General features: G+C 40.4%; 1 protein-coding gene across 1 annotated transcript; it reads left to right on the forward strand.

The window, feature by feature from the left end:
• The first annotated feature begins 13,897 nt into the window (after positions 1-13,897).
• LOC147899505 (cyclin-U4-1-like) lies at positions 13,898-15,646 on the forward strand. The gene is made up of 2 exons (XM_087378042.1): positions 13,898-14,525; positions 14,814-15,646. Exons 1-2 carry the CDS (start codon positions 14,059-14,061, stop codon positions 15,094-15,096), a joined length of 750 nt encoding a protein of 249 aa, XP_087234168.1. The 5' UTR covers positions 13,898-14,058; the 3' UTR covers positions 15,097-15,646.
• Positions 15,647-72,089: the final 56,443 nt, after the last annotated feature.

Below are 72,089 nucleotides of genomic sequence, written 5' to 3' on the forward strand. Positions count from 1 at the left end.
CCTGTGACTCCTCTACCCATGCACACACTCAATTAGAAATGTCATCTTTAGAACTCAATGTGCACTAACTAATGTGCATGTGAATGATTACACACTGTTCAATACACTGAAAGATTATTGGTTCTGAAGATCACATGTGCCTCACGGGTAAATACTACACGGTCTTGATTTAATACTACACGATCTTGATTTGTCCTTATAACACAGCAGCGCTTACCCCCACAGCCAGTCAGAAGGCGTCGGGTAGAGTAATGGACTACGAATGTTTGAAAGCTCTGGTTGATATTTGAATCTTTAGTCTTCTATGCATGTCGATCATTTAATATTAATCGTAAAGCCTCCTCATAAAGCTGCATGACATGAGGATACTCAGCCAGGGCCATTACCCCAATAAACATTAGTAAGTACCTCAGTAGCATTCACCATGTATACAAGCGTCTTTATGCCAAATGTTGTGCTTAGGAGCAACAATTGCACCCTTATCCTCTACCTCAAGTTGCTCTTCATCCATCCCTTATAACGACCCTTTAAAAGGCTGACATGCAAAGCGTTATGGATCTTTCAATGTGGTGGATGATTCAAACAAAAAGAAAGAAAATTAATTTTGTGTGAATTTTGGAATGGACCAAAGTATCACAAGGCAAGCTTCACATTTTAGATTCAGACTTGCTTAGAGAGATGGGATCCTAGGGGAGTGGTTTTGGCCATCTAGGGATAGGGCTAAGACATGATAGCAGAGGTGTTGTTCTTTCCATACACTACACGGACCGACAAACAACTCTTGTTAAAGATCTCAGCTCATAGCTCATCTAGAGAGCCCCACTAGTGGAATGGAAGATCCCCACTGAGGTCACTACTAGATTCTCATCTCGACTTTGGACCAACCTTCACAAATTTTCTATGTTTTCAAGATGTTGGCTCAAGGGGATCCATGCATTAGCCTGTGGCTAGTTTAGATGTGGAGAGATGGGACTTGTCATTGTTGTTCGGTAGACTATCTAGAAACAATAGCACATTGCTAAGGGAGTTGCTCCTTTGCCCAAAGGATTTGGTCTTGTTCTTTCAGGATCTTGGCCAGAGTGCGAAGGATCTATCGGGTTTTCACTTGGATGATGGTGGTTTGGTTGAGAGAGGGGAGACACTTTCTCCATCGAGATGATTTCATTGGCCTATCTCATTGACGGTGATCAAGTCATTTGTTAGGACATCCTTGAGACCTCCCCTTCAACTTGGTGGCACCATTTGTGAGACAATTTCTAGCATGCCTGGCACATTGGGGTAGGCCGATGAAGCCTTGTCATTTGGGAGCAGCCAACCCAACTTGCAGCTACCCTTGTTGGTATTTGGCATGATATCATCTACACTCTGTATGCCCTATGGGAGTGCGATACAAAGGACTCTAGGAAGATGCCTTAGGCATGAGCGTTTTTGCAAGGCTTGATCTACGGGCATTGTTCATATTTTCATAGATCAAGGTATCCACTGGTTGTATACCCCTACCCCTTGGTTGTTGGCGCTTGCTTCTAGGGTAATCTGGCATGAGATGAGACCTTGAGAGGCGGGCTGCTGTAGGACATCCAGCATCCGTCATTTTATTTCAGTGCCTCACGGATTGCTGAATTTGTTCTTTCTCAAAGCTTCTTATAGGTGGTACTTTTTTCTGGGAAAAAAAGGAAAAGGAAAGGAAAGAAAATTGAAATAGATGTCTATTTGTTGTCTAGTTGATTCTTGGTTGTTGCATTTGCATCTTTAGCAGCCATAGCTATGATAAAGTACTCATAAGCTTATCCTAAACCTTCAGTGCAGTTCTGTGCTCATGCCCTTCTCTAATTCACTATCATCTCCCCTTTTCCACATTTGCCTTTTTCCTTTTCTTACATTAGCTCACCACCCTTGCATTGAATTATTATGACCACAGCCTGCCCATCACCAATACCATGCTCTTTTAATAGAGCTCCCGTATGACGAGGACATGGGGGATGATGATATACAGCATAGGCTGGGATGAAGGGGCTGCCATGTGGACAGGAATCTGGCTCACATGGGCAGCACATCTTGGATTAAATTTAGGGCAACCACGTGGGCCACCCTTGGTCAGTACTTAGGCTGACATAAAGCCCAAGTTTTGGGCTGTGTATGGGGCTGGAGGTGGGCCCAGCAAGGTGCATATATAGAGGGCCAAAAGGATGAAGAAGGGCCAGTACTGCAACTCTGGGAGGCTGGGGCCATTCCATTTATGGGCCTGACCCTAGGTTAGTCAACAGGAGCAGCAGACCAGGTCGGCTGGCTACGTGGCAGGTCGGCACTAGTTGGGTGGTTGGAGACTCAAGTCAGGTTAGGAGAAGTAAGCCAGTCGGTTTACAGGCAGTCTTGGTGCACTCAAGACTCTATGAAAGGAGGGGCATTTGCCCTCTCCTAGCAGTACATTCTGCAGCAGTTTTGGACCTTCCAGGGAGCACACTTCGGGGCAGATGCACACAGGTAGAAGACTCACCTTGTAGATAGTGAAGCCTACAGGAAGGCACATGGTGAAGAGGAGTTGTCGGCATCAGTTGGTGCAGCATACAAGGCCATTTTGGGTGCCTTAGCTGAATTGTGGTGCAGTCTTTGGTGCAGATTCTGGCACGTTTTGTAATTGGATTCGTATAATCCAAAGTATTGTTCTGCTTGTACATCTGAGTATTGTATCTTCCAGGTCTGAATTGTTTTCTTTACGTGCAAGCACATGAAATGAGTCGTTGTCTCATGACCCTTAATTATCACTCTAAGATCGCATGGCAAGATCACATGCCTTGCAAAGGCAAGGATGACACAACACTATGTGTATGAAAGGTTCCCTAAAAATCAAGGAGAGTAATCTGCTGTTCCAGGAGATGAGAGAGACGAGAGGATTTCTTGAAAAGTACACATATGCCAGAAGTTGTTGTCAGAGAGCACCTTGGCCTTCTCTCATATTAGGGTGTGATTTGGAAACGTTAATCTATCATCCCATAAATTTCCACTGCTCTCTCTCTCTCTCTCTCTCGATCTTGCAAAAGACCCAAGAAGGTTCTAAGGGAGAAGGCTATTTGGCATATACCAAATCCATTATTCTTACCATATGTGTGGACTTCCTGAGAATTCAAAAAAAGAGAGGGATTCACCAGCATGTGACATAAGTGCAGGAAGTGCAATCGAAAGCATAAATAGTGATGAATGAGGACCAGGTTATCTAGAGTCATGTCTATCTTTGCGAATTAGCTAAGTAGAATCAGCAAGAGGCCCCCTTACTCAATAAATGGACGTGATATTCAACAAAAATGTATCTTGAGAATAAACAGATATGTGTGACCTGCCCTTTTTTAATTCCAAGCTCGAATTTTCCATGTCGAAGATGGAAAGAGGTAAGGCTAATATGAGAATCCAAGATTATGCATCCACTACTCCACTTCCAACTGGTCTTCCCACGGAAATGAATACTGAGCATCACATAATCACTTTACTGAGTACTCTGGCCTACCAGCACATTTAATTGGGACGCTATCTAGGTGAGCATATTATTTTTTTTGTTTAGGTTTGAAAGGTGGGTTTGGGCAGGCGCTGGCCATAGTGGGTAAGGATGCGAACAAGCCGTGTCGACAATGCCAATATGGACTTGGGCATTTGATTATGGATGATGAACTACTGATAAATGTAGAAGCATGTCGTTCATGTCCTTCATGAAGCCATCTATTTAAAGATGGATATTTGGTTTGCATGAAGCTTGGACAAGACATACTTGGAAAGTTGATTACAATGGGATTTAACCATGCTTCTTGAAGACTTGTTCTAAGTGGAGACCAGTTGCGAGGAGAGTCCTGCGTTAAAGAATCATTCATTTCAAGCATCTGAGAAGAGGTTGCAACCATGTTGTTGATTCATTTTAGATCGAGCTGAATTCAACTCACAGTTGAGCTTTTTGAATGTGATGGGTTGCTTGGAACAAGACGTACTTTCCTGAATCCTTTGAGACTTGTTCTAAGTGGAGACCTGTTGCGATGATAGTCCCGTGTTCGAGAATTATTCAGCTTCAAGAGTCTGAGAAGAGGTCGCAACCATGTTGTTGATTCATTTTAGATCGAGCCGATTTCCCACTCACAGTTCAGCTTTCTGATCATATTTAATCTAAGGAACAAAGCCCTTTTCCCCATCGTAGCTACATCTTCAAAGAGGGACATTTATATCCAACTAACAGATGGTCTCTGATATTATGTCATGTATTTGCAACCAAATCTGAATTTTAAGAAATGCGCATTCCAACTGGGATTTTGGGCGGTTCAGTTATGGTATATTTCTTAATGGTTTGTTAAGAAGCTTGTAAACTCTACGCCCTTAAACATGCGTCTACGGGTCGGTAACTGTGGGGTAAGGCCTTTATTCTGTATCTCGAAGGGTGTTCGGGAACCTGCCTTCACTTGTGAGTATGAATATGTTCCGGCGCTACTTTTTGTAGCTAATGAACCATGTGGCACGAAAAGGCTTCAAAAAGCGCACAGAACTTGCGCTAATATAAACAGGAAGATCGTCCAGGGTTGTGAGGAGAAATATAAAGCGACTGCGGTGATGGATAGTGGTCAACGGACGATCCTCTCTCTTCCGAGTAACTGCGCGTGGTGGAAGATTTGTTCGTACCAGTGATCTCCGTTTCATAACCACGATCGCATACGGATACTGCTAGACACAGTACCCACCGAAAAGAAAATCTATCACTTTAATTTGCTTTGGCAGTTTGTGTGTTCCCTGAAGATCCCAAAAAGGGTTTGATATACGCTCATTGGCTGGCCATCTCTGGAGGCAAGAAGCTTTGATTACTCGAGCTGACAGGCGCGTCGGTGCGCGCAGCCAGAAATGGATTAGTGTGGAAAGCAGTAATAACGAAGTAGACCCTTGGAAAGTGGAGTCTGAATCTGAAAGACCGAGGACAATGGCTAATGAGAACGTGGAAAACGGACAGATGGATGAAATGTGGATGCGGACTAATCGATCTACTGATTGGGAATGGGAACGAGGCAGCGGTTCTCGATGCTGTGCCATCTGGCGAGAGGTGGGGAGGGAAAGCTGTAGATGGGAGCTTGGGTTGGACGCGCTACCGCCACGGCGGGCTTATCATCCTGCTGTCGAGGATGCTCATCGATGTTTGGGCAGAAGCGACATCGCTGCGAGGAAAATTCCTCGTTCTCGGGGAAGATGGAGCCGGCCATCGCCCGCCCTCCTCTCTCTTTCTCTTTCTCTTTCGCTCTGTTTCTGTCTCCTTTTCCTTTTCGCTTTCTGTTACCCCATCGCCATGCTTGCATTTTTCTAAGTAGCTCGAGAGTGCATCCCAGCCCACCCACGCATCCCATCCCATCCTCGCAATCGCGTCTCTTCTTCCTCTACTAAAATATGCAAATTCTTCGCATCAATTTCACTTCACACGTCGCCCGCATCGCTGCATTGCATCTACCCGCCCGCCGCAGCAGCAACAGCTTCCTTGCTCCTTCTGCCGTCCTCTGAAAATTACTTCTTGGCCGTCCCCCGTGGATTTTTCTGGCGTTTTCCTGCCGCCCCCGCCCTGAAAATCACTTGCCGCTCGCCGCCCTGCGTGCGTGCGTGGGTGGATTTGTCTGTGACAGCCCTCCTCCACCACCCCGAAGAAATCTCCAACCTCCTTCAAACTCTTTGAAAATCACTTGCCGGCCACGCCCACATTGCCTCCCACTTCACCCTTTGCACTTACTTTATGTTTGGTTTCGTGGGGTATCGAGAAACATAGGTATCTGCCCCATCTTATTTTAATTAGTTGTGTAGAACGGAAGAGGAAGATCTAATTGGCGGAGGGATACCTTATGGATTAATGGAGGATAGGGGCATTGAACGAGGGACGTTTATATGCCAAACCATATCTAACATGAGTGCACCTCTCCACTTGGACCCTTCCTCCTAATATAATGGTAAGCAACTCCAAAACATATAACATGATTGCACCTCTGCACTTGGACATTGCCTCCTAATATAACAATAACCTATGCTTTTGGATGCAAAGAGAACCTAAATGATTTTTTCAATGCATTGGGCCATTAAAAGAAGTAGAATCATCCCCACCCAACCATTAACTTTTAAAAAAAATTGCACCTATGTAATTCACAAAGGAGAATCCCATTCTCCACTAGAGCACTACCTCTCTCGAGGCAATGCTAATAAACAAGAGGGAGGAGAAGAATCTTTGGGATTGTCACTCTCTTAGGGACGCCAACACATCCACCAATAATCTACTTAACCTTGTGCTCTTCTCAAGGCTCTCTAAGTTCCCAACATATTCAAGAAATTGTATGTTGGCATTCACTTTAAGTTTTGTCTCCCAAGTCTCCTAAAGTATGTACCCCCACTCTAAAAAACACACATGAATATGGTAAGCATTCACACCACTTACATAATTTAATCCTTTATTAATAGGAACACTTAGAGAGGAGGCATTCACTTTTCAGAGCAAGCATGGCCCATGCTCTTATTGGAGTGAGGAATCGTGTCATTATGCAAACATGATGACTACCATGTAAACCTCATTGTAGCACCTATGTGTTGCCACTTTAAGGGACATGCCAATATTGTGACTAGTAGCCTATTTGCAACCCACCACGATTTGAATGCCATGTCATTGTCTCACAAGCTTCATTCAAAGGAAATTAAGCTTCGTTGTAACCTCAATAATTTACTCTATATAGGGCAATGTTTATTTCCAAACATTCCACCTCATGAAATATGACTTGTAAGAGTGTCTTTGTTTCAAATTGAAATAAGCATACAATATTACTACACACATACCTTCAACTTATCCATTTAAAGGGCTTTTAAGTTTGATTCTTTATATAGGTCTTTTGTGTTGCCTTGGCTATTTTCAAAAGTTAATGGGGAGTTCTACATTTACATCTTCCAAGCTCATTCTTGAATTCAATTGTAGCTTTATAGCTCCAAATTCATTGCTTCAAACCATAAATCTTAGAGTATCATCTTGCATTGATGCCATTGATATTCATGGTTGGTTATGGATTTGCCATATGTTGGCTATTTCACTTTAAAATATTGTTAGACAACTTCGTTAAAGTTTTACTAAGGTCATTAATAGTTGTAAAACAAGATAAAAGTTGATAGTGCCCAAGTCTTAGTAGTGTAGCAAATAAGGTTTGTGAAGATATTCATCTATATATTGAATTTTGTTAGAAACATATCAATTTTTATTACGTTTATACATGACATTTACAACGCTTGATGAAGTTTGTGAGGTTACTACCCTTTTTTAAACATAAATGCTAGTTGGAGTAAGACACAGAGATAATGTCTTTGAAATTTAGTTGAGTATTTATTGTTTTGATAAATATGCAAAGTTTCAATATCTAATGTAAGGATTTTTACTCAACTATTGCATATCGACTTGCTTTAAAAATCTTCTCTCTCTCTCTCTCTCTTTCTCATCTTTGAAGGAATGGGAAGCTACATGCAATCATGTAAGCAAAGTAATCATGAGCTTTATGAAATTGTGTGTGTGTGTGTCTCTCTCTCTCTCTCTCTCTCTCTCACACACACACACACACACACACACACACACACACATACACACACACACACACACACACACACACACACACACAATTTCATAAAGCTCATAATTACTTTGCTTACATGATTGCATGTAGCTTCCCATTCCTTCAAAGATAAGAGAGAGAACACACACACACACACACACACACACACACACACACACAATTTCATAAAGCTCATAATTACTTTGCTTACATGATTGCATGTAGCTTCCCATTCCTTCAAATTGAGAGAGAGAGAGAGAGAGAGAGAGAGAGAGAGAGAGAGAGAGAGAGAGAGGCCCCATGAAAATCCTTTATGATCATTGGATTCCATCCTTTGCATTGTCTTGAAGGTAAAAATTTGAGTGTCACTTTAACTTGGTGAGAAGTGATGTTTGAGAAGTGGACGGTGTAGCTAAATGGTATCGGTGTGTGGATGAAACACGTGTTGCACCACAGAGCATGGTGCTAGCATGAGCATGGGAATGTTATGTTCGCGGAGAGGTACAATAGGAGTGCTACAATTGGAAAAGTGAATTTGTGCCTTCTTTGGACATATGAGTTGAGAATGAGGGGAGGAATAATTGGACTGGTGTGGGGGTTTGTATGTATTACTTTGGGGTGTGATAGAGATGGTAAGGACCATGACACAAGGGGAGGAAGATAAATGGAATGTATAAGGTTGATGTCAAAATTGATTGATCCAAGACAAGACAATGCGTGCATCTTTCTTTCCATCGAAATTTTGAAATCAGAAAGCTTTTCTACTTATCTTACTCCTTTTTTTTCGAATTCTGTGCTCTCAGTGTAGGTTTGAATGATTGTACTGATAATGGGATCATTGTCGAAATCAATAGCAACGAGTGGGAATCTATTTTCCATGCGGTTCTTCTTGATGGAAAATAAAATTATATTGTTTCTTTTCTTTCTTTTTTCTTTTTTTTTTTGGGAGGGGGGGGGAGTTGGGCCGTCAAAAATTAGCAAATTATTTCATGAACACTAATGTTTGCAACCTTACCAAAAAAAATTTCGGTTTGAGAATTTTGAACATGTTGGTTGTAATCAAACAATGTCATAGATGAGTATTGTTAAAAATTTAACACGAGTATCTCTTGTTAGCCTTCCAGCAAGAGTCTTGTGGGTTAATGTAGCATGGAAGGAAGCCCCAAAAATGTTCTTGTGTAAATCAAAATCCCATGAAATAGTCTTCCCTCTCTACAAACATGGATGACAATCTCATGTGTTGCATTGATAAAACACATTGAACTATAATTAATGTTCTTGTTAACAAGATTGTTGCACAAACATGTTGTCGGTTGGTTGCTAGTGTGAACGGCAACCCACTCGTGTCACCAAGTGCACAACCATCTTTTAGTTAGCATTATTGAACCATTTTCTTGCTTGGTAGTGCCTTCATACCTTAGTAACTCTTTGCTTCTATCACTGATTAACCCTCGAGGCACTCGAATACAACACGCCCTCCACTAGTACCACCTCTTTGTCCAAAAGACCAACACACTCTCGTACTATTCAACAACTATAGCCATGTCTTCAGCCCTTGCCTTGCAGAGTCACATCCCAACTCCACCACAGAGGCCTCACTTACCTCTTCTAAAGCATCAATTTACTATAAGCCTTCACGCATCCAATAGACTTGTAAGACCCTAAGATGATATAGCTCATCTCCTTTCATGGGGTGGGGGTGGGATATAGAGAAGAAGTGATGGTGGGCTTGATTTAGGGTGACTTGGGACTTGTCTCGGGTCCGGCTCCTTTCAAAACACTCAGCAAAATTGCAAAGTCCCCCGTAGCATAGGGGGGAGGGGTTGGCACTTCCTAGGGCCATCGGCCTACTTGCCCTGGTGGGAGAGGGGGGCAGACTCGTGGCAGCATAATAGCTGACCTCCTTGGCTCTCGTGGATGGCTGCAGGGTATAGAGTTGAGGGTTTTGGTCGTCGATGTGGCAATCTTTGGAGGGAGTATTAATGAGCGGTCAATCCGAATGGTTTCAAGTAGATTCTCCAAGAGGTTCTTGTAGATTCAGTAATTTGTGTTGGGCTTGTATCCCAATTCAGGTTTTTCGACGGTTGGACTCTCTAGTTATATTGGTGAAGATTTAATCCCCATATTTCCATCTGGACACAAGGTATTGTGTTTTGTTTCTATGGTATCGAGGGTCTCTTCCTTGGATTCTATCCATGGCGTATTTTGCAATTTGGCTAAAGAACAAGTGCCTCGTCTCCAGACTTTTGGCCTGCCTGCCCCTTTAAGTCATGCTTCTAAGCAATATAGATGGGATCGTCCGATTAGTCCATGAAGAACGAGGAAAGCACTCAAGCATGAGCGATTGGGTGGTGGGCCTTCATTGTTGCTCTGATTTCTCGGCTTCAGGGTCGGCGGATTCGAGATTCTCACCTCATACGGCTCCTCTTGCATGATGCATGGAGAGAAACTAGTATTTGGAATAGTCTAGCAATTCCTACTCTAAACCTATGCATGAATGGGGGTGTATGTAAAACTACTAGACTAGCCATCCCTTCTCCCAAAAATCTCTTGTTAACATGGTTGTGCACTCCAACACGTGGACACCAAGAGACTAATGACAATTTCTTTGTTCCCAACACTTCGTGTTTCATGGGTATTAGCTACTTCAACAATCTTCGATGATTCAAGGGGTATCCAAAATACGAATTGGATGGATGTTTGTTGTCCCAATCATTATCGGTATTTGTCATAGACATTCTCTACCTGTGTCGGGATGGCATACAGGTATGGGACTCACTAGAAGCCGTGAAGGTAGGCTAGGACCATAGCATGTCGACAAAAGCACGATTGAAGGTGAAACATCTCAGATGGATGAATATCATCATGCAAGCTTGGTGGTTTGGTGAGAGAGCAGGTCGAAGACTGTCGACGAATCGGAGTCTTTTTCGGGTGACCATGCCCTTGGCCAGATATTCGCAGATATGCTCTTTCCATGCCATAGGCATATCATGGTCAGGCCCTTTTGCAGTGGCACCTTGGAGCGTGCAAGGAGCGGATTACCTATATATTACTCGTTTGCAACAACAAAAGTGAAAGTGGATGAGATTCGTGTGAATGGACTCATGCAAATGGAGGGGCGCGTGCCGCCTAGGAGGACGATAATATCGCATCACCTATTGCCAGGTCTTAAGATTATCATGCCTCATGGTGGATAGCTCAACACGAGGAAGAGTATAACGCGCCAAGGCCAATTATTACTGAATGATACCCAACGCGGGTTGATTGACTTGATAGCCTCCTCCCTTTGCTTTCATCCCTGTAGACCATGGGGGAAAGCCTTCGTTTAGCTAGAGTCAGCAGGGAAGGGAAAATTTCCTAATGATTCCGAGATGCTTTACTACGATGGTTGCATCAATTCTTTCCCCACTGTAAACATTTCCAGCTTGGAAGGTCTGTAAAACTGGTGTGGAGAGAGCTAAACCCTTCACTTCGTGGGGGTTGAACCGACAACGGGTTTCCTTCCATCCTTGGGGAAAGGTATAACCTCACCAAACATAGACTTTAATTAATTGCTGGGATTGTAGTTCAATTGGTTAGAGCACTGCCCTGTCAAGGCGAAAGTTGCGGGTTCGAGACCCGTCAGCCGCGCTATTTTTCTTGAGTCATTTCAACTAACTCAGTCAAGATATACAAATTATAATGAAGTAACTCCATGGTTTCTAGGTCAAGTTGGATTCGAACCAGTGTAGGCGTTGCCAATGGATTTACAATCCGTCCCCATGAGCCACTTGGGCATCGACAAAGCACACGAGGTAGGTAGGGGTTGGCCCTCAAGGTAACCAATCCAGTGCCTCCTAGTGTGTGCATAGGCTCATATCGTAAGCTTTAAGTAACTTTGCTGAGGCGGAGTAACATATGCAGCTGGGGGGTTGTCGCACCCAGAGCAGTAGAACAAACTCCAGAAGAGGGGGTTGTGAAGGGCTGGCTCCCTCTAGGCATGTTTGGTGGGAATGTGGTCTAAAGTTTACTTTTTTTTTCATCAAGAAGCTCTCGAACCACACATGTGATCATGGTGGATTAATTTTCTCCGTATTCTATCGGTAAAGAAAGAAAGAATAGGCCCATGTTGGCCGCATGCTTGCAACACTTTGAGGTGGGGGTTTAATGAGCCCGTCGCAAGATATTATAGCTATTCCCAGACTGGATGGCTTCTTAGAAGAGGATCATTTAAGTAGCTTGAGCTCAAAAGATAGAACGTTTCTTATTGATCTTCGTACTTGCCATCTCATTCTCCAACTACTTCTTCAATTAGAAACTGAAGAGATTTGATAACCCCAATTGGAAAAAACTAAGACCTTAGTTGTTTGTGACTGTTCGTGTCTCAAATCGTGACTAAGTAATCAAATAAAAAAGGGAGGGGGGTGGGATGTGATAAAATTTCTTTTTGAGCTATAATACTTTGCTAATAAGGTGTGGGCCACGGGCAATATGCCCTAGTTAGATGGCCAAATTTTGCAATATTTTCTTTTTTTCCCTTACAATAATAAAAGTTAGCAAGTTATATTTTAAAACAAGGTGAATGATATTCACTAGGCCTACTTGAAAAAGAAACATCTATATGGATTTTATTGTATAATTCTTGTCTCACTAGTATAAGAAAAATGTGTAGCTACTTAGAGAACTTCCATATGAAAGACTATAATGAAACTAGTGTAAGTGTTAAGCAATTAAAAGGAGTGTGAATAGCAACCAAAGAACGGCACACTAGGGCTGTCACTCTTGAACGAACTGAAAGAATTGTAGGTAGTGTTTTCTTTCAACTTTTCCTGGAATGAGAGACATGGAAGGGAATAACTAAGCAACCGTGAGGCCATGTAAGACAACAAGAAGAAAGTTCCTGCAAATCCCCATAGCTCCGATCAACCAAAATCAATCTTCTTATCGAAAGATGACTGAAGGTCTCCTGCCTTTTTCGAAAGCAATCCTCCATATTTTCAAGCTTCTAGCAAATTCGATTCGTCTCCCTTCTCCAGCCGTGCATACCAGTAATACTCTTTTGATGACACGTTATATTTCCTAGTCGATACAACGTCAGAAAGGACATTCATACATTAAAGTGGTATTTATCTCTTCCGCCACATCAATGAATTCAAGAGAGAACCTTGTGCTAGATTGGCAAATTTTCGCAAGGCACAAACAATTGATGCATTGCATCGACAAAGCGGTTCCCATTCCTATTCCTTCCATTGTCCCTAGCTGTAGAAGGGTTAGGCAATTTGCGACCAGGAAAGTGAACTGCATGCTCCTCACTTCTCTTGCCTCTTGATATAAGTGGCTTATTGAATTTGTGATCAAGATTGCGAACGAAAATCGCACGCTCCTCACTTTCGTTGTCCTCGGCTATAGAAGGATTAGGCAATTTGCAATCAGGAGATTGCACGCTTTGCAGTTCCCTTGCTCCATTTTTTGGCTTCGAAGGGTCTAGTGAAAGCTGGAGGATGAGGGTAATCTGGAAGAGGAGATGGAGGAGCTGATATCATAGAGTAAGTGATGGGAGCTACTGCTGGGGAAAATTTTAAGGTATGACAATTGTTCTGCAAGACAAGGGAATGTAGTGCAAACGATTTGAGCTAGGGAGTAGTAGCTCTACTGATTTCTAAGCTAGAAGCTCAATCACACTTTGCACAAGGCACAAACAAAAGACTTCAAGCTATGGCATTCATCAAGGACGATAGCCGAATCGCACTTTGCAGAGAATTCGTCACTGACAAACTAAAGAAATCCAATAATAGAATCTACGATTAGCTGTAACGGAGCTCGGCGAGAATAATGACACTGCCATCAACGACAAGAATAGTTCAAGAAATCCGATGATCACATACATGCGCAACACACGTGGACCACAGTCCAAAACATGCACAAGACACATGGACGATTCAAAATATGGCAAGGTCCAATGCTACCCGAAAATTCCACAAAAAATATTTTACAGCGAAATCGTCACTAATGCCTTCCCGCTAGGGCAGGCCAAAAAGAAAACGTTCCCGTTAACAATGGGACTACGAGTGAACTCTAAATGAGCTAAAGGGCATAATTGTTCGAAAAGATGAGTGGAAAGTGATATAGTAAGGGCTAATTTAGGCGGGCCGCTAAAAAAGCGGAGCGCCACTAAAATTTTGGACCGCGGGAAGGAGGGACCAACGCGGATGCCACGCAAGGGAACGCTCCTGTTGGGGTGGTCCAGGTGGGTTGCCAAGGGGGCAGGCGCCCCTGTTATCGTCTTCCCGGGACTTATATAGGATACTCTGAGAGGGTGAGTAAACTTCACGGGCCCTTTTCTGTTGTCCTCTCTTCTCTGTGTGAAATCGCCGTAGCCGAGCTCGACGCCATAGCCAAGCTTCACTTCACTCCTCCATAGCCGCGCCCCAAGCTTCACTCCATAGCCGAGCTCCAAAGCTTCACTCCATAGCTTCATCGCCATCCGAGCTCCCCTTCTTCCATGGGCCTCCCTTCCTCCATGCGCCATGTCTCCCCCCGCTCCATCCGATCTGACCTCTACTCCCCTGATGCCCTCTCCTCCTCCTCCTCCTCCCCTTCCCCCCCCCGCCCTTCCCCCTCCGTCCTCTCCGTCCTCTCCTCCCTCCTCGACCGCGTCGTCGCCCGTAATGAACGCCTTGCCGTCGCCTCCTCCTCCTCCTCCTCCTCCTCCCTCCCCCTCTCCAACGCCGTTTGCTTCCCCCAGAAATTGGCCATCTTCTACGGCGTCCGCGCTCCCGCCATCGGCGTCGAGCAGTACCTCGAGAGGATTTTTAAGTATGCCAATTGCAGCCCTTCTTGCTTCGTTGTAGCCTACGCGTACATTGATCGGATGATCCAGCAACAGCCGGAGCTACGGTTGACTTCCTTGAACGTTCACCGGGTTCTCATCACCAGTGTGCTGCTGGCGGCGAAATTCCTCGATGACATGTAAGAGTTAAAGATACCCGCGCTAACAATCTCATGAACACCAAAGAATGTTTGGTAATGAGGGACTCAATTTAACGCCTTGACGTCGTACAAGAAGCTAGCCACATTTTGATTCTTAGCTTGCTCGGAGGCCCAAAAGGGGGCGGGTTGGGATCTCATACTCTTGTGTGTCTTAAATATGCCATGAAAAGGTGTTGCTGGGTTTGATCATCCTCATTAACGCATAGTTCCCCACTTCGGTCGTCTCTAGGCACAGCAACTCACATCTCTTCTTCTTGTGCCCTGCAGGTATTACGACAACGCCTTCTACGCAAAAATTGGCGGCATTACCACACAAGAGATGAACAAATTGGAGCGGGATTTCCTGTTCCTGTTAGACTTCCGTCTCCATGTGACTGTGAGTGTGTTTGAAAGCTACTGCTCACATTTGGAAAGGGAGGTAGCACTAGGAGGAGGCTATCAAATTGAAAAGACCCTAAGGTCCATCTGCGCCTTAGATGGAGATTCCAACATGCAACGGAAGTCAGAGAAGCAGAGAGTGCTAGCTGTACGCTGCTATGGCGGACTGTGAGAAAGGGGGATGTTGTACACTACTTCAAACTTGGTGTCAGGGCTGAGAGGGGCTTCTCTTAAAGGTGCGGTCATGTACATTAGCTCAGGCATTTTACCGTGCACATAAATGCCTTGGGTTCTCTGCTCTGATAAATCAAGGGCAATTCTTCATGTGATCTCAGAGAAGCAACAACTGTGATATCCTGGATTATCATGGTGTTGCAGAGGTGGGTTTCTTGAAACATACTGTAGGTGGACACTGAAGAGGGCTTCTTAGTTTCACTGCAGAGGAGAGGTCTCCATAATTTCTCAGCAAGGAGAGGAGTTTGCATTTGCTCACATTAATGTGGTGAGCAGTCACTGCTGGATGCCCATGCCTGTTAAGTTTCTCTGTCAGGTTTAGGTTCCTTCAGGGTTCTTTCAAGGGAGGGGATTCTGTATATTAAACACACTGGTCTGCGACCAAACTCAGTTTACATGGCATTGCCTATGTAGTTGTAACATCGGAGTGGGTATATTTAATTCTAGTCCATGGATCCACGATCTCCTGTTTTTTTTCTCAACTGCACGATGATTTCCAGGTATAAGTAAATGCTCGACTTTAACATGACCCATCACTTGTGTGTGTGGATTCTGAAACAAGCGAACGAGCCAGTTGGACTATTAATAACTTTCTTTATCGGAACTGTCGAATCTTTTTCCTTACTGCAAACATTAGTTACATCGTTCCCTCCCCCCCTCTCTTTCTGGTGGAAACATTAGTTACATCGTTTCCCCCCCCCCCCCCCTTCTTTCTGGTGGGATAGCTGTAAAATTGCATTATGTACCTTATATAAGCAGGCTGTATGCCTTATTCTTACCTGCGACTTAGAAGTGGATAATTTTACGTAACTGGCTTGGCTTAAGGCCTTATGACATGGTGGGAGTTTTGTGGGAAATGGGAACTTTAATGCCAAGGTGTCATGTGGTCCCCCACCTTTTTTTCCCATCTTTCCTCCACAAAACCTCGGCTTGAGCTCAAGAGCTCCGGGGATTTGTGGGAAAAGGGAATTCGTGAAGCTTTTAAAGGTAGAAAATGACATGTACTCCACATTTCCACCAAACAATATGATATTCGACATGGTGAATTGACTTTTTCCACTAAAACCTTTTTCCCACCCATGTCATAAGGGCTTTAGGCTTTACTATGAGATTAATTGTAAATCCCCCCCCCCGGAATCTCTCTGTCTCTCTCCAAGTCAATCTCATAATGGAATCAAAGCCTTCAACTTTTAGGCTCACTAGCCCTTACATCTACTCTTTAAGGACATCTTAAGAGTAGTCTCATAACTCCTTCAACTAAACACATGCTCCAAAAGGCTTCTCAAAAACCACCTTGTTTTGGGATCACCAAATAGCACATCATTCATCTAGCCCCTATCTCCTAGTATGGCCAACTTCCATCTTAAAGAAAGCAAATTTGCATATTGTTAAACCATTGGATAGTCCTCCACACAGGCATTACTGCAAGACATAGCCACAAGATATGGATTGCCCTCTCTAGATTTGCAAAACACACAAGATGGTGAGACTTTTAGGTTCCATAGTCTTACAGGCAACTTACCTATCAGCATCTTCTAAAGCATCAAGTTTTACTTAAAGTAGCATGGCATTCCAAACCTCTGCGAGCCTTTTCCTCCAAGCATCCATTCTATCTCTAGGAGCATTCTTTGCCCAACTTCTACACGCCACACCTGCAACCTATGGCATTCCAAACCTCTGCGAGCCTTCTTCACCAAGCATCCATTTTGTCTCTAGGAGCATTCTTTGCCCAACTTCTACACGCCACACCTGCAACCTATGGTCCACGTTCCCAAATCTTTCAAAGTACATTTATGGAGTTCTTTGCTTGTATCATTCACAAATCCCTTTAAATTGCCCCTATCAATACAAATTTGGTTGCTCAGCACACGTTGCATAAAGGTTAAACTGTCTTGCAATTGCTTCTGCACTAAACCAAGTTCCTCCCCTTGGATCCCAAACACTCCTAAATGCAATTAAACCTTTAGTTCATAGACTTTTTGCCTATCCACCTACTAGAATTAGTGGCTTAAATTGCCCTCTGTATGCCCACTCCGACAACCACAATGACCTACTCCTTCTTGGAGTAAACCACTCCCCACCCATGAAGCACTAGAGAAAGTCAACTTCTACACAATAACTAATGTAGTAAACAACTCTTATTGCGGAATTTCATGTTACCAGTGTTCGTTGAAGTGTTCATGAGATTTAGAGTAACACAATTGGCTTTATTTGTGCATCATGCTGAAATATTGACGGGATGCATGAGGCTACTACGTCTTGAAGGTATTGGTAATCATGATACACATTCTTATCATCTATATCATCAATTTTGATACCGATATTGACATGATCCAAAGTGTAGTTGAGAATTGGATCAAGTTACATTTAAAATCTATAACTTAGGGCATAGTGGTCAAAATGGGTGTGTGTGTATGGGGTGTGCATGAGTTCAACCTTGGCTGTGGACATTGTCTAGGGCTATGCCCCTCGATAGGACTAGGTGGGTGAGGTTAAAAAAAAAACTTTAGCTTTCACTTCAAAAGTTTGGTGAGCATGATTCCAAAGCCAACATTTTTTTAAAAACACATAAGGTGAAAATTCACATGATAGACCTTCAATATTGCCAATCAAGCATACTGCATAGCATATGGCTAAAAATTCACAAGCCCATACATGATTTAACCTAACCTAACCCAACTTGGCTAGTCTAACTTACACTACTTTAACCCATCCTAACCAAGCTAACCCAAAGTTACCTACTCGACCACCTAATCTAACCCAACCAAGTGAAAGCTACCTTAACCCTAGCTAATGTAACTTAACCCTCCTCGTCCCCCTCTACAGTGACCTGTCTTGCACTTCTTCCCTCCCCCTCACACCGCCCTCTCCCTTGCCCCTCACCCTTCTCCTTTCACAATAACCCCCTTTCTCCCTAGATCGAGAGTTGGTTGGCTTGTACATTGGCCATGAGTTTTCCTCGTAAATGGAAGATGGCACATTGTCCAACTCAAACACCCTTGCTCGATTTAGTACTCTCAATGCTTTAATTTGTGCAAGAGATGTCCAAGGAATGATCCTCCACCATGTGTAATCACTTGTGCGTCTTCGTTGCTTGATTCACATTGATTAGTCCCATCACTTGCATTGTAGCCCCGAACACCAGCATCTGAGCCTCTTCTTGTAGCAAGTTCTTCCACGATGCTCCATCTTCATTGTTGATCGTCAAGTCTCTGTGACTAGCCGCTACACCAGAAGACCTCTTCCCAAGCCTTTCTTGCAATTTGCAACTAGCCACTCGTAAACCAGCTCAAACTTCAAGAGAAGAGGGAAGCACGTATAGAGGGAAGAAAGGGCGCCAACCAACCTTGAGGGGTGGCACAAGCATCATTTGAAGGGTGCAAGCACGCTTGCGTGTAAGGGAGAGATGGCAAGGGAGGGAGATAGCGAGGCTAAGGATGCTAAAGAGATGGAGGGTGACAAGAAGGGAAGGTATGAGGCAAGGAGCGGGGTTGAGGGGAGAGGAAAGGGGAGGTATAGAGGTTGACAGGCTAAGGCAATGTAGAGGGGAGGCACGAGCTCTCTCCAGTGAGGGGAGTGACATATTATTTCGAGGGATGGACAATTAGCTTAACTTTTTTATTTCGGGAGCATTAACACAGAGGTTAATCGCACATGGCTACATCAAGATTAGGTTTACCTATGCTAATCGTCGAGTGCTGTGAAGGACTAATTAATGGAATTTAGATTTAAATTTGAGTGTCGACACAATTATCAACTAGCCTTTTCATTTTCTTTGTGCATTAATTGGAACAAGGAGGGACGTATGAATGTGGCTATCCACATTAATTGGGACAAGGAGGGATGTATGAATGTGGCTATCCACATGACACTTGGAAGTTGAAGGGACCTTTGTGCTAAAACATGTGCTTTGAACACTAGTCATTGTAAGTGTTGTTCAATCCTTATATTTAAATGATTTTATTGCTTAATTGGCATAAACACACTTCAAAATTTTTGGACTTTCTCTCCTGGTTTGGACTTTTTTTAAGAGCATATCCTCTCCACTCAACTTCACTTAGTGAGCTCAAAAATTGGATTTTTTAGAGCACTAAATGGGTCACTTATATACAAATATGGCCTTATTAAGCTCAAAAGTCAAGTGGTGACCTCTAATAATAATCAAAAAGACTCAATGAAGCTATAATTCCCAAACTTGTGCATGGTGCCCCCATCCAATAACTATAATAATAATAATAATAGTAGTCTCCTAACTCTAGTTCATTTAACACTATGCTAATAAAGTGAAAATATGACACCATATAAAAAGAGTTCGTTGAATTCAAAATATAAGTGGTGTATAGATACACCATTTTTTTGAAAAACAAAGCATACAATACATTATCTTATTGGTGGTGTATAGATAAACCATTTGTATTCACAATGTGTTAGGTAAACATCCGCGAACACCTTTGACCTTTCTTATTGCTTTCATGATTGATGTAACAACCTGGTTACTATCATGGTCATGCAAACTATCAATCCATATATCACAAAAGATTCGGTCTCCATGTACGAATACTCCACATGTGTGTTTTTAGTCCACGTTTGCCCTCCAATGCTGGTGGGATACGTCTATATCGTGGCAAAGTTGTTGTATTCTAGTCCATGCCATCAATGGTGATGCACATGGACTTATTGACATGTGAAATAGCTTCCTCTCTCCAAGAAGCATACAACTTTTGAGCATCCTACACATGACATAAATGGATTGATCGCCATTTAATATATCTTCCTCGATGCTGCTTATATTTACTATGTTCCATGGCATTTTTTAATTCATCACATGTCTTACATTTTGACATCCTTTGCTTTGATGGTGTCTTGACATGGCAAAAATGTCTATGCCAAATTTTGAACAAGGTTGACCGTGAAATCATGCTCTCGTCTCTGTCTTGTAAAGTTTTATTGACAGTTTCTAGGATGACCTTCTTTGGCTGTTGTAATGCATGGTCTTCGAGAACTTGCTTTAATGTTGCAGTTGCATTTATAGTGCTTCCATGGCATTTAAGCTTGTAGGTATTTCCATGAATTGTATGAACCACTTTTTCTTTCACCTCTACCCAGATGGTCCAGTATGTGCCATGTGATAGTCTAGTTAACCATTGATATCCTTGATTGCAAATGGGTCTCCCATTAACCATAGGTTTCAATCTAGGTTTACATTATCATGTGCTCAAATCTTGATCAGTGCCTTGATGAAGAAAGCATGAAAACTATTGTATGTCTATTAGGCGATGTCTTACTCCAAATACCAAGGTGTATGGCTGCACAATCATCTTTCCTAAGTTTTCTAATGCAAAGTCTCTTGCAACAAACTCGCATAAGCATCCTTTCCATATTCTCCTCGGATAACATTACATGTCTCTTTGGTTCCAGAATTGATGCCATGATTCTTTGCCTCTTCATACTCACATACTTTCTTTTTGTATATAGTGTCTTGCGTTTTCTGGTAGACATGTTCATTGATGATAATTTATTGCCAATGCCTCTTGAATTTTCTGGTTGAACTCTTTCTCCTTTGTAACTCAAGATTCTCCCATCTACATTCTCTAGCATGCTAGCAACAATATTATGAACAACATGACAAGTATCAGATTCTCTGCCCCCTTTGCCCTGCATTTGAGTGGTAACATCATGATCATTGTGACTAATATCATCAATTCCTATTAGTGGGCTTAGGATTTAAGATTTAGTGTTTAGAGTTTTGAGTTTATGATTATGTTTTTAGGGTTTAGGGTTTAGGGCTAATGGTTTAGGATTGAGGTTTAGGATCTAGGGTTTAGGGTTTAGGGTTAAGGATTTAGGATTTAGCATTTAGGGTTTAGGGTTTATGATTATTGTTTGAGGGTTTAGGATTGAGGGTTTAGGGTTTACGGTTCAGGATTTAGGGTTTAGGGTTTAAGGTTTAGTATATAAGGTCATGAGCTTAGAGTCTAGAATCTAGGGTTTAGGATCTAGAATTAGGTTTTAAAAGTTAAGCTATAAGGGTTAGGGTTTTAGGGTTTAGGGTTTAGGGATTAGAACTATTATATAAGTTTAGAAGCTTAGATTGTATAACCTAAGATTTAGGGAACTTTAGGATTTAAGATTTAGGGTGTAAGATTTAAGGTATATAGATTATATAAAATATGCATTCCAAAGTATTTAGTTTAGATATATATAAACTATATGTTATATGCTTTCCAAAGTGTTTTGTTTATATCCAATACTAGGTATGATCCTTTGCAAAGGATTTACTTTAAGTAATTATAAGTCTACCTAGTCAAAGTATCCTATTGATTAGGGACAAGCACATAGGCTAAAAGCACACTGATTCATATTTTCTTACATTCATGCTGCATGGTGTATCAGAAGAAATGAAGAAGTATGTGATAAGAAATATTCTGCATTGTCTTCTGCGAGGACTCAGTGTTTTAGAGCATGGTGGATGTTTGCCAAGCATATGAAACATGAAAGTTATCCTTTGAGGCACCAGAGCACACTGCAACTCAGAGGAAAGAAATAATGAAACCGATGTCTATTGTTTGGTGGAGAGCATTAAGGTTTGTTCTAGATGCAATAATAGAAGAAGTATGCAAGAAGATCCTAAGCGGTGATTGCTTCTTTGGAAAGAAGAGCAAGCATAGCAACTTGGATGAAGTGGTCACCCGAATGATTCAAAGTGAGGCTGCTCTCTCGGCACTATTGCTTTTATTGAAATTTGATGATGAGTTAGCTGGCAAGTCAATTGATGTGGATAAGAAGAAAGCACTTAGCCTAGGTCAACTCCTTGATAAGACATGGGCTAGAAAGTGGTTGGCTTCAATGGATGCAGATGTCACACCAACAAAGGATCTAAGAGCTAAAATGCCAAAGGTTGTTGAGACAGAATATATGGACATCAAGAAAAAGACCTTGCAGTCCATTGCCCAAGGTAGAGCAATTGGTGGTTTAGATGATGGTTCTCCATTCAGCTTCTCCTATGATATCTTGCTATCAGAGAATGATACAAATTTTGCACACATCAATGGCATTGATACAGAGCATTTCATAACAATGAGCGGTCATGCTTGGGAGAAGCCATGTGTATTTTTCATAGATGAATTGCAAGACCTTGCAATGTCACGGATAGTTGAACTTGTGCGGTTTATCATAGAAGGTCCTATGGCAGATAAGAAAAGATTAACGTTGGTCTTGTTCATGACAGAATCACAAAGGGATGCCTTGTATGCGAGTTTGACATCTACATTTGGGTATTTACTTTCACAAGTATACCATGGTATAGTCCTACACAATCATATGACTATCTTGAAAGGCACTGCCATTCAAGTCTTGCAGCCTTTCTTGATGCACTTCTTATCTAGGGGTGGTGGCAATCTAATCAAAATTCCTTTAAGGACTCTCGAGCTTCATTACTTTGAGGACAATAAGGTTAAGCTTGATGCAGCAATGGTGGATTACAGAAAGCCGATGGATCCTGATGTGATACTAGAGATGATAAAGAATTTACTGAATGATGGGTGGAAAGTAGCATTGTATCGAATGGGTTTTGCTGCTAAGAAATTGCTACGCCAAGGTAGAAAGGTAAATGTCATTGATATTCCCCATCAGATTGAGTTCTTTGACACATATTACAGTTGCACTATCTTCTTTGAAGAGGAAAATGTCAAAGAAGAGGGTAGTGAGGAAAATGAAATGAAAAGCGAGAGGGCGAGTCGAGCGGCGAGCAGCAAAAGGCAAGCTAAAGTTAGGAACTCGAAAAAGCAATACAAAGCCCTTGCTTAAGCTTGAATGAGCCTCTTGATTTTCAAGCCTCTTGATTTTGGGCATGTTAAGCCATTTTTAACCATTATACCCCCAAAATCAAGAGGCTCATTCAAGATTAAGCAAGGGCTTTGCAAGCATTGCAAGTCCAGTAAATGAAATCAATCAGATTAGGAATTGGCAAACTCCATTTGGGAATGGTAAAAAATATGCAATAGCAGCACATCAACAATGATAGTGCTCATGAGCCACATCGCCTTTGAGCTCTAAAGCTCCATCGAAGCCACTTTCCTCAAACAACCTTCACGCATCAGAGGACTAGCTCTATAGTCAGCCACGGGCACCGGCTCTCCAACACAAGTGCATACGCACAACTCACAGCACCAGCTCCTAGCCCAGTGACACCTCAAGAAGAGGGAAAAAGAGATTGAAAGAGGGAAAAAAGAAGAGAAGGTGCTACCTTAATTCGAGTGGAGGAACGCCTTGTACATTTCAAATTCAATTTCTTCATGATTCGGGGCACCATGATATTACATGCAGCTCCCCCATTAACACACACAATTTTGACACGGCAATTATCTATGATGACATCGACTGTATGTGGGTGCTGATCAATTTCTTCAGAGATAGAAGATACCTCTCTTACCTTTCCCTTTTTCTTGTTCCTCCTTATTGAGAGCCCTTGCTGCATCTCACTCTCACCTTAGGGCTTAATTCTATTAGTTGAGGGAGCGTGATGCTCAAAGAATGATGAGCAAGGTCCTGAATGACCAAATAGTCTTCGATGGGAAAATCCGAGGGTGACTACTTACTCCTGCGAGATCTTTTAGTCTTCTCTATTGGTGGGTCTGCCATCTTAGCATCTGACGGCTCTGAGAAGGACACCTTCTTGTTGGGGTGGCCCGGTCCACGGTTTGGAGAGGGGTCCGAGGTGGTACGACTTCTTTTCCCAAGGTCAAGGATCTCTACATCAGAATCCTCAGTGCCAGATTCACTTAGAAGATTCACCCTTCGAATATTGGATCCGCAGTCCAAGGGATTGCTGTTTGACTCCTTGGTCTGTCAAGCAAGGATGTACGGTAGCCCTTGTTGGGGGCCAGATCTATCAGATATATAGTGGGCTCATGTGAAATGGCTACAGGTTCTCATGCTATCATGGATGATCTACAGTAAGCCCTCCATCCCTCACCAGATCATTCAGGCTAGGTTTGGGTCATCCCCACTATAGCTGGATGCAGTATTTCAGGTTATCAAGTACCTATGCCATGTCAGTGGGTACGGGGATTACACTTCTAGGCGCAGCAGATTACCATGGCTAGCATTGTCCTCTTCTATGGCACTATCAACAGTAGGTCACCAGAGATGCTGGTATGCACGCAAAGAGAGATGGTTTGAGCGACTAGGGCTCCAAATGGATAGACTCCCTCCCCTCCAATATAACATTGACGCGCCGTTCTCTCCTCTCCTGTCACATGAGGTCAACTAGGTCATCTGCCAGAATCTTTTACAGCTACACACATTCTGGATCGAGCGAGCTTCCAGTGAAGCTCAGCTTCTACAAGAATCATTGTTGATGATGATATTGATGTGTAATCGATCACTCTGACATCACTATGTAGTACTTAGCACTAGCTTTTTGCATTCTACATTAGTGTGGATGCTCGTTTAAATAACAATTTGTAAAATTAAAATTAAATAAATAAATAAATTTTAATTTTTTTAAAGAAAAAATAAATTAAAATTTAAATAGATAGATATATAAATAAATAAATTTAAATAAATAAAATAAAATTTAAAAAATTCAATTAAAATTTTAGAAAATTTAAATTAAAATTTTTTATCTATGTTTATAAAATATTTTGAAATAAATTATTTATGTAAAAAAATATTAGATAAAAAAATAGTATCTAGAAATATAAAAATATATTTAAACTTTTGAAATTTGAATGAAATATATTTTTTAAAATATATTTGAACTTTTAAATTTTCAATTAATTTTTAAATTTTAATATTTAAATATTTAATTAGTAATTTTTTTAATATTTTGAGTTTGAAAATCATTGTAATTCTCATAGCTCTTCACAATATAATTTTGCACTTACAGTCTACAAAAAAGCTCACAAATTGAACGAGAAAGCTCACACTCAAAGCTCACAAATAAATATCCCCCACCTAAAAATATGTAAGTATACCAAGTGAGTTCAAATGAAGGGGCCTTCTAATTCCGAAATCTAATGTAAATTTATAGAAATGTATTTACATAAGGGGATTATTTATTGATTTTTCTAAAAAAACCATAAGTTTGTATAGGAAAATGGGTCTTTTTATCCATAAAAATTTATAGATGAGGAGGTTTTTAAATATTAGTTGAAGGCACGATGTATAATTTAGGGTTTATAATAGTGAACCCCCCAAGCTTGGCATGTTGCCAAGATGGTATTAGAAGCCTCTAGGAGAAGGGAGTCTGAGAATTCTAAATCTGTAGAAAATCACAAAAGATTACAGAAGCTGTCTACTGTCTGTAGATTTTGTGAATGGAATGTGAGCATTTGTAATCAAATCCATAATCAGTCAAGGAAACACTTTTACTTGTTGTAACAGGTGAGGCATACTTTCTCCCTTTCAAACCTTAGGTATCGGATCATGGACATAGATTTACATTGTTTTTTCATTCCTAGTTAGTGTCCACATGCCGTGGTGCATTTGGAATTAGTGGGGGCAATTGCAATTTGAGACATTATATGCCTACTTTTGCATTGGATTAGCTATATACTTTTCATGTATGTGGTGTTTCAGACGTTGCGATTTGAAAGATTATAAGACATTGAGAGTGCTCTCAATGGAAGCAAGAACGGAAGAAGGAGAGAGAGAGAGAGAGAGAGAGAGAGAGAGAGAGAGAGAGAGAGAGAGAGAGAGACAGAGAGCCACAAGTTTTGGTGGGTGCAGAACCACCCTAATCTTCTTTTTCATTCATTTATATATGTGTTTGAGTATTGTATATAACCAGGGTAAAGGCACAGTGACCTTTAACCCCCACAACCTCCCACTTAAAGGACAATGTGCCTTTAAGGGAGAACAACCAGTGAGCATACTATCCAATGCCCATCAATACATGACAATCCTCAAACTGCTGACTAGGTAGACTCTTCGTCAGCATATCTGCAGGGTTATCATCTGTATGAACCTTGACAAGCTCTATGCGCTTGTCCTCAAGTACCTCCCTGATGAAATGGTACCTGACCTCAATGTGTTTGGTCTTTGCATGAAAGACCGGATTCCGTGCTAGCTGAATAGCACTCATGGAATCACTATGCAATGTCGGTACAACTATATGAATCCCCAAATCTCCCACTAGCCGATCAAGCCATATAGCCTCCTTGCAACCCTCTGTGGCTGCAACATACTCAGCCTCTGTTGTAGACAAAGCAATGCACTCTTGTGCACGAGACATCCACGACACTGCACCACCTGCAAAGGTGAACACATAACTAGAAGTGGATCTCCTACTATCCACATGCCCTGCATAGTCTGAATCTGTGTACCCAAGTACACGCATGTCTCCTTTACCAAAGCAGATGCACATCTCCTTGGTACCCTTCATGTACCTCATGATGCACTTAACTGCCTCCCAATGCCTCTTTCCTGGATTAGCCATATACCGGCTAACAACTCCCACTGCAAATGCAATGTCTGGTCTAGTAACTATCATAGCGTACATAAGACTCCCAACTGCTGATGCATAAGGAAGCTTGGCCATCATGGCCCTCTCCTCATTTGATTTGGGACTATCTGTGTGACTCAGTTTCACATATGGAGGCAATGGAGTACTCACTGCCTTCCCCCCCTCCATATTGAAATGCTGCAATACTTTTGTAACATACTCTTTTTGTGAAAGCCAAAGGAGTTTCCTACTCCGATCACGCGTGATGCGCATACCAAGAATATGACCTGCAAGTCCCACATCCTTCATATCAAAGGCCTGATGCAACTTGGCCTTTAATGCATCTAGCTCATAAGTATTCTTGCTAGCCAATAGCATATCATCCACATATAGTGCCAAGATTATCAAGCTATTATCCTTAGCCCTTTTAGTGTAGAGGCAATGATCAATTTCACTCCTTATAAAACCCTGGGACCGAATGAAAGCATCAAACTTCTGATACCATTCTCTAGGTACTTGCTTAAGACCATAGAGACTCTTCTTTAGCTTGCAAACTAAATGCTCTTTGCCCTTTTCTTCAAAGCCTTCAGGCTGAACCATGTAAATTTCCTCATGCAAATCCCTATGCAAGAAAGCTGTCTTGACATCCATCTGCATAAGCTCCATATCCTCTACTGCCACTAGTCCAAGCATGCATATAAGTGTGGTCATCTTCACAACCGAAGAGAATATCTCATCAAAGTCCACACCCTTCTCTTGCTTGAACCCTTTAGCGACCAAATGGGCCTTGTACCTAGGCACATCATCACTTGTGACCTTCATCTTGTAGACCCATTTACATGGCAATGCTTTCTTTCCATGTGGCAAAGAAACCAAGTACCAAGTGTTATTCTTCATAAGTGAACTCATCTCTGATTGCATAGCGTACTCCCACTTGCATTGATCCTCACGCATCATAGCTTCTTTGTAGCAAGAAGGCTCCCCGCAATCGGTAAGCATCACATAGTCTACCCCTGGAACAAACCTATCAGGTGGTCTAGACACTCTAGATGATCTTCTCAAGGGCATTTCAGCTTGTTGTCCCATTTGCATATCAGCCACATTTGGCTCATCATTTCCACCAATAGATGATCCATCATCTACCCTTGATTGTATACCTATGGGAGTACTTGGTGGTACCATTTCTTGCACATTTGGTGCATGAACAGCTTGGTGTCTATCAACATATGTAGGTGGATTCACATCCTGGAAAGTGATTCTCCTCATTTCCACATCCCTCATGGGTGCCTTATGCATCTTCTTCTCATTGAAGACTACATCATGGCTGCGTATGATCTTCTTTGCTTCTGGATCCCAGAGACGATAGCCCATCTCTCCACATTCACAATAACCCAGAAAGATGCATTTCCTAGACTTAGGATCTAGCTTCTTTCGAAGCTCTTTTAGCACATGTGCATATGCCTCACACCCAAATATACGCAAATGAGAGTAAGAGGGCTTCTTGCCACTCCATGCCTCTTCAGGAATACCACCATCCAAACTCTTACTAGGCGATCTATTGATCACATGCACTGCAGTCTTCATTGCCTCAGCCCAAAAACCACCAGAAAGACTTGCATTGGAAAGCATGGATTGCAACCTTTCTTGAATGGTACGGTTCATCTTTTCTGCAACTGGATTTTGCTCTAGAGTACGAGAGGATGTGAGCTCCCTCTTAATCCCACGTGTATCACAGAAATGCTGAAAGTCATGAGAGAGATACTCTCCACCATTGTCAGTCCGTAGGCATTTAAGTGTTCTACCTGACTGATTCTCAACCAAGGCCAGCCATTTCTGAAATACTTGGAACACGTCACTCTTCCGAGCTATAGCTATAGCATAAGCCCACACTTTCCTAGTTGCATCATCAATGAATGTCACATAGTATTCAGCCCTACCTAATGACCATGTAGGCATGGGACCACATACGTTTGAATGTACCAAATCAAGCTTTTCAAACTCTTTCTTTCCCCTTCTTTTATGGGCTGATTTAGTCTGCTTCCCATAAAGACAGTGCTCACAAAATTCAAAATCAGAGAAACTCAAATGCGGTACATATCCCAAACGGCATAAGAGTTTCATTCCATTCTAGCTCATGTGCCCGAACCTGCAATGCCACAAAGAAGTGCTTGGCTGCTCGGTTATTGCAACAACATGATCAAATACCCCTGATACATGTAAGGGATACAAAGTCCCACACTTGGCACCCCTGGCGAAAAGCATAGAGCCCTTTTGAATTTTCCAACTCTGAAAGCCAAAAGTGGTGTGAAAGCCAGCATCATCTCGCTGACCCACTGAAATAAGACTCTTGGTCAACTTAGGCACATGTCTCACATGTTTGAAAATAAATGCAGACCCATTTGCAAAAGAAAACTTTATTCACCTGCTCCCACTATGTCACATGCATAGTCATTTCCAAGATGCACACAACCTGTCTTTCCACTGTCATAAGTGGAGAACCATTCCCTATGGGGAGTAACATGGAATGAAGCACCAGAATCCAAAATCCAATCTTGGGAATATGCATCATCTGAAGTGGTAAGCAACTCTGCAGATAAACTAGACATGAAGAGAACATCATTGTCACTATCATGTGTGACTACATTGATCTCCTCGATCTTCACTTTTCCTTTGTCCTCCCTTGGACTCTCTTCCTTTTGATTTGCACCCCAATTCGCATTCTTTTTCTTATCCTTTTGCTCTCTTTTTACCTTGTAGCAATCCTTTTTCATATGGCCCTTCTTGCCACAGTGGTAACACTCAATGTTCCATGCCCTGGATTTGCTACGAGACTTCCCTCTTTCTTGGGACTTCCCCCTGAACTGTGATCTGCCCCTTTGCACATTTAAGGTTGCATCCTGCTTGTTGCCATCCATAGACTTCCGTCTAATCTCCTCGGCCAACAAGCTACCCACAACATCATCAAATTTCAGTACTCCACCAGGTGCAGAGTTACTGACAGCTGTACGGAAGGTATCCCATGAGGATGGCAATGAACATAGCAGAAATATTGCCTTAGTCTCCCCATCAAAATTCATCTTCTGAGCCTAAAGCTGGCTGAAAATAATATTGAATTCATTCAAGTGAGAAGCAATGGAGATCCCTTCCTTCATCTGCAGCTCAAACAATCTCTTCATGAGGTAAACTTTATTAGAGGCAGTTTCCTTCTCATAAGTGGCACACAGTTTCTTCCACAAATCTTCCGTAGTCTGCTCATTTACTACTGTGAAATAAACTGACTCTGCAAGATGAAGTCTAATAGTAGACTTTGCTATTGCATCCAACTTATTCCAATCATCCTCAGACATATTTGCAGGCTTAGCTTCAATCCCTGCCAAGGGTTTAATCTGCTTCTTTTGAATAAGCACATCCCTTATTTGTTCTTTTCACAAAGAAAAGTTTGTCCCATCAAACTTTTTAATGCTGAAAAACTCCTTTTCAAGCATGGAAGATGATGCCATGATGCAAATGAAACAAAATCCCAAATGCTAGTGCCTGCAAGAGAGAATCACACCAAGTACCAGGTGCACCCAAATGTGTATGCCACAATAGAGTGAAATATTACCAAAACTCAAAGCTCAAAGCATCAAAAGATGCATCTGACTCATGTGCATATACTATGCATCCATATGAGCAAATCTGGCCCAAAAGAAAATGCCAATAAGTGCCAAATGACTCAAGCATAAACACCATCCACTAGCATATGCATCAATAATATCTCATCCAAGAGAGCATAGCACTATCAATGCATCACCTGCAATGTGTCAAAGCTGTCCCTCAGCATAAAATAGCATCCATGTGCAAAGCGTCCATAAAAAATAGCATCCCACAAGGCAATTTGGGCCTATCAGCACATCCAATAAGGATCGTAATGCATCCAAATGGCCTATAAATCATCCACTGCAACCCAATGCATACCACGAATGAGCGTCGACTGCTCAAACTGCAACGAGAGTGATCTGCATAAGGTATGCTCAAGAAATCATAGTCCCACGGTAATGACCGCTACTGAAAATAGAACCTGAGATGCCTCAAAACATGGGTGCCATTGCATAATCGGAATCATAAGAAAATTTGCAAATATCTCTCTTCTGCCAGAACTCCAAAATCCCAACTGATGAGTGAGAAATGGGAGTCAACACTTATCCACTACCATGTGGCATAAATCCAAGGTTTCAAAACCTTAGAATGAAAAATGCATAACAGAGAGACGAAATAGAATACACAGAGATCTATAACTCTGAAAATCCTCCACCTAATTATGCAAGAACTGATAGGTAGGGGTTTTTGGGCGTCCAGAATGCAATGGGATAGATGGTTTTGGAAACCGTGGTCTCAATCACTGGGTCTAACACACGGACTGAAAAACGTTTTTGGAAACAGAGCTATTTGTAAACTCCACCGGAGTGCGAATGATGAGCAACATAGAAGTTTTAGGACCTCCTGAGTCCACCGGAACTGACAGATCTGCAAATGGTTGCTCCAAACTTGTGTTTCAACACCCGAGCAAAAAACGCAGAAACTGACACAATGAGTCAGAAATCCAATGAAATGATCCCAGATTCAAGAATGAAGGTGTTTCCAAGCTCCTGAAGTGAAGTGGACACCAAAAGCAAGCAATAGTTGCCTCTACAAGTCAATATGAAGTCTCTGTCATCGAATGGAATAGGGAAAAGCTCAAAAAACGACTTTTTCTTCGAAAACTCTTAACAGGCTCTCAAAACCACTTCGCAAAACCAAAGTGACTTTTCCAAAGGTTCCTCCAAGGTCTCTACACACTCGGATGCAAGTAAGTCACCCACAAAGCTTCCCACAGAGCTTCTCCTTTCTCCCACAGAGCTGCTGAGCTTCAAGCATTCACGCATGCTCAGTTAGATCACCCGAGCTCTGATACCAGTTGAGAGTGCTCTCAACGGAAGTAAGAACGGAAGAAGGAGAGAGAGAGAGAGAGAGAGAGAGACAGAGAGCCACAAGTTTTGGTGGGTGCAGAACCACCCTAATCTTCTTTTTCATTCATTTATATATGTGTTTGAGTATTATACATAACCGGGGTAAAGGCACCCCATAGACATTGACCAAATTGGCAAGAAAATATGCATGAGTTATTTTCCAGCTAATGTTGAGTATGCTCAATTAGGTCTTCACTTTTCAAGACTAATACTTCACAAATTGGAAACTTCTTGAACTCGCGCCTCTACTGTTGGAAATAAAATTTTGCACCAAAATGGAAAGTTGCCTATAATATGTATAGTTTTTAAAATTGGCATACACTAATTGAAGTCGATTTGCATAGTTGAGTTAGCACTTGAGAAAGTTTTTTTATTGAGACACTCCATTTGTTGGCATCTAGGAGAGGAATAAGACTTATCATCTGAGAGAAGGTGCTAGCCCTAGTTTACCCTCACAGGTAATATCCAAGGTTTGGCAGTCAACATGTGTTTCACAAGTCTTTGGATGGTTTGATGTGGATACATCTATTTGAGATTCAACAATACAAGGGAAAATAAATGCATTGAAGCATCTTATGCTACATCACCAATTATTGCTAACATCAAGGCAACTGGATTTTACTATTCTATCTCTTGTCAATGCTCCTTTGGTGTTAAATATATGAGCCAAAAACAATAAAATTACTCTTTAGGGTTTTGATTATAGGAACGATTACCCACATTTGAAATTTCTAGTAGCTCTATTCGTGGGTCATTCTTAGTCCCAAGGTTGAGGTCCATTAGGGCATCCTCAGTCACCCTTGAGAGTTTTACAATTTCCTCTCAAAATATTGTTCTTCCTGAATGATGTTTAGGATATCCAATGGGGCATCTTTGGCTATTTCTAGTAATGGATTCAGATCATCATTGATTGGCATGTAGATCATTCTTTAGCGGTGGCCTTTCCTGAGGGAAGTGGTACTTGTCAAGTATGGAAACTACGTCCACCTTGAAGAGACTAACAATGTCAGGGTTGTTTTGTAGGACCTCCTTTGGTCATGTTGACTCCTTTAGCCACCTATGGTGGACTTGTGTGCAGATTGGCCTCTTGTCCTTGACGAACAGCTTCACCTTTTTGTTACCTTGTAAGATTGTGACCTGGTCTCACAAAGCCAATCTCCTTTCATACATGCTTACAATAGCCACAGCCTACCAAGAAATATCGCGGGGCACTGTTGATGTCTTCCATGTGAAGAACGATGATGGCAACCTTGAATGTTAGGTTTGCCACCTATGCAGAAGGCCCATTGGTTGTACAGACCATTGAACCACCATCCTAACTACAAATGGCACTAGCTCCCATTCGAAGAATCCAAGATGTTGGAAGATATCCTCCAATATTATGTTGACCCCTAAACCACCATCGAGCAATGTGCCCGAAATTGCTCAAGTGGCCCTTTAGCGTCACTGTGATCACACAAAAAGTTTTGTCATAAATTGGTTCTTTTGGTTGTGTTTGTGGTAGTTTGGATGAGCGGCACACACCATTGGACTAGTGATGGATGCATGCCATTGGACTAGTGACGTACAATCCTATGATGCACATGGGATGGACTAATATTGCCAATAGTTTAGATGAGGGTGCATACCATTAGACTAGTGACACATAGTCCTATGATGCACAGTGTTGGACTAGTACTACTGGTAAAACTAGAACACTAAGCTGGTGACATAGTTACTGGCAGAAGGTTGGAACTAGGTCCAATAGTTTCTTCCTTGACATAATGATCTGTAAATCCTTCAATGCATTACCAACGTCAAAATCAGCCTTGCTTACCCACAATGGGGCTTTCCACCACATCTCAAGGCACATGCAGCCTGATTTGGGGGAGTTCCTTTTGCTCTTTAGGAATTGTTTCCAATGGGGCCTTTATTCTAGGCATCTAACCAACTGGAGGTTGGAAATCTTGCACCCAATTCGTCTTTGTGTCATGAACATTTTCTTCATCCTTCCAATTAATTGGATCTTTGTTCTTCTTTTGTGGTAAGCCAGGTGGCAACGTGAGACCTAGTGGAATCTTCATTGCTATGTCAGCACATTGGCAATGGCACCAGTGTCAATAATTGAAATCTCTGGCATGATTAGAGCAACAATCTATACATTATGGATTTGAGGAGTCATAGGAACATGCATGGAAAGCTTAGCAGGAAACACGTCCTCAATTTGGTGTTTCTTCAACAGCTCACACTTGCGCTTGCGGTGGCCAAGCACATCATAGTAGTAGCAAATTATTTGGCCTATAGGCTCAAGGGGTGTGCTACTAAGAAACCATATGTATCACGTGTGTTCAAGGGGTACTTTTAAACCTGTTCAATTAAAAATCTTCCCCCAATAAAAACACCCCTCTTTACTTCTAAACTAAGTGATTTATTCGTAAAGTTGCATTAAAACCCCCCTCTTGTTATTGTAATCTTGTTATTTATTTGGCACAACAGGCATTGTTCTTGTAATCCCTCATTTTTTGTGTGGACCAACATTTGTTCGGCACTATGGGCACTGTGAATGATGTTTTCAAAGTTCAATGCTACGATATCTATGGATGCAACAAGTTGTTTTAGTTTAAAATTCAACCCATGCATGAAGTATGAATTCAATGCTTCTTGGGTGGGGTGTTGTGCTTGTGGTAGGTGACTATTGAGTGTGCAGAACTTGGCAACATAGTCATCCAATGTGAGGTCGCATTGGTTCATACATCTAAGATTTTGGAGGATGGGGACCACCATCTTTTCTATATGGTAGCAAGCTAGAAAGGTTGCATGGGGTAGCAAAATCTTAGAATGGGGTAATGGCATATGGTGCAACCCAAATCATTGCCTTGTTGTGCAGCGAGTAGGAAGAACATTGGCATTTGATGGGCTTTAATTTGGTGCACCACGGGAACATTTTCATGCTATGCATTTTCAAAAAACATTACATTACATTACCATGTCGTTTGGAGGAGGACATGGTAACTCTAGAGGCAGGGGGAGCCAAAGAGGTCGTGGTGGATGGTAGAGAGGTCAAAATGCAAACAACAATGTTGAATGCTACTATTGTGGTAAAATGGGTCATGTGGCTAAAGACTGCTATAAAAAGCAGAATGACATTATGAATGGAAAATTGCAGCAAGGCAATCATGCATCCTCTAGTAGATAGGGTGATGACAGAAATGAGCATTTGTTTATGGTGCAGCACATGACCAATTCTGTGACAAGTATAGAAGAAAGCAATGATGTGTGGTATGTTGACTCAGGTGCATCAAACCACATGACAGGTCATGCAGAATGGATGTAGGATGCAAGGAAAATAGAAAGACCAGGATTTGTGGAGACTGGTGATGATACTGCACATCCTATTGTGCAGATTGGTAAAATTCCTTTGTCTATGCAAGATGGGAAAAAGAAATACGTATCCGATGTATTTCATGTCGCGAACATCACCAAGAACCTAGTTTCTATTGGTCAAATGGTTGAGCAGGGCTTGCAGGTCAGATTTAGTCCTCATGGATGCTTTGTTGAGGATATTTTATGGAACGCAAATTAAAGTATTTTTTGGTGATCACTGCTGAGAATGTATCAAGCGTGAAATATTCTCCAGAGGCAGTAAGAAATGGTGGCATGTACTTCACCATGGACAGGCAGATTGAGATAAGGAGAATCTCCTCAAAGCAATGCAGATAGTGGTATGCAGGTATAATGAAAAGGAAAAGAGAAGGTAGATCAGCCAATGTTTGATGTGAATGCAGGTCACTCTTATGTGGATGGTGAATCCAGTGGCTCAAAATAGAGCATTGATGATGAGTTGGGTATTCCTTCTATTGTTACACCTAGAGTAAGGAAGACCAGGGATGTTTTGAGAGCACCTAGAAGTGAGCCTATTTTGCGTAGGTCTACCGGAGCTCGGTATCCTGTGGATAGGCTGAAATATGATGGGTTTATAGCCATTCTTTATGCGTATATGGTCAAAGTGATACAGGAACTAGAACCCACTTCTTTTGAGGAAGCCATGGGAAAAGAAAAATGGGAGAAAGCCATAGATGAAGAAATGGATGCCTTGGAAGCAAATGCTACATGGGAATCGGTGCCTTTGCCTAAAGACAAGAATACAATTGGCTATAAGTGGGTTTATAAGGTGAAGCACAATGTAGATGGTTCTGTGAACAGATACAAGGCAAGATTAGTTGTCAAGGGGTATGCACAGACATATGGCATTGATTATGAAGAAACATTCAGTCCGGTTGCAAGGATGGAAACCGTAAGAGAAGTCATTGCTATGGTTGCATCAAAGGGATGATCTTTACATCAAATGGATGTAAAGAATGCCTTCTTGCATGGTGATTTGCAAGAAGAGGTCTTTATGGAGTAGCCACCAGGTTATGTTCATGCTATTCAACCTGAGTTTGTTTGCAGATTGAAGAAAGCCTTGTATGGCTTGACGCAAGCACCTAGAGCATGGTCTGACAAGATAGGATACTATCTTGTCACTATTAGCTTTCAGATTTCCAAGGCAAATTTCTCACTTTATGTGAGAAAAATAGAGAAAGGTATTATGCTGCTTGTCATTTATGTTGATGATTTGATCATCACAGGTGATAGTGATGAAGATATCCTTCATGTGAAAATGCTATTGAAGCAGAAGTTTGAGATGAAGGATTTAGGAGAGCTGCGTTATTTCTTGGGCATTGAGGTGATTAGATCACCAAGTGGGATATGGCTCTTGCAGAGGCAGTATGGATTGGACATGCTGTCCAAATATGGGATGACAGGCTGAGCCTATTTCAGTTTCTTTGGAGTAGAATGTGAAGCTGAGCACAGATGCAAGTGAGCTTTTGGAAGACCCTACTATGTACAGACGCATAGTAGGAAGTTTGATTTATATGACTATTACCAGGCCAGATTTGAGCCATGCTGTTGGATTGGTAAGTCAATTTATGCAGGCTCCAAGGAAACCACATTTGGATGCGGCTAGACACATATTCAGGTATGTAAAGTCCACATTGCAGTATGGACTATTTTATGAGGCAGGGGTTCAGATACAGTTGCATGGATACACTGATGCTGATTGGGCTGGTAGTATTTCAGATAGACGATTTACCAGTGGATATGTGTTCTCTTTTGGGAGTGCTGCAGTCACTTGGAGCAGTAAGAAACAGCCTACAGTTGCCTTGTCAAGCACAGAGGCTGAGTACAGGGGTGCAACAATGGTTGCATGTGAGGTAACTTGGTTGCATAAGCTACTTTATGATATGCATCAGTCTACAGATGGGCCGGTTGTCATTTATTGTGACAACATGAGCAGTATACACTTGGCAAATAACCCAGTCTATCATGCTAGAAAAAAGCACATTGAGGTGCATTATCACTATGTGCGGGAGAAGGTTTTACTAGGTCGTATTGATCTAGTTTATGTCAGCACAGTGGATCAGGTAGCTGACATATTCACGAAGGCATTGGGCGCAGAGAAGCTGCGCAAGTTCAGAGACCTACTTGGTGTGCAGGAATTGGGATTGAGCTTGAGGGGGAGTGTTGAGATATCAAGCTCCACTCGTGATATGCCAGGGTGACCGTTGTGCATTTATGTCACTGACTTGTTAGCTGCAGATGCGGTTGGTACACTGCCCATGAATAATAGCTGGACGATAGCTATCCTTATGTACTCTAGTTCGTGGCTCAGTTAGTATGCCACCTAGTTAGCTGAGTTTGGTTTGAGACCCACATATAGGGTTCTTCTATTTCTTTGTACAAGAGTTCTTTTGGCTTACACAACTAAGAAGAGGAAAACTGTTTTCAGCCTCCACCTTTGTGTGTATTTCCCCATTGTGTATGTGAGAAAGCCGCAAGTGAGACTCCTTCCTTCTCTCCCACTATCTTCATAGTATCTGCACAAGTGAATTATCTTTGAATGCCATGACTTATGCAAAAGTTCATGAATGCTAAAGACTTGTATTCACCTCCTCTATCATATCTCATGACTTTGATCTTTCTGCCTATCCTGTTTTCTACCATGGCTTTGAATTCTTGAAATTTGGAAAAGACTTCAGATTTCTCTTTCAGAAAGTAGACCCAACAATGTCTACTGTAGTCGTTGATGAAAGTCAAGTAGTAAAGTGAACCATTGATGCTGCAGGTTTAGGCATAACCCCATACATTTGTATGTATCAAATCAAGAATACCTCATGCTTGTGAGGTACTTCTACCGAAGTTGGTTCTCTTTTGTTTGCCGAAGCAACATGCTTTGCAAAATTTTCCAAGAAACTATAGCTTTGGAATCCCGATTGCCATATTCTGATTCCTGAGATCCAGCAAGCTCTTGAAATTGACATGACCATATCTCTTGTGCCATTTTGCAGATAGTGGCATCTGTTGCTGTTTTGACTTGGCATGCAAATCTGGTACTGTAGCTAGCATTCTGTACAAGTGTCCTTCCTTGAGTCCTTTTCCTAATAGTTGATCTTGGATTTGTCTTCGATAGTGCTTTCATCTCCATCAAAGATGACTCGGTAGTTGTGTTCCATCATTTAACCTACTGACAAGAGGTTCCTACTGATCTTCAGAACATAGAATACAACCCTTTTGTACCAGTGAAATTGTTCATAGGGATAATGCTGGTCCCTTGAGCTAGATTCGATGTAGACCTTTTAATGGTTTCATCTTTGTGAACCATTTCTGGTGATTTGTCATGTGAGATGATGCACCGCTATCGATGTACCAAGGATCTTGATCTACTTGGTCGACTTGATAGGCGAAAGTCCTTTTTTGAAATGCAATCAATGTCTAGATATAGTGTATCAATCTTCTGCATTTCCTCATTTGCAAGAAACATATTCCCATGTTCATTTGCAAAATGATTGTGAATGTCCACCATGATGATTTCCACTCCTGCGGAATTTCCCTCGATTACTGCTGGATTGATCGCTTTGGTCGCACTGCTTCTTACAGTAATCTCTTTCATAGTGTCCAAACTTGTGACAGTAGTTGCACTAGATGTTTGACATGGTGGATGCATTCGGACCTCATCCTTGGAATCTTCCTCGATTGGAGTGATTTCCTCTTTGCTAATTCTGATGTTGCTGAGGATGATGATGATACTGATTTTGACTTTGATGCTGATTTTGTTGCTGATGATGATGACTTCGCTGGAATAATCTACCTCTTCCTCTTCCTCTCTATCTAAAGTTGTGAATGCCTAATCATTAGAATGACCTTTGCATGCATGAATGGCTTGCAACCTGAGCTCTCCACCAAGTAAGACTGACTAAAGGCCTTCCAATGTCAGAATTTGCCATTGAATGGCAATACTCTAAACTAGATTCTCATATCCCTCTCCTAGTCCATTCAGGATGACTTGAACCATTTCTACGGGGTTCATAGTCTCTCCTACTGCTACGAGTTGATTGTTGTATTATTTGATGCTGAGCACGTAAGCATGACCGGTTTCGCTGCTGCTACTGCTATTGCAGAAACTCTGGTTGATTTGTTTTCTCAGTGTGAGAATCTTGGAAGTGTTCTTGGACTCGTAGAGAGCTCCAAACATATCCCATGCTTCTTTCAATGTCTTGACTATGTTGAGCTATCCTAGCATGACATCTTGCACATTCTGCTTGATCAAATGATATGCGTACGTATCTTTCTTATCCCATTCTGCCTGTGCTCGGGCAATGGTAGGATCTGCAACAGGTGCGGAAACTACTGATGTTGTTGGAGGTCCCGCTGGAGATCCCGCTACTGGTGTTGTGACAATAGGTGGAGTAGAGCTACTTCTATCTAGACCGTCCAATGGTCTAGGTGTAGATCCATCGACATACTCCCATTTGTCCTGAAGTATAAGAATGGTCTCCATTTGGTATTTCCATGTGCCCTAAGTGGAGTTGTCTAGCTTAGCAGATGCCTCTAGATTGAGGTTGCTAGTCATAGACATGGTGCAAAATGTATTCAAAGTGCCATGGAAAAACACTGTCTAAATCATTTGCAAAAGCATTGACTGTGGCAAGTGAAATCTGAACTATCTGTGAAGGTAGAACTGCAATATATAATCTGATTTGAATTACAAGGCTTGTAGGGCAAATGATGCCGAGAATAGCCAAGAGGCTTTACAACGCTGAAATAAAGTGCACAATGTTGTGAAATAGCCAAATAGGCTTTACAATGATGGCATGTGTGTGTGAAATCAAATCATGTGCTATCTGCCCACTGATCAATGTGCCAATATCGTGCCAATATCACTGATGACTGCTCACTGAACTGATGAACATCGTGTTTCAGGTAATGTAATGATGTGAAATTGTATGTGAGTGTAGGGACTGACTCCGAGTAGGAACTAGTCGGGCATGGCTTAGATTGGCAACTTGGAGGAATTCAAAGCGTCTCCTTTATGGGCGATCTAGTCTACTCTGATCTAGATCTATACCAACCATAGATCGATGAAAGAACAATAAATAATTTATTTTCTTTGGTTCTTTTTATGTGTTGGGTCAGATGCGTTGATGTAGAGGCTGATGTGAGTGTAGGAAGTGGATTTGTCCGAGAGGCTCAAAAGTGAGTGATAATTGCACCAAAATATGCGCGTGATGTAGCGAGCACATAGAGCATGAAAAATTAAGCAATGTTTTTTTTGGAGCGCCCTCAAATTCTTCGTGGATCAAGAGATACGGCTTGATCTACGTGGAGGGGCAAAAGGAGTGCAAATGTACTTAATGATGATGTGGCACACAGGGGGTCACATGTAGTGACTGTGCCTAGCAAGTAGTGTGCTAGTGGAGCAATGATGATGTGGCAACTGGGTGCACATGCAGTGACTGTGTGTGCCTTGCAAGAGGTAGTTGTGCTTGACAGGGGCATGCGCTGATTGGACAGCTGAGGTGGAGAGTCCACGTGGTAGTTTGACTGGTTAAAGGATGATGTGGCACTTTGATTGGTCAATGTTGACTGGGATGATGATGTGGTAGACTGTTGAGGTCAGTTGATGATGTGGATGGCATGTGTCAGTTGTGATAACGTGTGTGAGTCGTGATGACATGGCAGATGACCTGTATGATGATGTGGTAGCTCTTGGGTCTAATGATGTGGCAATCGAGGTATAGTTAAATGTACCCAGGGTTAGGTAATCCTAGGTGATGTGGTAGATGAGGTTGCCACATGGGAACCTTCTAACCACAGTGTGGTCAACGAAGGGATAAGGATAACCCCCTTATTTGCCATGTGTCACTTGTTTCGAATATGCCGACGAAATCTTTTAAAGATTCCGTCTTGGAGAGGATTTCCGTCAAAGAAGGCGCGGTTGGTCCTATGAGCGGCTAGCCAGCCAGCTATTGAAGAGCTTGAAGCTCTTTGGACCTTTGGGCCTATTAAGCCGTCGTGGAGGCTACCGTCGCCCCAGCTATTGACTACGTCGTGTAGATGGAGGCGGCCGCTAAGAGAGAGCTGATGGAGAGAAGTAGTCGCCGTTGGAGAGGCTATGGCGCAGTTAAAGAAGCGCAGTTGGGTCATTCCTTGAGCCACGGACGATGCTGGCTAGAGACTGAGGCGCTTGAAGACTTGCACAATGAATGGGCGTTGGAGTCGTGGAGTTGCTGGTGGAGGCAATGGAGCAGAGTTCGTCTTCAGGCAGTAGTGCAGGGGCCTGTGAGCCCGTGAGCTGTCATAGGGATCTGATGTGGAGCAGGGAGCCTTCAATGGAGCATCGCTTGGAGAGTTGAAGCTGCAGATGTCGTCCGAGGAGATGGGTGGCAAGGCGCTGGCTGCTTGTGAGCTTTACGTGCAGTCGGGAGGTGCTGTTGTGAGGCATATGAGCCGGGTCTCCAAGAGATGTTGGTGGCCGGAGAGGTCGTCGTCCGTGGAGGTGGAGACGCCTTGTTGCAGGTCATTGGAGTAGATGGAGGCAATTTCATCAAGCCCGCGTACGAAGCATGCTGAATAGAGACCTCTACTAAGACTGAATAGAGGAGGCGGCTATAGATAGGCTCATTTGAGGCTTGCTGAAGTACACGGATGAGCCGTGAACCAAAAGTTCGTTGGTCGTAGGTAGAGCTTGATAAAGATGTTGTGGTGCTGCGCTATTGAAGGGTAGCTACAGTTGAAGCCTTAGGTGCTCGATGGTCATCGTTGTTGATCATTTGGAGATGGTCAATTCTGCATGTGCTGATGGGCTGAACCTTGGCGATGGAGCCTATCTTTCTCACAAAGTGAACACTCTCTCAAAGGAAAGAAGATGAATTTGAATCTCTCTCTCTCCCTCTCTCTCTCTCCAAGGAATCTCTAAAAGAACCCTTGCAAAAGTAATGACACAAGGAATCTCTCTCTCACACAATTGGAAAGAAATGAACTCTCATACACTCAAGAATCTCTCTCGAAATGGATAGACGGAAATTTTCTCTCTCAAGTGAGAGAAACTTTCTTTCAAAGAATGGATGAAGATCTCTCACGAGAAGTGGACTCTCACGGAGAACACTCAAGAGAACTCTCAATCTCTCAATCACTCTCACGCATGTGGATCGCAATGTCTCAGCGGCAGAAGGCAAGGGAGCTCTAATACCATGACAAAATATGAAGAGGGGAGAGGAGAAGAGTGGAGATGAGGGGAGTGGGCATAGCTAGAGAACACACCACAAATGACTAACTGTACACTAGATTTAGTTGAAAATGTAGAATATATACAAACCCATTTAGGGTTAGGGTTAAGGCATCTAACTCTTTCCTTTATAGCACTCTACATGTGTTAGTGCTATGCACATGTAATCACATGATGTTGAGTAACACTTATTTCATTAATTTTGGACTCATATGTCTACTTTTGGACTATTCCTTAAAATCCTTCCCAACTGAAAAGTTTACTTTATGAAACTGTCATTCGAGAATCAAAAGTTTACTTTCTGGCACTATCATTTTCACATAAGACATTTCAAAATATCTCTCTACAATGTTGTACAAATAATGCAAAAACTACTATTAAATCCTAAATTTGTATTTCTTGTTTATAAGAATTATATTCTTAAAATAAAAAATCCGAGTTATTAGTTTAAATCCATGAAAAACCATGCTATTGAGGATTCACAACATTTTAAAAATGTATACATAAGAGACCTGTAAGACTCTTTTTACTTTCAATGCAGAAAACTATAACACTCTTGAATATTCAAGAAATTAAAAGGTTTATATAGACATAAGACATGATGGAAGCCTCTTTTGTACTCCAAAAAATAGCAATAGCTATGCTTGCAATTTTACATTATCATGTCATAAGTTTTATAACAAATATTGCTCTGGATGAGTCTTTGTACAAAGGATCTCCTGTGGCCTTTTCAATAATTTAATTTTTCCTTTACAATGAGTTTAGTACAAATGGGCGATCCAAACATTTGCTTGTTTGAATGTCCTTTTCTATCATGATTACAGAAATGAGCGATCCAAACATTTGCTTGTTCAGAATGTCCTTTTTGTCGTCATTTGTCGCTTGGGTGCCATCTTCATTCACTCTCATCTGACAACCACCACCACCTTCACTCTTTCTCGATATTTGAATGGTGTTATCATGGGCATTCTTCATTTGCGCTATCTCCTTCTACTTCCTCCCGGGCGAGCATCTTTATGAACTCTGTAATGTGTGTAATAATTGGTTGCGGTAATTTTATTTTGTCTTCTACATCATACCCCATGTGCTTCTTTGTTTTCTTTGACCTTGATTTCTAGGATACTATGACTGTCTCTGTGGAAAGTCTTGAAATTGCTTCATGGTTTGGGACCCATTCCTTTTTCAGACAACTACTATACAATGTACTGTTATCTTGGTTCTCCTTCCTACCCCTTGGCTCATACCATACTGCTGTAAATGTTGTAGCTCTCCCCCGGTCATCTATGCTCACGTCAACTACTTTCGCAACCCAAAACTTCATGTTCTCATGTTCATCATCCGATGGTCGAACTGCAACAAAACAATGGACATCTATGTCTATTTGTGGCATAAACTCTCTCTTCTTGGGTCCACAATATGGACGCGGGAGCAACGATTCAAACTCATTTTCAAAGAGACCACATACTGGACACAAGTCATTACCAACATTTGGCCAAAATAAAGGCCGTTCTGCCTTAATATCATCTTCTCGCATTTTTGCAAGGTCCTTTATCAATTGGTAGGTCTTGCTAATTACAACAGTAGCGTGTTCCTTCCAAGAGGGCTTCCAATCAGGAAATCTCCGGAGCATTTCCTCTTTGTATGCAATAAAAGCTTTTAAGCCTTCTATTTCACCTTTGGATTTCTTGCTGAATTCTTTTATAAGAGCCCATGTTGGATGCATTTCTTTGCTCGGGATTGAAGTTAAGAGAGAGTAAGGTTCTTCAGGTTCCCATTTTGTATCAAGAGAATAGTGTTGCCATTGCATCACTGGTTTTTCATCCTTTAAGAAAAATCGAAAATAGTGTGGAGCGCTATAACCTATCGGGCATCACCACCTTTTTGTATGAAAGGTAGAATAAAGCTCTTCCAATCATACATCCTCTCAACCATTGAGGATATTGTTCCTTCCTTACGGCCACCAACTTGCCTCCCACATTTTCTTATCAAGTCATCCATTGTCTCCATGTCCTTGTGTTTTAGTTCTCTTGAAACTATGCTAAATACCTGATCGATATCCTCATGTGTGTGCCCAACCAACAAAAACCCAACTTCAATCTCATTGAAGATTCTATGAGCGATTAGCAGTGAGCAAAATGGAAAGAAGAGTACATTCTTATTCTCTCGTCTGCAATTGTCTGCTTGTACTCTCAAAGTTGCTGGTAGGCGACCTTTTTCTGCATGTACATTGTGAATTGCCTTCATAACGGATGTTACAACTTGATTGCTATCGTGTAGATGCAAGGAATCAATCCATATGTCTGCAAAAAACTTAAATCCGTGTACTAACACTCCACATAGATGTGTCTTTAAAAAGTATTTGCCTTGTAGCTTAGGTGGAGTGTTAACGAATCGACGTAATGTTGTTGTATTTTGATCCATACCATCTACAATAATGCACATGTACTCATTTGGGTGAGAAATAGCTTGCTCCTTCCAAAATGCATATTTTATTCTAGAATGTCGAACAAGTCCATGATGAAATTCTCTCTTTCTTTTGTAAGCTTCTTTTTGTTCTGGAGATGTTGCACCCTCAAGTGCTCGCTTTAGATCATCACAGTCATTGCACTTTGACATTTTTTGCCTCTTTGGGATTTTAACATGTCCAAAGCTTTTTTTCCAAAGAGTATACAAAGTATGAAAAGATGCCGGTGCATGCCCTCTTTGCCTCTGTGTTTCTCCAATAGAGTTAAATACTTCTTTTTTGGTCAAAACTATCGGAAGATGCATTTTTGATAGGTGGGGTTGCGGTATTAAAGCATTTTCATAAATGTAATCTTTCAAAATTGCTGTTGCCGCAACCGTTGAGGCTCTTGTTTTGGGCCTTCCTATGTTTCCATGAATGCTAAATTTAACTCCATACTTTGCTTTATTAGCCAAATTCCAATATGTGCCATGTGATAATCCTATAATAATGCGATATGCATTATTGCATATACTTTTTCCATTTATAAGAGGCCTTATTTGATGTCCTGAACTTCGCCTTCTCTTATCATTTACAAGAAAGCAAGACAATCTCGTGAGTAGGTATTCATTTCTTCTGCTTCCTTTCCTTTGCCAGACATGTTCTCTACAACCCTTGATGTCATGTAAGTTAATGGATCGCATACATGTACGCTTACAGCATGTAGATCGCATTGCTTTTAGCATAACATCTTCATTCATTACTCTTATTCTCTTTGGTTGCTTTTCTGGATCAGCCTGCACTCGTTGTCTTTTCATGCATCTGTATGTCCGTTTTGGGACCTTCTGTACATTCTTATTTGGATTTGTGTAGTTCTCCTTGTAAGATTTATTTGTCACGTTGTTTTCATGAGATGTTGCATCCTTGATCTTATCACTCTGATAGTCAAATACTGAATATTCCTTTGTTGATGTCATCCTTGCTTTTGATACATTCGTGAAACCATTTGTAACATTTACAAGTTCACAATCAAAGTCAAACACTGAATAGTCCTTTGTTGATCTCATCCCTACTTTTGATACAATCGTAGAACCACTTGTCACAATGGCATTAGAGTGTCCCGAATGATCTTCAAACTCATCTATTCCTGAGAGAACATCACTCATTGATGCACTTTCTATGGATTTCATAACTCCATAGTCAGTGGTGATAGAGTGTCCAGGATGATCTTCAAACTCATCTATTCCTGAGAGAACATCGCTCATCGATGCACTTTCTATGGATTTCATAACTCCATAGTCTTGAAACTCCTCTACTCCAGAGAGAACATCACTCATTATACTATCGTGCATGATTTCCATAATTCCATAGTTACCTGCTTTGACTCCAAGAACTTTATTAACACTTTTGACATCTTTGCCCAAGTTCTCAATGTGCATGAACTCATCCACCCCGGATAAGGCATCACTTGTGAAATATTTTTCGTTCTCGGTACCAATGAACTAATCGACTTCTGATAAGACGTCAGTGCTATAGTTGAGTGCATTGGAATCATCCATCTTTGAAGGAATAGAGCTTGGTACATTGGCATATTCTTTCAATTCTTTGATGTTGTAGTATACATTATGTTTATCATTAAAAACCACATGCCGAGTCTTTCCAATCTTTAAAAATTGCATGCTCCATCTCAAATCCTTACCTACCTCATAGTAGGGACCATCCAATGACATTGAGTTATCATCCATACCATCATCAGTAACTTTTTGAATTCTCATCTGCGCAAATGTTCAGTGGTCCACTTGTTCAAATCCCAAGACTTGACCTTCTCCTACATACTTATTTGCAAATGATAACATTTGTAAAATATCTCCCACTCTAAAATCAGAAGATATGCACTTTGTGTTCCTGATGACATGTGTTGGATAAGTCTCATCTATGTCCCATGCAATAAATGCTTTGTTGGAAGTATTATAGGGCATAACATCTCCAAGGATTTCCATATCCCCACACTTATGCTTTAGCTCAACATGTGCACTAAGAATCCTTGATACGATAACTGCCACCTTATCTTCGCCAAGTCTTCTAAAGTGACAAATAGAATTTGGATCACTTTCATGGATTGTAGCAAATGCAACTACTTCTCTTTTGCAACATAAAATCACCTCCATCCCCGGAATAAATTTTGTAGCCATCTCCTTTGTGAGTTCCCTTTGCAAACAAGCTGTAACAACCATTATAAAGAACATTAGTCTCTTCTCAATAATCTACTTTATTAATGATTTAAAAATCTAGAACTTGTTTGAAAATCTAATTAGACACTAACCAATAACAACCGTAAACCAATAACAACCCTAAACCCTAAACCCTAAACCATAAACCAAAATAACCCTAAACCCTAAACCCTCAACCCTCAACCCTAACCAATAACAACCCTAAACCCTAAACCTTAACTCCCAAACCTTAAACCCTAGACCCTAAACCCTAAACCCTAACCCCAAACCCTAAACCCTAAACCCTAACCCCCAAACCCTAAACCCTAACTCCCAAACCCTAAACCCTAAACCCTAAACCCTAAACCCTAACCCCCAAACCCTAAACCCTAAACCCTAACCCCCAAACCCTAAACCCTAACTCCCAAACCCTAAACCCTAAACCCTAAACCCTAACTCCCAAACCCTGAACCCTATACAAAGAAAGGGCAAAGAAGAGAAGAGGAAGAACATGAAGAGGATGCGGAGGGTCTTGAAATGGAGTCAGATCTAGAAGCAGAAATGTTATCAATGAAAAACCTAAATCTTCGCTTGAATGAGGCTGTGACAGATGACGATCCAGGATATATATGGGGCCAGAAGACTCAAGTTATACATGCTTCAAAAGTGGTCAAAGCAAGTGTCTTCACCAACAGTAGGACCTTAGATATAGCCTATGCTGAAAAGATTTTTCAGGCTTTGATTGATGGAAAAAAACCAGTTGTTTCTAATTTGGTACTCCGTCCAAGAACATTTTGGCCAGTCATGGGAGATTATAGTCAATCCATCAATTTCTCTCAGCCTATAGATTTTGAGATGCAATTCACTAAGTTCCTCGGAAAACAAGTTCCCTCACTTCAAGAAGGACAGAGTTCAGTGAATGATCCAGAACGACATATAAGGGATGCCAAGAGAAATTTCTTAGCTCATTGTACATTTGAGGCAATAGATGGTCAGCACTATGCCTATGCTTGTAATGAGCACTCTAGAGATGCATACAAGAAAGGAGAAATTACTTATCAAACCTTCGCGAGTGTGCCTCAATTTCAATACTATTCTGCATGCATTTGTATCTTCAAGAACGAGAAAAAATATTTGATTGAGTCGGAAAGACTTAATCATGACATTTATGCACTACGAAAAATCACCTCCACTTTAGAGATGTTGCTCAAAGCTAGGACCATATGGAAAACTTTTAATTCTCCTTTGACCACTCTCAAAAGGACTGCAACTAAAGTAGAAGCGGATGATCTTGTGACTTCTACACATGCTTGAGTGCCATTGTACCAAGGGGAAAGCAGGAAAGAGCAGAGGTCATTACAAGCTTTAAGACAGTAAGGGATAGGTATCAAGACTACACAAGCATACTTTTCTGTAGTGATGAAGTTTTTCATCAGATCAAAGACGTGTGTCTTGCATGTGAGAAAGGAGATGTCACATATGAGGCTCCATCATTGATTAAAGAGAAGGCAAAGAAGATTGAGAAAAAAGAGATGACAGCTCGGATGTGGAGGCCTTTAAGAAACTTACCAGACAAATACGCAAGTCTTGTTGCAGAGAAATTAATGTCCAAAGAATGGTTTTTTGGCAAAAAGGATAAAGATCATTGCATGGAAGATTGCATCATCCAATAGGTCAAGTGTGATGCAGTAAAGAGTGCAATTGAATATTTATTGGCAGAAAAAAATATTCCAATTAGCCAATGTAAAATTGATCATAACATTGTGAGGCAGATGGCATCAGCTTTACCGTCAGCTAAATAGAAGGCTTGGGCGCATAAATGGGTGAAGGTAGAAGATGATGGATCTGAAGTTACTCCTTCTATGAGAAGTGACATTCCGGAAAATGTGTATGCATATGCACAAAAAGTCATCAATAAGCACACTCTCAGAAAAGAAAAAACTTTGAACAAGGGCTTTTTTTTCATACATGAAATCATTTCAGAGTCTGGAAAGAGTGTTGAGTGCAAGGGAGTTTCATTGAATGATTTTTTGTCCGACGACACTGCTTGGGAGAGACCTCAGCTTTTCTTTGTCTATGAAATATCACCGGATGACATTCGTCAACTCCTTGACAGAATATTACATACCACCATTGGTAGAGTGGGACAATGTAACGTAGTCATATTTGCTGATAAAGAAGACAAGGAACAAATGTCTGCTACCCTAGAAAAACAATATGGCAATGAGCTTAAGATTTACAATGGTATATACTCAAGAAAAAGGGACAAGAGAGAATGCAGTCTCAAGATACAGAGTCTAGAAACCTTTTTCTTGTGCATGAAGAGCCCTTACAATGATCACTCCTTACAAAACAATATAAGAGGGAATGCAAAGAGATTGCAACTACTGCTGGAAGAGCATGAAGCTCCAAGTCCCCTCCATCGCAATGCAAATCACTATGAAAGGCCAGCAAAAAGTGCTGATCTTTTAATTAGTATGATGGAATTTTTGCTACCACATTGTGTCGAATGGGACATTTGTTTGAAGCTCTTATCAGAAAAGGACACAATGTAAATATTATTGAGAGCCCTGCTTGCTTGGAATACCTTGATACCATGGCTTCTCTCACAATAAAGTTTGATAAGAAAGGTCCGATCTCACATGAAGAGGATGCTGACATAGAGATGATCATGTATGATGAGAGCAAGAAAGATGATGAAAATTATCAAAGCTCTGGATATGATAGTGAGGACACCAGCGATAGCAAGGAAGCAGAAGAAGATGGATATGACACTGACCTTGCCTCTGAAGGTTACATAAAAAGACCACGAAGATATGTAGAGGTATTAAAACTTATGTTTAATTTTCTTTATTCATTTAAAGGTCTTTTTAAATTTATAATTAATTTAAAATTTTGAATCTCATAATTATTTTATCCTTTTATAGGAGAAGGGAGAGGAGGAGGATGAGGAGGACATAGCTGGAGTAGAGAATATAGAAAGCTCATCTCAAGAAAGCAAAGCTGCTCTGGCTATCCATCGGATGACTCTAGAAAATAATCATACCTTGCAGCAAATGGAGAAGTCATTTCAAGTTCGAGAACAACCTCTTACTTTTCTATTCGATGAAGAGGACATTTCAATCCTTATGAACTTCAACAAAGAGGTTAATGACAAGGTCATAATAGCCATCCTCAGGTTTGACACAAACTTTTTACTGACTTTATGCTTTTGTATTTCCATTGGTTCAAATGAAGTAATATTCTTTTCTTTTTATTGCAGTATGGTTTTACAACAGCTTCCCCTATATATACAAAGATGTGCATATATGGTCGATCCTCTTGTTTCTAGTGTACTTAGCAATAAGCAAAAGACCATAGATGATGTTTTTAAGTGGTTGCAACCTATTGATTTGACTGCGGCGCGAGTTATCTTTACTGCATATCACGAGGAGTGAGTATCAATCCCTACCTAGATTATCTCTTACATTGTGGAGGATTATATCAAATAATAAGTATTCTTAATTGATAATGCAGCTTGCATTGGAGCTTGGTAATTGTGGACATCTTAGCCAAGCAATGCTTCTTTGTCAATTCATTAGCATTTATCCATGGCAGTGTGTCAGAGTAAGTATAACCTACTTGTTTCATAATTATGTCAATGAGATGCATCCTATGCAATGCGCACATTCATTTATGTTTTCTATTTTGATGTGTAGATCGGCTCAAAAGTTGGTAGGTGCTATAGATGCACTTATGCAAATGGAGGGTGACTTAGAAGATCAAATAGAGTATGTAACATGCCCTACAGTGAAGCAGAATGATGACCACAGTTGTGGGTGGAGAGTCGGATATAACTGCTTTTTGCTCCTTGCTCAAATTTTTAATTTGAGAGGCGGTGAAACCTCATTGTCGACATATACAGACTTGCATCTATATGCATTTATGTCATCTATCATTAAGGCATTTATTGATAACATGGTGGAGCATCCAAAGGAAACATTGGTTGCTATGCCCATAAGTTGTCCTAATGTAACCGCTGTATTGGATGAAATGGGGAGCTCTTTTGAGGTTAGGGTTATCATTAGCAAGCAGCCTCGTGTTTTGACTTTTGGTAGCGAGGAAGTTACAATCCTCTCCGACCCTTTGAAAGAGGCTAATGACAAAGTCATGATGGCCATCCTCAGGTTTGATATGAACATCTCTTGGCTTGATACTTCAATCATTTGATTCAATCTGCTTCTAACATTTGTTTATTTATTGCTGTAGTACGTTTATATCTCACTTTCCTAGATCAGTACAGAATCGCATCTGTATGCTCGATTCTCTTCTTTCAGCTGTACTTAGTGATACCAAGAAGACAGTAGATGATGTTTGTTCAATGCTACAACCTTTAGACTTGGATGGCATGCTAGTTGTTTTTATGCCATATTATGAGAAGTAAGTATCATCTCAATCTTTCTTTTACTCTCTTACTTGTAATATTGTGTCAATTAATACTTAATATTGTGATAAATCTTATCGCTCTTTATTGGTGATGTAGTTCACATTGGAGCCTGATAGTATGGGATCTTGATGACAACCATTGTTGGTTTGTCAACTCATTTACAGGCTTTCACGGGGTGTTCAGGTAAGTGTTCTTTTATCATATCATTATGAACATGCATCTTACTATTTACTACACAAATTCACTTTGTCATATGTCATGATGAACAAGTCTGCAAACAAGTTAGTTTCTGTGATTATGAAAATCAGGGAGCATCAAGACCAACCAAATTTCCAGACACGCCTCGCAGTGGAGCAGAACGACATGTTTAGTAGTGGGTGGAGAATTGCCTACAACTTCATGTTGTATCTCAATGAAATTTTTGAACATGTCTCAATAGAAGCATATACCAAGCTCGAGCTACAAGATTTTGTGGCTAAGACTGTTCACTACCTAACTGCTACCATTGGGAAACAACATGATGGACTCAATGAAGAACCTGAGGGAGCCAAAGAAAAACAAGAGACAATTCAGTCTCCTTCTGTATCACAGCCTCAAGTAGAAGCATTACAATCTACACTTGAATTAGAGACTCAATGCATTCTTCCTACACAAGAAGTGGAGACTCAATGTGCATCTACAACATCACATCTTGTAAAGGAGGAAGAGATTAAGTCTATCCCGATTGCACCAGAAGTAGAATCTCAATGTACACCATCCACACAAGTAGAGACTCAATGTACTCTTAGAGAATCACAGCCTCAAGAGGACTCATCAGACTCTATTCAGTTGTAAAACATGTAGAAAGAAACATGAGTCCTTGAAGATTTTTATCTTGTTTGTATTGATTAATGATAGTGTTTATGTTAAATGTTACAATACATTAGGATATTTTATGATATTTATTCATTACAATACATTAGGTTTTACTTTTTTGAAAGTCTAATTTATTATGTACAATAAATATCTCATGATGAGAATCTAATAATTATATCATTCTTATGTTCCATCACTTTATTTTATAGATTTCAATGTACTCAAAATCTATCATTTATTACGTACAATAAATATCTTATGATGAGAATCTAATAATTATATCATTCTTATGTTCCATCACTTTATTTTATAGATTTCAATGTACTCAAAATCTATCATCTCACATGTCTCACATTACGGTCTTGCATCAGCAAGTCTAACTTATATTATATTAAAAGAATATCTCATGATGAGATTCTAATAATTACTAACTTATATTATATTAAAAGAATACCTCATGATGAGATTCTAATAATTATATCATTCTTGTGTTCCATTATTTTATTTTATAGATTTCAATGTACTATCACTGTCTTACATGTCTCAAATGTCTCCCATTATGGTCTTGCATCCCATCATTTTATTTTATAGATTTCAATGTACTCACTATCTTACATGTCTCACATTACGGTCTTGCATCTAGTCACCTCAGCCTCTACCAATTATTTATTCTAAATCTTTCATCCCACATTATGAGTTTGTAGTTCTATAAATCCCTTAGTAGTCGTTCATCTTGTATATCTCACCCGCAGCAAACACTTCTTCCACTTTGCTCTTCTTACCTTGCTCCTCTCCTCAAGCTTGCTCCTTCCATCTTGCCTGCAGCCTTGCCTCCTCTTCTCAAGCATACTCCTTTCATCTCGTTACCTTCCTCACCTCGCTCGTCTTCTATATCTTTCCTCACTCTCGTTACCTTCCTCACCTCTTTCGTCTTCTATATCTCACCCGCAGCAAACACTTCTTCCACTTTACTCTTCTTACCTTACTCCTCTCCTCAAGCTTGCTCTTTCCATCTTGCCTGCAGCCTTACCTCCTCTTCTCAAGCATACTCCTTTCATCTTGCCTTACCTCCTCTAGTTACCTTCCTCACTCTCGTTACCTTCCTCCTCTCGTTTTTATGGATCTTTTTAAGGTAATCGATTCTGTCGAGCAAGCCATTAGCAGCATCAAAGAATGGATTGCCGAGAACCAAGGAAAGAGAGAGGAGAGAAAGCAAAATCCAGCTCCATTAACCCAGTACGAGAAGGATGACTTTGCTTGTCAGAAGGGCTTAGAGAAGGAAGAGGAAAGAAAAATAAGTATGGCTACTACTGAAATAGATAAATTGTAGTCATATAGGAGATCGTTGATAGACTTTCAAAGTGAGATATCTTCGCATGTGGCTCGTTATGGAAGACTTTCCCCCAAGGAAGCGCAAGCCATTCGGAATCAACAAAGTGTTATGAAGGAGAAAATTCATCAATCCTTACTTATCTTCTATAATTTTAACTACATCGATGAGGATGAGATGAGCTCAGTGGGTTGAATTTAGGCTAAAGACTTGAAAATAGAAAATTCATCAAATTGAATGGTTGTAGTCTTGAAAATAAATTTGCCTTCCAATGAGAGTCTTATTGTAACTTTTGGTGTAATTTGCTACTTCCACTTGTAACTTTTGAAAGTGTTTCCTAAACACTATTATAAATATGAAGAGAGTTTACAATTATTGAACCACTCTTTTTTGTGTAACTTATCTCAGGCTTAACTTTTGAAGGTGTTTATTAACACCATTAAATATTAAGAGAGTTTACAACAACTGAATCTTATTTTTTCATGTAACTTATCTAGGCTGCATTCAATTTTATAATTTTAGTTTCATGTCCTTGAAAAATATATAAAAAAATGCTTGTTTTTATGTTTTTATATGTGCTTTGAAGATTGGGTTTTTCTTAAATTTTATCTGAAAACTAGTCCAAAAGTATATGTAAAAATGAATTTGTACATTGACAAGTCCAAAATTAATGAAATAAGTGTTGAGTGTGGTCTCTCAACAAAGCACACCACTTGATGTGGTTACAACAAAGTGCCAGAGAAGAGAGATGGAAACTTTGGAATGTTGAGTCAGCTTAGAGAGCCTTGCTACTTGCTTCCTCATAGTCTAAGGTCTTGATAGATTCCTAAGAGTGACACAGATCGTGGTTTCTATAAGGCACTTCACGCACTCACATGTAGTACTACAAGAGAATGAAAACAACATGTCGCCAAAGTGTAAATGGGAGGTATGCTACGTTAATTGGTTGTATTGATACATCGTTTCACATACACAGCTGTGAGCCAAAAACAAAGCAAACGGGTTGGGCAGTTTGACAGTACATGTTTGAGCCGAGTTGCTTAATCAAACTCGATGACAAAATACTAAAAAGAAACATAGTTCAACATAGGGACAAGGTTGGAAGCCATAAACAAAAATGAGGAATACAAAGTTCAAAATTCCTTGCAAAGTACTATGATGCCAAAAATTAATATATTTTATTTGGCATTGGTATTGTTTTTCTCTATGTTTGGTAAGAGTTTGAGTATCAAGTGATAGCCTAGAGGCTCTCAATTATTTCCATTTTCTAAGATATTGTATGGGATTGAGAGGATGAGTGGAATGGATCATTGTAAATACCATGTGTATGAATGATAAATACCTTGGTATGGGGCAAGAGTTATTTGTGTATGGGATATTATGGGGTTTTTAGAAAATAGGAAGAGTGAGTCATATAAAGAGGTGGGTCTCATATCTCTCTAGTTCATCTCTTTCTATGAGTAGTCTTGGAGCTCCCGCTCCCTCTTGTATGTATGAAACCTCTTATTCTCCCTTGTGTTTGTAGTATTTTGAGTTGCATTTGAGTGGAGTCTCACTCTATTTGTAATGAAGGTCACTTCAGGTTCTCTCTCTTGAGTTCCCGGGGGATTCACTCTTCATTAAAGGGGGACATCACCTGCGTGCATGAACTTAAATAAAACCCCCTATTTAAGATCCACGTAGGATGATAAAACACCCCTATTTAAGCTTATAAGATACCACCAGAATTATCTTATGTCCCCCCCTTTCCTTAAACCTATGTTCTTTCTCAAGCATTTAGATTACACAATAAGCAAATTTAGATTATTTAGATTACTTTCCCTATGACTATGTAAAACCATAACTTGTTTAGACTAGTTACCCAAGGTAGCCTTTACTACGTTGCCCCCTCGTAAATATGGCATGGCCCCCCTAGCTTAAATTTAATATTGGGGAAAAATAAAAAGGGCCCCCACCTCTAATGTATAAGCTTATGCCTCATTTCAAAAAAACCCCCTATTGTACACTCACGTGATATCATAAGTTTTTCCCTATGAATCCCCCGGGCTTGAGTGTCTCTCCCCTTTTCCATTGCTCTCTCTTCCAAAGTGCTCAAAAGTGTTGTCTATTCAGCCACTCATTGTGCGCACATGGTCCACCCGTTTCCCGAGCCATGAAGGGCATTCTTTCATCTCTTCTATTTGACCTCTATGGGATTTAGATCATTAATAAAGTTTAAGCATGGAGGGAGTATTCTCCCAAGTCGGCACTAGTAGGAGTGTGTGGTTTTCATGACTGTTTGACCCCCTATAAGTGTTTTGCTCATAAATTTTTGTTCGATGGTCTGATTTTGACAAAAGTTATATCAGCGTGAAGCTCTCTTTAAGGCACATTGCATTGCGTAAATATATCTTGTGTCTGATATAAACCCCAAAAGTTATGAGTCTATGTGTGAGACAGTCTTTGCTTATGATAATTTTTACCCCCATCTAGTAAACTGCCCATATCTTTCTGGACGCTTCTCTGTTTCTTATGAAACTTATATCAAAGCAAAGCCCATTTCAAGATGCATATCTAAATGTGTTTAAATCTTTGATATCATGTCTCTGCTATAAGTTATAGGCCTCTGTGTCTGATGACAGTTTGTAGAGTTTTTTGAGCTAATTGTAAAGGTATCTATGAAGGAGGGACAATGTTTCCCCGGAACCTACCCATCTGACCCAATCAGCCCCTTTAAACTCCTTGATATATATTAGTTCATGTCATGTTGAGCCACAAGATCTTATTTCAACAACGTATCCCTCTTCTCTTTTGGCGCAGACCGGCTTGGTGAGATTATGGCCTCCGTTGATCCTTTCCTTCTCCCTATGCTTGAGTACAACATCACTTGGGATGTTACCATCTTCATTCTCATCTAAGGGAGGAAAGTATGGTGTGGTCTCTTGGCATCAAAGCTTCTTTTTAATGTTCCTTTTCCAATGATAAAGATATCTGTCACTAAGATTGGAAGTAGTAGGAAGTGAAGAGGTGCATGAAGTTTTATTACCCCCAACTTCATGTCACATCTTTTGGTGGAGATGCCAGGTATGTTTGGTATTGGATTCATCCCTCGGGGGGGTCACTCATCATATGTAACCCTATCATGTGAGTTCAACAGAAGGATTTTTTTAATTTCTAAAATTTACAGAAATAAATATACATAAGGGACTATTTAAAATAGTTTTGGAAAAATTTACAGATTTGTATAGAAAAGGGGTACATTTTATTAATGAAATTTTTTACAGATAAGGGACTTTAAATATAGGCCTTGAACGCACGTGATATAGAGGGTTTATACATAGTGACCCCCCCGAGATTCATCCCATCTTACTAAACGGTCTCAGGTGTAATGGATTGCATGTTGTGCCTAGTATAGGCTTGTTCTTTCTGATGTGATTAAGAGGATGCCTGGAAGAACTCTGTTAGAAGAGATTGCAACCCATTTAAGAGAACTAGAAGATTGTGAAGGTGATGCTCAAGCTATTTGCATAGTCATCATGACCATATCCTTTATGTTTGCACTCTTGAATATGTTGGATCAACAACACCGTCAAGCACAATGATAGATTGGGGATTAATTCATGCACTCGCGGCTTGGTGTGAAGAAGAGTTGAGTCTTTGGGTGGTTTTTGACTATAATAGTTGAGTGGTAATTCTCAATGCTTTCAACTTCTTTTGCTATGCAAATGATAAAGAGTACAATATCTTGAAGTTGTTATGTGCACTTCCAATTGTGAGAAGGGTGATTATTGAATGCATGTATACACAATGTTTGTGCATGGTGCTGGTTAGTCACTTATTTTTGAAGATTTGGTTGAGGATCATATTGTGGAGGGTTTTCAACAAGTGGTTATTCATAATAAGTTGGTGTTGGTGTACTAAGGCTCTGTGGGAGCTTTTCTGGATCTTACTTGGGATATTGATTGGATAAAAACTTGAGCATTGATGTAGAGGAATTGAAAAGGGATAATGTAGAAGAATTAAAAAGGGAGAATGTTGAAACTCGAGCATTGATATAGGAAGGATGAAGTGTTGAGAGTTGTGGTGCCATGAGCACTTGTAGAGCAAAGGTATGAGCAAAGGGTAAGCTGCCACATGGCATGGAGGAGATATCCCACATGTGAGCAAGCAAATGGATGTAAGTACCCTCACCTATAAAAGGGAGGTTCATTTGAAGGAATATCAATCAAGCACTTTGCACTATCTCAAGATTCTCTTTATGAGTCCAAGCTAATCTATCTTGGAACCTAATTGACTTGAGATACATGTCATGAGCACTCTCTTCATCATGTTTCCACACAGGTTCCATCCACCTTAGAGTGCTCCATAGATCCTGAGGCACACATGTTTTGTCATGGTATCAGAGCATAGGTTTAGCTCTCCTAGTTTAGCTCATTAGTAGTTCACTAGGATTGCTCCCATTCCTAGATTAGTTGTAGGCATGCCTTAGGAGCTCATGTTTTTTCTCCTAGGTTAGTTTTAGTTTTAGATTAAGAACAAATTTTCGTCCCTTGAGAGAAAATTTCCGTCCATCCATTTCATGAGAGATTCATTGTGAGCTTGAGTGTTCCTTATTCTGTGAGAACAAGAGAGTCCCTTGAGTAGTTTCTTTGTGAGGATCCATGTGAGGAGAGATTTGAAAGGTTTGAGAGAGAGAGCCCGAAGCTCTACCTACACCCATCTTTGAGAGGTTCTGAATAGAAAGAGAGGTCCAAAGAGAGGTTCTCCAATAGAGCTTCAAGCTCCCAAAGCTCGAGATGGCTGCATCGCCCCATTGCCATGACATTCAAGGGACGACACAGCCACAGATTGCATCGTTCAAGAACAAGAGCGAATAGACCCTAGCCATAACGGCCAGGACGAAATACAAGCCAGGGAGCAGCAATCGAAGCTTGGCGATCATAGCCGAAATCAGAGTGGCTCTGTTGTCTCTGAGAGCGGCTCACATCCTAACAACGGCTCGACCTTAGATTGTGAAGCTTATCGAGAGGAGACAAATATCTATGCTCCTCCTTCGCATCACTCAGTCGAATCATCCATTGGAAGACACAAGCGACCTGGACATGGATATCTGCAGCCTAGCGACTTTCTCAGCCTGAGCACCCACGAACGGGACTAGTAGCTCCAAAAGCAAAAGAACCGATGTGAGCAGCGGCTCCTCCTACAGCACCGACAGCAGCGAGACAACGAGCATAGCGATCATCTTAGGCTCCCTACGACCTCCATCGACAACAGCAGCGACCTCCAGGACTCCTCCATGGTCGTCTCCTCCGTCTCCAAATGTGGCGACTCCAGCGACCGAAGCAAACAGCGAACGACTCAACTTGTCTACCATGACTCAGACAGCCTTAGCGGCCTCCCGGGACTAGCAGACCAGCCCGCGACACCATCTCTATGCACGCTCCAAAATTGACCGCCCGTGATGCCATACTGCGTCGCCACCATCATCGTCGTTGCTTCAACGCCATCACGGAGTGTTTTCTTCAAAGTCTAAGGTTCACCATTGATTGACACGTGTCAAGATTGGATGTGACAATGGTTAGGTTTGTTTAAACTTTGGGTTAACTCATTTGGTTAAAAGTTTGACACATGGCAGATAAGACCTGACTGTGGTAAGGTTAAGGTCACCCACCAAGGCAGGGTTAAGGTTAGCTAAATGCCACCTAAGCATGCACAATCAGCAGTGCCATCCAAGCACAGTCCCTTTGTAAGCACAGTATGGAATTCAGCATGTGAATCCCTGTGCCACATCATCAAGACCCCCTCTTCTTCACAAAAGCTTCAACAAGCCATAACTTCCAATCCAGGAAGAATTTGGACATGCTCCAAAAAGGAAAAGTGATCGTCTTTTCAAGCTCTATGCGCCTGTCATGTCAGAATCATTGTATGCAATTAGACACTGCCAATATTGAAAGAATTCAATTGGTAAGACCTTTGCAACAAATGGAAAAGCAAAGCATGAATGCACACATTATTGTCATAAGCATGCCAAAAGCACAAGTGCATGAGATGACCATAGCAAGAAGCATGGCATCCACACATAAAGCATCAAGGCACATGGAAGAACAAAGCATCATGCATGAAGCTACACCAAGCAAAGAAGCAAACGAGTTGTCATCAAGCCATGAGCCAAAAGATGACATAAATGGAATGTATTGAGAAACGAAAAACCCTTGCCAACCTTGCCTATTATGTTTTGTAATCAAACCTGACCACCTGAGAGTAGCTATGAAAGCACCCAGGGGAGGTATTGACATGTAGAAGCCACACTTGACCACCTTAAGTAGCATGCATGCACTAAGGGGAGGTGATGGAATGTAACTCACATCTGACCACCTTGCAGTAGCCAAAGGATCATGGCACCAAGGGGAGGTGTTGAGAGTTGTGGTGCCATGAGCACTTGTAGAGCAAAGGTATGAGGAAAGGGTAAGCTGCCACATGGCATGGAGGAGATATCCCACATGTGAGCAAGCAAATGGATGTAAGTACCCTCACCTATAAAAGGGAGGTTCATTTGAAGGAATATCAATCAAGCACTTTGCACTATCTCAAGATTCTCTTTATGAGTCCAAGCTAATCTATCTTGGAACCTAATTGACTTGAGATACATGTCATGAGCACTCTCTTCATCATGTTTCCACACAGGTTCCATCCACCTTAGAGTGCTCCATAGATCCTGAGGCACACATGTTTTGTCATGAAGATTAGGCATAAATTAGCCATGGTGGAGAAGACAAAGAGTGTGAAATTTTGGTAGGATATGTACAAATCCCTAAGATTGGTTTACACTAGGGCTCTGCCTAAGCAATCCATGGCTCTTGAAAGTTTTGACAAGCAATCGTCCATCATATGTATAAAATTCAACATAGACTGGTGGATCTCTTGAAAGAGGCCTACAAAGAAGTTTCTTGACCATTTTCACTAGGTTCAATAGTAGTTATTAGAAATTAGATAGAGTTGTTGTAGCGAGTGAGTAGCAAGTAAAGGTGCTATAGGAGAATGTCCGTAGCCTTAGAATGAGACAGGAAGAAATCAAGAAATGGCTTGCTAATGCTCAGGTTTAGCAAATTGTAGTATTGATAGCCACAATAATTAAAGCGGATCACTATCCTCTTGTGGTGTAGCAAGGTAACAAGTGCAGGGTTTGCCGTTTGCACATCATAGATGAGTGCATGATCTGATGGCCCAAATACATCCACACTTTGCATGTTTTTTCTTTGCAGTTATCTTGACTATGATTTGCCATTGCCCATGTTGTGGAAACAACAATTGTGCCTGCCTGCTACATCTATTTGCAGTGAGAGATAGGTGGGTCTACTAGGCAAAAAAGAAGGATCTGGAAGGGAATAACCATCCCCCTAAAAGAAGGGATCTTGAAGGGAATAAGTACAAGCTTGAGCCTTGGGAGAGTATCGATTCCCCCATTAAAGCTGATCTGACCATCATGGCCGATCCTCCCATCAGGGAGCGAACATAGCCCAAAGAGCTTAAAGTGACCTAATGAAGTATACTCAAAGTAGAAAGTACAACAATTGAACCAGCCCCCTAAGGGAAAGGAGAGAGAAGGGCCCATCTTCCAAGTGACCAGATGTACCTAAAAAACGTCCAAGCGATTGGATGTAGCTAAAAGGCATCAATGTATGAGATGTATCTTCTCAATTATTAATGAAACCAATCTTTAATTATTGCCAGAGTTTTTGAATGTTTATAGCTTGAATACAAGTTTCCTTTATACAAACAATATATTTTAGGATCTTTCTTTAAACAAATAATCTATTTTAGAATCACAATAAGCATGGTGGTAGTACATGATAAGTGGTCTCACAATTTAGGATTGCAACTAGCATGGTGGTAGTATAAGATAAGTGGTCACTAGTGTGGTGGTTGGTTGCATCTCATATATGGGACCTTGAAGGGTCCCCTTTAGGGCCAGGGTCCATCTCAATATTCCTATGTCTAGTGGCATGTTGATATGGACCTTTCCCCTAAAGGGGACCCCTTAAGGGCCATATCGACAATTGCATTTCTACAAGTTGTTTAAGTATCACAACCAGATCCATGCTTGGTTACACATGATATGTCATCTAGGACTCATTGCCACCACTGCTTTGGTGTCCAAAATTATTACAAGATAAATGTCATACAACTCATTCCTTTAGGATTTGTGGTCACCATCTTAGTGGTTTTACAAGGTAGGTGGCATACATTTAATATATATATATATATATATATATATGCCTTTCTAAGACTAGAAGTCTAGAATATATCCAATCATTTCGGATTACTAAACAAGCACAGTGGTTTTGCAATTTATTGAAAAAACCAAGTGCAATGGTTGTAAAACAAGCGCAGTGTGTTTGGGATTTACTTTAAATACAAGCAAACCATCAAAAAAAATTTCATTTTTTTAGGATAAGTGGAATACATTTTCCTTCGAATGCATTTTCCTGTATTGTCTCAGTTGTCCACTACTCCAAGACATCCCATGATGTGCTCATGTGTGTCTAAATCCATTTTGAAGATACTCTTGCCCTTGTTGCATCTGATAGATCAGAGTACACAAATATTTGTAGGCGCTACAAATTTTGGACTTTCTCTCCTGGTTTGGACTTTTTTTTGGAGCATATCCTCTCCACTCAACTTCACTTAGTGAGCTCAAAAATTGGGTTTCTTAGAGCAATAAATGGGTCACTTATTTACAAATATGGCCTCATTAAGCTAAAAAGTCAACTGGTGACCTCTGATAAAAAAAATATGGCTCAATGAAGCTATAATTCCCAAACTTGTGCATGGTGCCCCCATCCAATAACTATAATAATAATAACAGTAGTCTCCTAACTCCAGTTCAATTTTAACACTATATTGATAAAGTGAAAATATGACACCATATGAAAAGAGTTTGCTGAATTCAACAAATAAGTGGTGTATAGATACACCATTATTAAAAAAAAAAAAGAGTTTGTTGAATTCAATATATAAGTGGTGTATAGATACACCATTTGTATGGAAAAAAGCATACAAAACATTATCTTATGCATCTGAATCTCATTCAGAGTCATCAGAGTCATGTAATGTATTTGTGCTTGATGGGTCAAGTCTTGCCAAATGATGTTTAATATGGACACGACTTGGATCAGGGATTGTGATACATTTTTCAACATTGTATCCATGCTTCTTTTTAAAACTTTGTGTCCTCGATTTCCAGCAATGAATAATGCTACTGACTTCCACCTCTGTTAATCCCTCATTATTTGGAACCCATTCACGTTTCTTTTGCAAGCATCCCTCATAGAGTTGTTTTATTGTATATTTTCTCGGGAGATTTTTCAATGGCTTTGGTTCATACCATAAAGCTATGAATGTTATAGGAGTTCCCTTGTCATCCCTTTCTATCTTAGCAACCTTTGCAACCCAAATTGGGCCACCTTGGTCATCCAACTCTAAACCTAGATCAAATGCCCAAACTGCATCAAATAGACCCTCTTCAATCTCATCAGATGGTATAAACTCTAGTAAGGGTTTGTCTCCCTTCCTGCCATAATATTTTCGAGGTAAAAGGCATTCCTCTACTTCCTCCATATCTACTAACATATTTATATCCAAAGGAAAACTTGGTGACCTAGCTTGTTCCGGCCAAAAGGATTCACAGTATTCAATGCTCATTAAGTTTTCTTGTCTTTCTAAAGATTGGATAAGTGCTTCAGTTGATTTAATTGTCTCCAAATTCTTAGTTGATTGCTTTGGATATTTAAAAATTGCATCATACTTTGAAGATGTTTAATGAAGGCTTTCAAGCCTTTCATTTCATCTATGTCAAATGATTTGTTTTTTACAAGAACAAATCTAGTTTCCTCCAATGGAATTATTCGTTGTAATAAAGCATATGACTCACTCCATAAATGATCTCCATCTACTGAGTAGTGATTTCATTGCATCACTGGAATATTGTTATGCATGTGAAACCAAAAGTAGTGTGGATTTGTGTGTCCTATAGGGCATCATCTCCTATTTATAAATGTGGCTCTATGAATTCCAATCTACCATCCTCTCTAAGATAGCCACTTTTGATTCTTCCTTGTGAGACCCTCCAATTTTTTTTCCCAATTCAAAATAGCATATCCTCCATTGTCAAAACATCCATTGACTTCAACTCATCAGAGATAACACTGAAGATTTGATCTATGTCTTCATGTGTATGGCTGACAAGAAGAAAGTGAACTTCCACTTGTTCAAATATTTTCAAACCAACCAGCATAGAGCATAAAGCAAATATATATTTATTCTTGTTCTCTCTCCAACAATTATTAGCTTGTATTCGCAATGTATTAGGTAAACATCCACGAGCATCTCTGACCTTTTTGATTGCTTTCATGATTGATGTAATAACCTGGTTACTATCATGGTCGTGTAAACTATCAATCCATACATCACAAAAGATTCGGTATCCATGTACTAATACTCCACAGAAGTGTGTTTTTAGTCCACGTTTGCCCTCCAATGCCGGTGGGATATGTCTATATCGTGGCAGAGTTGTTGTATTCTGGTCCATGCCATCAATGGTGATGCACATGGACTTATCGACATGTGAAATAGCTTCATCTCTCCAAGAAGCATACAACTTTCGAGCATCTTCACATGACGTAAATGGATTGATTGCCATTTAATATATCTTCCTCGTTGCTGCTCACATTTACTATGTTCAATGGCATTTTTTAATTCATCACATGTCTTAGATTTTGACATCCTTTGCTTTGATGGTATCTTGACATGGCAAAAATCTCTACGCCAAATTTTGTACAAGCTTGACCGTGAAATCATGCTCTCATCTCTGTCTTGTAAAGTTTTATTGATAGTTTCTAGGACGACCTTCTTTGTCATTCCCAAAGGAAGATGTTGTTGACATTCGACACGTCCATCTAGCATTGTTTGTTGAAGATGAGGCTATGGTGATGCATGGTCTTTGAGAACTTGCTTTAATGTTGCGGTTGCATTTATAGTGCTTCCATGGCATTTAAGCTTGTAGGTATTTCCATGAATTATATGAACCACTTTTTCTTTCACCTCTGCCCAGATGGTCCAGTATGTGGAAGCGGGAGAAGAGGGGAAGGGAGGGGAGGGAGGAGAGGGGAAGGGAAGGGAAAGGAGGGAGGGAGGGAGGGAGGGAGTACCTAGGTGGGGAGGTGGTGGAGAAGCTCCAGGAAAGTTGTGAGAGAGAATGAGGAGAAGTAGAGTTTTATAGGAAATAGGTAGCTTTTAGGTAAAGTTAGCTTTTTTTAGTTCTTTTAGGTTCACTATAAGTAGAACGTTCTCCATTCTCTTTCATCCAAAGTTCATTCTTTCACACTCCACGCTTCTCTCCTCTCATTAACCTGGTGCAGGATTCTCAAAATTTTCAAAATGTTGCACGAGGTGAGTTCATTTCCAACCTTTTGCGTATGCAAGAACTTCGAAGAATCAAGTTTTTATAAATTTGAATTTTTTTTCAAATACGATTCTTTTCTCAAAAACTTATTGCGTATGCAATAACTTAAAAAAACAATCTTTTGCATTAAATCTTTTTTCCCACAAATTTTTCTCTTTACCTTAAACTCTCACAACCTATTGTCACAAATTTCTCTCAACCTCAAACTCTCTCAACCTATTGGGCATGCAATAATTTTAAAAAAAAAATAAATTAGAAAAAAATCTATTACAAATTTTTCTCTCAACATCAAAACCACTCAAACCTCTCTACCTATTGCGTACGCAAGAACTTTAAAATAAAATTGAACCATAGATCTCTCCAAAAGCTCTTCTCACGACACTTTATTAATATAAGAAATCCATTTATAATATTTTTGCTCCATAATATAGTAAATTTTTATTAACTAATATTAAAATATAATTTTACTAAAAATATATATTGTTAATCTATAATTAATATAAATATTACATAAAATATATATATATATATATATATATATATATATATATATATATATATATATATATATATATATATAAATACATTAATTAAAAAAATATAACAATGAAAATATTTTTGAATGAGAAGTCTTCTAGCATATGTGTTTCATATAATACTTATGCTTAAAACAATGAAGAATTAGTGAATGTATTTGTAAGGTAGTTCTTAATATGAAAAATCTCTATAATATTCTTCTTGCTATTAACTAGATATTAAATTTTAGTTTTAATAAAAATATACATTACTAACTTAAAAACTAATATAAATATAATGTAATTATTATATAAATTTAAATAAATATATAAATTATTAATATTATACATTAATAACATTTAAAATTATGTATCTTATATACTAAAAACCTTTAAATTTTAAAAAGGTATTTAATCAAAGAATTGAATTAATTTAAAAAATAAGGAAATATTAAGATTTACACAAGTACTTTTTGCATGTATGCTTTTCTTCCATGTGTATAATACTTGTTAGTCAAAGAATGAAGAATTAGATAATGTAAATGTATTTGTAAGGTAGGTATTAAAAACCATAGAATCTGGAAGAGGTTTAGCATACTTGCTTATCTTTGTTATAATATGTAATACTTTGCAAAAGTCAAACTTTGTTTAAGGCTTTGTACAAAACTACAGTATCATTGAATCCATATCATTTTTCTACTTTAGGAACCACCAGATATCCATGGTATAAATCCATGATATGGAATACATATTTCTTATGAATATTTCTTATCACATACTTCTTCATTTCTTCTAATACACCATGCAGCATGAATGTAAGAAAATATGAATCGGTGTGCTTTTAGCCTATGTGCTTGTCCCTAATAAGTAGGATACTTTAACTAGGTAGACTTATAATTACTTAAAGTAAAGCCTTTGCAAAGGATCGTACCTAGTATTAGATATATCCAACCTGTTCCATAAATCAAAAAAATTGCACAAGTGCAACAGATTGGATATACGATTGGTTGGATAAACTTTAAACAATTAATACCAAAACATCTTAACCATCGTAAATCTTAAACTTTAAATATTTAATTCCTAAACCCTAAAATCCTAAACAATAAATCCTAAACCCTAAACCCTAAACTCTAAATCCTAAACCCTAAATCCTAAACCCTAAACCCTAAACTCTAAACCCTAACCCTAAACCCTAAATCCTAAACCCTAGACCCTAACCCTAAACCCTAAACCCTAACCAAAATTTAATGAATTTTTTTGATTTGTGCAATGGGTTGGATATATCCCCCAACCTATTGCTCAAGCAACAAGTTGGGGGATATATCCAACTTGTTGCACAAATCAAGAATTTTCTTGATTTGTGCAACAGATTGGATATACGGTTGGGGGTGCACTCCCAACCTATTGCTCAAGCAACAGGTTGGGGGATATATCCAACCTGTTCCACAAGTCAAGAATTTTCTTAATTTGTGCAACAAGTCAGATTGAGCAACAGGTTGGGGGATATATCCATGTTGCACAAATTAATAATTTTCTTGATTTGTGCAACAGATTAGATATATCTCCCAACTTGTTGCTCAAGCAACAGGTTGGGGGATATATACAACTTGTTCTACAAGTCAAGAATTTTCTTGATTTGTGCAACAAGTTAGAATTTTCTTGATTTGTGCAACAGATTGATGAGGTTGGGGGTGCACCCCCAACCTGCTGCTTGAGCAACAGGTTGGGGGATATCCAACCTATTGCACAAATCAATAATTTTCTTGATTTGTGCAACAGATTGGATGCACCCCCAACCTGTTGCTTGAGCAACAGGTTGGGGGATATCCAACCTATTGCACAAATCAATAATTTTCTTGATTTGTGCAACAGATTGGATATATCCCCAACCTGTTGCTCAAGCAATAGCTTGGGGGATATATACAACTTGTTTTACAAGTCAAGAATTTTCTTGATTTGTGCAACAGGTTGATATACCCCCCAACCTATTCCACAAGTCAAGAATTTTCTTGATTTGTGCAATAGGTTGGATATATCCCCCAACTTGTTGCTCAATCCAACCTGTTGCACAAATCAAGAAAATTCTTGACTTGTGGAATAGGCTGGATATATCCCCCAACATGTTGCTTGAGCAATAGGTTGGGGGTGCACCCCCAACCGTATATCCAATCTGTTATACAAATCAAGAAAATTCTTCATTTTTGTAATTTTCTTGATTTGTGCAACAGGTTGGATATATCACCCCAACCTGTTGCTTGAGCAACAGGTTGGGGTGATATATCCAACCTGTTGCACAAATCAAAAAAATTCATTAAATTTTGGTTGTATTTTAGGGTTTAGGGTTTAGGATTTAGGGTTTAGAATTTAGGATTTAGGGTTTAGGATTTAGAGTTTTGGGTTTAGGGTTTAGGATTTAGTGTTTAGGAGTTTAGGGTTTAGGGATTAAATGTTTAAAGTTTAGGATTTACGGTGGTTAAGATGTTTTGGTATTAATTGTTTAAAGTTTATGATATAGGGTTCAAGTTTAATGCCTTCACTGCTAGTTCTAATATAAAATTTATTAAGTAATAATAAGCTCAATGATTATTTATTGTGTCTTTTTTTGAGTTGCTAATCTATTTTTGTACATAAAATAGGTATTCACCCTAACAGAGGGTATGGATGTGGTGTTATATAAGAAGAATGAAGTGATGGCTTTTGGACGAATTCATAGTCTTGATCCTATGAATGTATGTCATTTCCAACGTTGTGGTGAGATAAGATGTGTAGTGATAATCACCAACATTGTAAATCCTGAAGTGCATTTAAAATATCCACATGGAGACTTGGAAACATTGGGAGATATCTTACAATGTGACATATTTGATATGCAAGCACACAGAACACTCTGGGACCAAGATGAAATTGTTCCAAAGACATACTTTCAAGATATCAAGAAAACTTATTTTAAGGGGGAAAAAGTAGAGATGTTATCTTGCTCCAGAGAAGTTTTAGCAATTGGCAACTTTAAGGGCTATGCTCAAAGTTTTCTCTGTATAGTGGAGATAATTAAGTTGACTAGTGCAAGTGTCATTCAAAATGCAATGGATAGTACTTCACATCTAGATATCTATAATACTACGTCTCATCTACAAGTTCATAGTACTTGTAAATGGGGGTTAGCTTTCTTGAAATCAAGTTTTCTCAAGACAGTTTCCTTTAATATCATGGAAGACACAACGGAATATTATCAGAAGAAAAGGACTATAATACAAATGGGATCCAAATTGATAAGAAGCTATAGTAGTGATCAAGAGTATCATAGTGGCCAGCATGCTCACAAGTATTGAGGACATTATAGTAACAGATGTTGATGCAGAAAAGGTTTCTTGTGTTACAAGTGACTCAAATATACTCACTGGTATAGAAGACTTGTCTTGTGTTGCAAGTGACTCGAACAGGCTCACTGGTATAGAAGACTTGTCCTATGTTGCAAGTCACTCAAATAGGCTCATTGGTATAGAAGACTTGTCCTGTGTTGCAAGTGACTCGAACAGGCTCACTGGTATAGAAGACTTGTCCTGTGTTGCAAGTGACTCAAACATGCTGATATAGAAGACTTGTCTTGTGTTGAGAATAATAAGATGGGACCATAAAGAAAAATACACTCAAAGATCGATGGGATAAGTGATGCAATAACAAGAATTGATGATATTAGTGACAATGATCATGATGTTACCACTCGAATGCAGGGCAAAGGGGGAAGAGAATCTAAGACTTGTCATGTTGTTCATAATATTGTTGCTAGCATGCCAGAGAATATAGATGGGAGAATCTTGAGTTATGAAGGAGAAAGAGTTCAACCACAAAATTCAAGAGGCATTGGCAACAAATTGACATCAATGAGCATGTCTACGAGATTGCCATTTCCAAGATATTATAAGGCATCAAATAATTCTCAAGCCCACACAACATTTGATTATAGAGATGAAGATTCAAGGGAAATGGATTCGAGGTTTGATGGTCTTACAACTGGAAAACGCAAGACACTATTTACAAAAAGAAAGTATGTGAGTCTGAAGAGGCGAAGAATCATGGCATCAATTCCAGAACCAAAGAGACATGTAACGTCATTCGAGGAGAATATGGAAAGGATGCTTATGCGAGTTTGTTGCAAGAGACTTTGCATTAGAAAAGTTGGGAAAGATGATTGTGCAGACATACACCTTGGTATTTGGAGTAAGATAGTGCCTAATAGACATAACTATCTTCTTCAAGAGTTTTCATGCTTTCTTCATCAAGGCACTGATCAAGATTTGAGCACAAGACACTATAAACCTAGATTCAAACCCATGGTTAATGGGAGACCCATTTGCAATCGAGGATATCAATGGTTAATTGGACTATCACATGCCCAGCCCCTCTCCTCCCTTCCCACCTCCTCCTGCTTCCCATCCCCTTGTGAAGATAGTGGGAGAGAGGGAAGGAGTCTCACTTACGGCTTTCTCACATGCACAATGGGGGAATACACACAAAGGTGGAGGCTGAAAACAGTTTTCCTCTTCTTAGTTGTGAAAGCCAAAAGAACTCTAGTACAAAGAAAATAGAAGAACCCTATATGTGGGTCTCAAACCAAACTCAACTAACTAAGGTGGCATACTAACTGAGCCACAAACTAGAGTAGATAAGGATAGCTGTCATCCAGCTATTATTCGTGGATGGTGTATCAACCGCATCTCCAACTAACAAGTCGGTGACATAAATGCACAACAGTCACCCTGGCATATCGCGAGTGGAGCTCGATATCTCAACACTCCCCCTCGAGCTCAAACCCAATTCCTGCACACCAAGCAGGTCTCTGAAATTGCACAGCTTCTCTGCGCCCAATGCTTTCGTGAATATGTCAGCTACCTGATCCTCTGTGCTGACATAAACTAGATCAATAAGACCTAGTAACACTTTCTCCCGCACATAGTGATAATGCACCTCAATGTGCTCTGTTCTAGCATGAAAGACTGGATTCTTTGCCAAGTGTATACTGCTCATGTTGTCACAATAAATGACAACTGGCCCATCTATAGACTGATGCATATCATAAAGTAGCTTATGCAACCAAGCTACCTCACATGCAGCCATTGCTGTACCCCTGTACTCAGCCTCTGTGCTCGACAAGGCAACTGTAGGCTGTTTCTTGCTGCTCCAAGTGACTGCAACACTCCCAAAAGAGAACACATATCCACTGGTAGATCGTCTATCAGAAATACTACCAGCCCAATCAGCATCAGTGTATCCATGCAACTGTATCTGAACCCCAGCCTCATAAAATAGTCCATACTGCAATGTGGACTTCACATACCTGAGTATGCATCTAGCCGCATCCAAATGCGGTTTCCTTGGAGCCTGCATAAACTGACTTACCAATCCAATAGCATAGCTTAAATCTGGCTTGGTAATAGTCATATAAATCAAACTTCCTACTATGCGTCTGTACATAGTAGGGTCTTCCAAAAGCTCACCTGCATCTGTGCTCAGCTTCACATTCTGCTCCAAAGGAACTGAAATAGGCTTACAGTCTGTCATCCCATATTTGGACAGCATGTCCAATCCATACTGCCTCTGCAAGAGCTGTATCCCACTTGGTGATCTAATCACCTCAATGCCCAAGAAATAAAGCAGCTCTCCCAAATCCTTCATCTCAAACTTCTGCCTCAATAGAATTTTCACATGAAGGATATCTTCATCACTATCACCTGTGATGATCAAATCATCAACATAAATGACCAGCAGCATAATCCCTTTCTCTATTTTTCTCACATAGAGTGAGAAATCTGCCTTGGAAATCTGAAAGCCAATAGTGACAAGATACTGTCCTATCTTGTCAGACCATGCTCTAGGTGCTTGCTTCAAGCCATACAAGGCTTTCTTCAACCTGCAAACAAACTCAGGATGAATAGCATGAACATAACCTGCTGGCTGCTCCATAGAGACCTCTTCTTGCAAATCACCATGCAAGAAGGCATTCTTTACATCCATCTACTGTAAAGACCATCCCTTTGATGTAGCCATAGCAATGGCTGCTCTTACGGTTGCCATCCTTGCAACCAGGCTGAAAGTTTCTTCATAATCAATGCCATATGTCTGTGCATACCCCTTGACAACTAATCTTGCCTTGTATCTATTCACAGAACCATCTGCATTGTGCTTGATCTTATAAACCCACTTACAGCCAATTGCATTCTTGTCTTTAGGCAAAGGCACCAATTCCCATGTAGCATTAGCATCCAAGGCATCCATTTCTTCATCCATGGCTTTCTCCCATTTTTCATTTCCCATGGCTTGCTCAAAAGAAGTGGGTTCTGGTTCCTGTATCACTTTGACCATATAGGCATAGTGAATGGTTGTAAATCCATCATATTTCAGCCTATCCACAGGATACCTAACCCTGCTAGACTTGCGCAAAATAGGCTCACTTCCAGGTGCTCTCAAAACATCCCTGGTCTTCCTTACTCCAGGTGTAACAACAGAAGGAATACCCAACTCATCATCAGTGCTATGTTCTGAGCCACTGGATTCACCATCCACATAAGAGTGACCTGCATTCACATCAAACATGGGTTGATCTACCTTCTCTTTTCCTTTTCGTGATACCTGCATACCACTCTCTGCATTGCTTTGAGGAGATTCTCCTGATCTCAATCTGCCTGTCCATGGCGA

This window comes from Dipteris shenzhenensis, chromosome 8, assembly GCF_047967505.1.
Source record: "Dipteris shenzhenensis isolate YYH24624 ecotype China chromosome 8, Dip_SZ_1.0, whole genome shotgun sequence".
Lineage (NCBI taxonomy): Eukaryota > Viridiplantae > Streptophyta > Polypodiopsida > Gleicheniales > Dipteridaceae > Dipteris > Dipteris shenzhenensis.

Excerpts from the sequence above, each read along its gene's own strand:
- LOC147899505 (XM_087378042.1), top strand. The coding sequence starts at position 14,059 with ATGGGCCTCCCTTCCTCCATGCGCCATGTCTCCCCCCGCTCCATCCGA. Across the intron at positions 14,526-14,813 it reads GCGAAATTCCTCGATGACAT|GTATTACGACAACGCCTTCT; the intron begins GTAAGAGTTAAA and ends TGTGCCCTGCAG.